This window comes from Cornus florida, unplaced genomic scaffold (genome assembly GCF_030987335.1).
Source record: "Cornus florida cultivar Cherokee Brave unplaced genomic scaffold, ASM3098733v1 CherokeeBrave_3.0.0_Hap2_Chr06, whole genome shotgun sequence".
NCBI classification, from domain to species: Eukaryota; Viridiplantae; Streptophyta; class Magnoliopsida; order Cornales; family Cornaceae; genus Cornus; species Cornus florida.
In genome coordinates this window covers 5,564,815-5,636,903 of record NW_026775576.1, presented here as the reverse complement: position 1 = coordinate 5,636,903, position 72,089 = coordinate 5,564,815, and the positions used below count along the sequence as shown (strand labels likewise).

General features: G+C 35.5%; 1 protein-coding gene, 2 non-coding genes and 1 pseudogene across 3 annotated transcripts; 2 read left to right on the top strand and 2 right to left on the bottom strand.

Moving 5' to 3' along the window:
* Positions 1 to 2,423: 2,423 nt before the first annotated feature.
* Positions 2,424 to 2,744, top strand: LOC132313809 (uncharacterized). The gene has a single exon (XM_059812752.1). It carries the CDS (start codon positions 2,424 to 2,426, stop codon positions 2,742 to 2,744), a length of 321 nt encoding a protein of 106 aa, XP_059668735.1.
* A 33,895-nt stretch (positions 2,745 to 36,639) lies between these two features.
* On the top strand, positions 36,640 to 39,058 carry LOC132313808 (protein SRG1-like; annotated as a pseudogene).
* A 2,941-nt stretch (positions 39,059 to 41,999) lies between these two features.
* Positions 42,000 to 42,115, bottom strand: LOC132315485 (small nucleolar RNA Z278). The gene has a single exon (XR_009483672.1). It is a non-coding gene; the product is annotated as a small nucleolar RNA Z278 (small nucleolar RNA).
* A 159-nt stretch (positions 42,116 to 42,274) lies between these two features.
* LOC132315480 (small nucleolar RNA Z223) lies at positions 42,275 to 42,361 on the bottom strand. Its single transcript, XR_009483668.1, has one exon. It is a non-coding gene; the product is annotated as a small nucleolar RNA Z223 (small nucleolar RNA).
* Positions 42,362 to 72,089: the final 29,728 nt, after the last annotated feature.

Genomic DNA, 72,089 nt, shown 5'->3' with positions numbered 1-72,089 from the left:
ATTCTCAATGTCACTGTACTTTATCATGGATTACTTTAAAAAATATTGTGCACGCAGTTTTATGTTCAGTACATGTTAACATGGATTAATGCCATAGTAATTAAATATTCATCAAATTTCAACATCAAATCCAATAGTTTGTTCATATATATATATATATATAATCATTCTGACAAAATCAGAACTTTGGTTTCAAAAGAAACAACCTGATAATATACATCATACCAACCAACGTATCTAAGTACATATATATATATATATATATATATATATATATATATATATATGTATGTATGCAATTCAATACCTTTTAAGAAACATGAATATAAGTGCACACAATTCAAGACATTCTAATCCATAAGCTCTAACTTTATATATGTAATATATTCATTATATACCTCATCAACAGGTAGTCAATTGGGACGTGAAAAGCTTTGTTAATTGGTAGAACCTTTATTCCTTTTATCTTCTAAGAGATTCATCATACATCAAGTAATATAAGGTTCATTGCAATCAACGTATACACCAAAATAATGAAAATCGCGAATTAATTCGCTGAATCTACATGTATTAAATATTGACAGCATAATCAATTCTTAAATCGATTAGTATCATATTGTTGTCAATAAAAAATATGTAATTCATTTTTTTCTTCTTCTTGATTTCTACAATATAAATCCTAATTAAACTTGGCTCTGATACCAATTGTTGGGTTTTATTTCAAATTAAACCATGTAGAAATCAAGAATACTTTAATTATTTCAAGAGTAATTTAGACTCATACCTGATTGATGATTAACGCATATATACCTTTAGAATATCTATGTAATCCTCTGTGAGTTCCTGCAAAACATTAGAGCGCTTTACCCCTTCTGAGAATTGTCAATACGATAAGTCTGAATAAGGATTTTAAAACCCTTATATATAACAACAACAGGGGGGGACAGCTTCTCTACAAACAAGCATATCTAAGTCTCCCTTCCTATCATGGAAACTTAGATATTAATGGTTAGAATTAAATCACACCAAATAAGTTGAAAAACCACAATCCAATGGTATAAAACCATACTCCCAATTAGACCACCAAATTGAAAAGTACTACCCAATTCATCAAGTATCAATAATCACATTGCATATATATATAAAAATTTCCAACTTTTTATTCTCATCACCGATGGATCTAAAAGAAAAAAAGAAAAAAGGAAAACAAAAGGTAAATAAATGAAAAGAACTAAGGTTGTAAATGATAGAGGTTGCAAAGTCATTTTAGTAAAATAATGTACGTAAGAAGTAATAAAGTTTAGCTTGTGTCTTTTCCACTCAACTTTTACATGGAATGTTGCGACCTCCTTAGACAAGTCAAGATGACTTAGTTGGTCCATTTGAATATATATGGTGTTTACTTTGTCAACAAGTCAAGATGACTTAGTCCATTTGAATATAAAACTTATCCACAATGTATTTACATATTTATCATGTGATAAAATATAAGGACAAGGCCATTTTTTAAGACATCTCATTCATGATACATAGATGTCAACAAGGTCGATGAAGATGAGAGCCAATTAATTTGACATGTGATGGAAAGCAACATTATTTTGTTTCATGAAAAAGAAGTAGAAGTTGTCAATTACGTTTATGATAACCGCTTGGATCGCTACAAGGTCAAACAAATACACAGATTTTTGATGTAATTTGATGAATTTGTCTTCATTGAGGGAGACTCATTCTTGATCAGAATCAAAACAATTACTAACATGCACCGTTACATTTAGCTCTAGTTTTACTTTTTCCATGTAATAGAAAGATAATGCAATTTTTCAGAATTTTTGTTGGTCGTCAAATTGGACCATGTGATTTTTAGAGATAGTGCCAAATTTGACTATTTTTAAGATTCCTTGTATTTACATCTACTACAGATTTATTAAGATATTCACCAACTTTAAGGCTCCATTTCGGTTTTCTTTGCAACTTGTGATTTATTGACAATTATTTTAACATAGTTGTCAATTTAACATAATTTTAACTCTCCCAAAACTTGCAATGATAGGAGATTTGTACACTGGCCGGTTTGCCCTTTTTCCCATTGAAGAAACATAAATAAGAAAATATATATTTTTTTTCTATTAAAAAAATGGCTACACTTTTGGATAGTTACCTTCCTTGTTTAGAATGTAAAGATGCAACAAAACGCTTTTCTATTTTAGGGCCTGTTTGGTATGCGTTGTATTTTGTAGTATTTTGTTTTAGCCTAGAACAGAATAAGTGTTTTGTAATGTGGTGTTCTGAAATGAGAATACAACATGTTTGGCGAGGAAATTTTGCGATGAGAATTTTGGAACACAAACATGGTAGAACATGTTTGGCAAGTATTAAAACATCCAAACATCCATAAACCCAATCTCTCTTTCCTCAAAACATCCATGAACCCAATCTCTCTTTCTCTCTCCTCCTCCTTCACTCTTTCCTCGCACCCATCTCACTCTTCTCTCATCGCCTCCTTTATCTCTCTGAGCAACACCCAGATCATCTCCGATTACGTTATCCGCCACCACTTCTGCCATAGAGTAGAGCCGCAAACCACCGCCGCCACTCCTTCCAAGTCCCTACCTTTCCCAGTCGGCCACGGCTTCGACCTCCACAGATCTGGGTACCCCCTCATTATCGGCGGCATCGATATCCCTCATGATAGAGGCTACGAGGCTCACTCTGATGGTAAATCAAACGACATAAATGGGTTTTGATTTTTTGAACAATCTGAAATGATATGCTGATATGGGTTTTAATATAAGTAATAGGTTTTGAACTTTTGATTCTTACAGACAGATAGATAAACTAAAATATATGGGTTTTGAACTTCTGATTCTTGTAGATTTTGTAGTTTGCAAAGGCACAGAGAGAAAGAGGGCAAGTTCAGAGTTGAGAACGAGAATAGAGATGGACGTGGGTTTTAAACTTCTGATTCTTCTAGATTTTGTACTTTGCAGTTGCAGAGAGAGAGGGGGCAAGTTCAGAGTTGAGAACGAGAATAGAGATGGAGGCGATTGGGAGGCTGAAATGATTTGCCCTAAAAAAATTATTATTTCCTCTGCTACAGTAAAAAATGGGCCTAGAATAACATAAAACACCAAATTTTTGTTTCATCTTTTGGGCTAAATAATAGATTTGTTCTGATACTGTTGGGAATAAAACAAGTCTAGACAAACATGATTTGGGCCAAAACAAGGGTGCTGTAGCAGGTCTGAAACAAAACAAAACAAAACAGAACACATACTAAACAGGGCCTTAGGAAATAATTTTCTTACAATCCAAACAACCTGCCTCTCTTCTTCTCTCTAACTTCTATTTATAGAAGTTAACATTTCCCCTAAAATACTAAATTTTTGTTTCATCTTTTGGGCCAAATAATGGATTTGTTCTGATACTGTTGGGAATAAAACAAGTAGATAAACATGATTTGGGCCAAAACAATGGTACTGCAGCAGGCCTAGAACAAAACAAAACAAAACAGAACATATACCAAACAGGGCCTAAGGAAATAATTTTCTTACACTCCAAACAACCTGCCTCTCTTCCTCTCTCTAACTTTTATAAATAGAAGTTAATATTTGCCCTAGAACCTCTCTCTTGGTCTCCAAGTTTGGGAGCTTATGGGTTGGGTCTATTCCATGGGCCATACTAGATTAGAGGCCCGTTCATAATGCTGGTCAGGTTGGACCTGACAATAGCCCAACAACGGCCTAGGCTTAATAGACCGGGCTGAATGTGGCCTAGTTGGTTTTCTTTTTGGAGGCTCGTTCATAATGTTTGTGAGGTTAAACCTGACAATGGCCCAACAACACCTTAAGAGTAATAGACTGGGCCAAACGAGGCCCAATTGATCCTCTGCCCTTTCACTTGCCCCTAATCTCTCTCTAATTTATTAGGATGAGATTAACTAGGGACATGTCATAATCCTCCTCCATTTCCTCCTCCACATGGAACAAATAAGTACTACTACCCCCATTAGAACATGGCATAGCGACAGTGTACATATCCTGACTAGGTATGGTAAACACAATAGACCTATCAAAACAATTAACTTGGGAATGGTAGTGAGATAACCAATCCATCCCAAGTATCACATCATAAGTGTGCATGTCCAGGACCAAAAGATTGGCTAGAAATCAGAGTCTGCCAGTATCTAGTGTCACAGGCCCATCACTTTCATGTAAAATGGCTGTATCGCCCAACGGTATAGAAATACCCTGAGGTCTACTGCATACCAGTGTCGTCATCCCAGACAAAGCAACAAAAGATCTAACTACAAATGAGTGCGTAGCACCCGTATCAAATAAAACACGTCCATATAAACCATGAATAGGAAACTTACCCTCAATAGCCTGAGGTGCCTGCATATCCTATGGCATGGGGTTGTACACCTTGCCATAATGTAACTACTACGGTGCCTATCCCTGAGGCTACGGCAGTGATGGTAAAGCTAGATATGCCTGTCTGTCCCTGAATCCATGGAACCTGTTGAGCTGGTAAAGGCACTGGCACCCTCTGCCCCTACTACACATACTATCCTTGTCCCTGTCCCTGTCTTGATTTAGGACACTGCTTGGAAGTATGACCATACTCTTCATAAGTATGGCAACTACCTTGGAAAGTACCAAATGGCCTTCTCTGTTGGTTAACCTATGGCTGCCTGCTTGTGGTCCCCCATGTTGTTGTCGCTGAATATGTGCCCCATCCCTGTGAGCATCGGAACCACCCTTGTGCTTCTTCCAAGGCTGCTGTCCCTGGAACTTGCCCTTGTCATTCTGTCGGTGTCCGTTCCCATTCCCTTTCTCAGCTGACTGATTAACAGAGTCTCTGTCACCCCGCTTCTCACCCTTGGCCTGTCTGAAGTCCATGGTCAACTGATACTACTATAGAGCGGCGTCTACCACCTTAGTATAGGTAGTATAGGCTGGACTACCGGTAATAGCCCTCCTGATAGACCGTATCAGTCCCTTAACAAAAATGTTGCACTTCTTTTCCTTTGTATCCACCTCATCTGGAGCAAAAAGAGATAAGCGCGTGAACTGCTGCTCATATTCTGCCACTGTCATGTTCCCCTACTGCAGATTAAGAAACTCTGTCTTCATCGCTGCCCTGACTGCATAAGAGAAGTACTTCTCATCAAAGCGAGTACTGAACTAATCACAAGTCATGGAGATCCTCTCCTCTGTGGTGGTAACTGACTCCCACCACTGTAATGCATCCTTGACGAGCTTGAAGGTAGCAAACATCTGCTTTTGAACCTCCGTGCAATGAACCAAGCGAAGATGTCGCTCGATGTCCTATTTCCACTGGTGAGCTGCTTTCGCATTGGTGGAGCCTGTAAACTCAGGTAGGCTCCCCTTTGTGAAAGAACTCCTGGCCTTTTCCTAAGTATCAGTCTGAACAACCGGTGCTGGTATCGGTGCCTGATTCTGAAGTGCAGCTGTTACCCCAGCTTCTATAGCCCAAGCAATGAGGTTATTGATATGAGTAGGATACTCTGGACCTCTGACCTGATCCTGAGCCTGTTGAACTTCCTCCTGCTCTTCATGAAACTGACCATTATCTTGAAACTCTGGCAAACGTTGCTCTTCCTCCATTAGCTGACGTTGTAGGCGTTCCTGCTGCCTACGTGTCGTTCTCCTCTGTTGCCTATTTCCTTGCAGGTTCCGTCCCCTCCTAGCGTTAACCATCTGTTAACACGGAAAGAACAGACATCAGAATGATTTAAACCGAATTGTAAATGAATACAATGAAACCTAAACTTAAGCTCTAATCAAGAGAAAACGCTAAGTGGAAGTCTTAATATGAAACATCCTAGAGACACTTGAACTTGGAGTGGTCTGATACCAACTGTGATACCCCTCGGATCCAAAACACGGGTTGATTAGGCCCAAGCCCGAACCCGAGGGAATATCTAACAATTAATATTTAAAACGAACACGGAATACAAAATGAAATAAGAAATAAATAAAAGCTGAATGAATTCTAAACAAATAAAATCCTTTAATCATTAAATACTTAAAATCTGAAATCTCCAACAGTTTAACAACTCGGGAATCCTTCCATTGGACCCCTAATACGAAAATCCAAACTGAAGAATAAGTATCTAAAAGACATCCAAAGTTAAACCATGGAGAGAAGTCCTATGTCGTTGGAAGAGTGAGTAGTAATCTCTGCTTAGCACGATCAAGTCTAAGTCTGGAACTGAAGAGTACCTGAAAAATAAAAGTGGGTCAGGCCCACGAACAAGTTCTAACCTACTACAATCCAAGCAGAGACTCGATACGCATATACATCCTAAGTAACTCAACAATAGCTAATAGTTCGTACGTAAGTATATCCACACTACAGGACTCTCACCGGACTATGGAGAGGGTCTCAACCTGAATAGAAGGCAACATGGGAAAATGTACCCAAAGGTGGGCATGAGTACCTAGACCTAACAGGGTATACCTCAACCTCTCATATCCAGCTACGCATCCTATTGCATATACGCTCCCTAACCGACGACTCTGAGACTCAAGCTCGGATCGTAGTACCATAACATATATTTAAAATCCGTCATGTCCATAGTAAGGCCAGTTAGTCGTTCAGCTTGTGCAGCTTGTTTGACTTAACATAACTGATAAGTAGTCCAATTAGTCATTCAGCTTGTGCAGCTTTTTTACTTAAATATAAGTAGGATTTTATTTTAATAATCTGTTCCCTTATTCCAATATAGGTAGGACTTAGCGTTTTAAGCTAATCCAAACCCAGTATATCACTGTCCCATACCGGTGCATACATCCCACAGCATCCAGCAGTTGATAATACTAATAACGAGAGTTAATACCAACTAGTCTATAACACATATAATAAGAATTCATCACAAGTATAACAAGAATTATGTATATAACATGCTTGTTCTGTACTACCAATACATGATTCTCTAATAAGTTTAAAACACAGAGAATATGTATAATCCATCCTATAATCCACTATGAGCATAATAATAACAATATCAGAATCAACATGCTCACTTTAAACTATTCCACGATATCTAGTAAGTTGACAAGATATAATACTGTATAGTTAGCAACTAAGTTCCCATTAACCATAACAGAGATCTATCATAATTGGCATGCTTATTTTTATAACACTGTACCATGATTTAAACCATGAATTCCTTAAGTCAATTGCTAATTTAAACATAAACAACTTGAATCATTTATATCTAAGCCAACACTCAACTTTCTGTAGAATTTCCTACTGTTTCTATCTTAGCTTCCTATGGTATCTTACGTATCACCATGCCTTCTAAAGCTTTAATATGGATTTAAAAATTACTGAACAACCCCAGAACAGCCCTTAATTCACCTTGAAACTTTAGAAATCCAAACACAACAGCCCAGTTCTCGCAGAAAACAAAAAAACTGGAAAAATCTTAAAGGAGGCTGCTCCAAACAAGTTGGAGCCACCTCTAAACAAGATGGAGCCGGCTCCAAACAACTTGGAGCTGCCTCCAAGACCTTTAGAGCCAGCTCCATGATTCCATGGAGCCGCCTCTTCCATCCTCTCTTCCTATCTGCTTGTTTTATTCAACTGCGTCATCTCCGGTGACGTCCAGTTTTTTCAGTTCTCAACTTTAATGGTTTCTACTAATTAAAATTAAGTTTTAATGCCCTAGATATTTTAAAACCTTTGATCTTAAATCCACTCTAATTAGAACAGAAAAAAATTCAAGAAATAAGTAAAACAAGCCAATACGAAACATACAAACATATACAGTTGCAAACGAACCTAAACATGCAAACCAGTTTAACATTAATACTTTCCAGTGTGTTACAGACTAACTCAAGTCTTTATATAGCAATTTACATGAATTATACATCCAGTTACGTGAATTATTTTATGAGTCACATAACGAAAAATTATAAAACAAGCAGAGAACATGAGTTGCATTAGACATGCAAAGAACACGAGTCAAGGGAATAGAGTTAGGATTAGAACTTGCCTTACACCGACGTCTTCCTCAATTCTCCGATGAAATCTCTGTTTGCCCTCTCTGTTTCTTCCCAGATTTCTCCAAACTTCTCTCTGCCTTTACTATATCATGTATATGGTTCTAAAACCCTAGGCAGACCCCTAAAGATGTATTTATAAGCCACCCATAAACCTAAGCCTAAGTGTGATATAATACAGAGACTAAGTCAGCTAAGTTAATACAGAAATACTTGACTAAACTATATTACGATTAATTCAATTGCAGGAAACAATAATTTCTACAAAACAATTAATTCTATTTACAGAAACTAGTAATACTATTTAAAGAAACAATTACTTCACAATTACAATTAAGTCAATTAAACTATTAAATAAACACACATGCACTTAAACAATTAAAAATGCAAGTTAAACAATAAATTAAATACCAGGACTATCCTCTTAAAATTAGGGGTATTACACATAATGAGGTGATGGCTCGATGTGATTACGTGGGGATGTGAACGGTCTGCACGAACATCTGTGCTTTGAAATCAGTAGCTTCATTATTATTGTGATGCCTCGGTCAACGTGAGGGTTCCTTTTTAAAAGCATGATCTGTGCCTCATTCTCTTATTTTATCTTCTTCATCTTTCAACATACCGATCCTCTTTTTGTTTCTGGTTATAAAGGAGTCCTTTTTCGACGAGACTTTGAGATTTCCGGCCTGTGTCTTCCCGGTGGCGGTCTTATAACTTTATTCTTTGAGGTCAGTTCAACTCCTCTGTAGTTTTTTTTCTCAAAAGTCATTCCTTTTCCTTTTTTTTTTTTTTTTTTTTATGGTTTGTTGTGGAGATTCCTTTTTGTTACCGCCATGGTCGGCTATCTTGAATCACTCCATGTCCGGTGTGAGATATCCAGTGATGTCTACCTTAGACATTTCCCTAAGAAAATTGACCCTAAGACTAGTGTCGATCTTCTAGAGGGGGAGGTCCTTTTCTCTGTCATTCATCGGAACGTAATCAGGTTCCCCTTGCACCCTTTTTTCCATTATGTTCTCAACAAACTGAACCTCTCACCGTTACAAATAAATCCCAACTTCTTTAGGATTATGTCAGTCCTCCTGATCTTGAATCAAGAATGTAATTTGAAACAGGACATTCTGGACCTCCTTCTATGTTATAGGATATGTAGGATAAGGCAGAACGAGGGATATTACCATTTCTTTCCCCTAACCGATCGGTCGTTCTGTACTAGTAACCCCGATTCTAAAAGGGGTTAGACGAAGAATTTTATAGCAGTTAGGGGTGCTTGGCATGTTGCTGCCTCTAGGAACTATCCCATCCATACCACATTAATGTTTAGTCCCTTTGTATGTTAAGTATAAAAATCATAAGAGCGATTGTGTCTATGAAATTTGTCTTCCGCGCTTTTGTACTTTCCTTTGCCATTTCCTTAAATCCCATATAAATTCCTGGATTACAACACTTGTAGGGCTAAGCTTCGTACTTTGGAAGAGAAAGTGTGGAATAGGATCCCTTCAACCCCAGAGTTACTAACTACAGAGGCTCTTAACAATATTTCCTTTGAAGGGCTCTGTATAGATGAACTACAGATTCTTTCGTTCAGAAAGAAAAGAAGCCCCCCAAGGGTTGATCCTGCTACTGCTTCCGGCTTTACCAACCCCTTACACGTTCAAGAGTCTTCTCAAGAGAGGGCACAAGGGAAAAGGTCCTCATCTGAAAGGAGCAGCGAGACCGATCAGGATGATGTTCCTTATCAGAGGGCAAGGGTTTTGAGGACGACTGAGCCTACCATTCAGGCCGAGACTCCTACTCCAGTCGAAACAGCTGGAGGAGCAGAGGGGACTTCATCCGATCCTCCAACTACGATCCCGGGGACGCCTTAGTTCACTCGAGCGGACGGTTTCATGGTCACTCCCAGTGACACCATGTTCTGACATGGTTTAACCACCATGTCTTATTACTCGAACATATGGTCCCCTCATAACATACAGGTGCAGAGGGAGATGTCACGGAAGGAGATGTTCACTCGGTTTCCTGTTTCAGCTATGGAGGTAACCTTGGTTTTTTATACTTTCACTTTCCTTCCCGATCGCTTTGACATTGCCTTGTTTACACTGAGTGTGATGAATGCCCTTTGTTTCCATACAGATTCTGTTTAGGATGGTCACCATGTAGAGGGATCCTGAGATAGCCGATCCGAAGATGATCTCCCTTCTTTAGGATACAAGAAGCTGTTCAACGACCTAAAGAAGGCGAAGGCCGGGCTAAAGGAGTCAGAGCTCAAGCTTTCTGGTCTTGATGTGACGGCCTGTAATACCCCTAGTTTTCAAAAGGATAAGATTGGAATTTAAATTTTGTTCTATGTGCAATTTAAATTTGTTTTTGTGGCTAGGTGCTTATGTGTCAAATTGGTTATTTGTTTGATTTTATTTTAATTAATTATTGGTTTTTATTTTATTGGTTGATTTAAATAGATTGTTTTCTTTACTTGTATTTTTTTTTAATTAAATTAATTGGCTTGTGTGTTTAAATGGATTAATTTAGTAATTATTAATTTTGATATAAATAAGTTAAATGAGTTTTTGGTTATTACGTTAGTTAACTAGGGTCTCTAGGAAGACAGTGTATTTAACCGACAGGGATACATCTTGGTTGCTTTATGGGCCGACTTGGGGTAACATTAGGGCTCTGTCTTTATTATTACAAGGATTAGGATTTTAGAATTTAAGTCTATAAATACTACCATTATGCTGTAGTCTAGGGTTTACGCTCATAACTCATAGCATAAAAACGGGGAGATAATTTTGTAAAAATAGAGGGTAGAAGGAACAGAACACTGTATGGGTGGCAAAAAGAAGAACAGAGGGGACCAAGGTGGGATTTTGGTGGACTATTCCAGAGCACTAGGAGGCTTTACAGAGGTTCGTGTTGTCGGAATAGTGGACACGATGCCGAGATTTCATAATTGAAATCATAGGCAAGTTCTATTCTCTCTCTATCCCTTTGTCCTGTGTTTTGTGCATACCTAGATGTCTCTAGGATTTTAATTGAATTTTAATCTAATCTGGCATGCGAAATATATGTCAAGTTGATTATCAATATGTATATGGTTGTTTAAAACAATTATTGAATGACTTGTGTTTGGTTTGTTTTAAGCTTCCAGATTGGTTCTGTTTTAATGAATGATTTAATTCGTATTGTTATAAATAAGGGATTAGGATGTCATGGAATATATATAGGATGGTTAAGATTAGTTTTGATTATCTGTATATGTTCTACAATTACCTGTAGTTATGTCTGCAAGTCGAAGATCAGGTTGTATGTTTAACGCATAAGGAATCGGTAGAGGTTGTAAATCACTGTAATAAATTTCAATTGTCGAACCAAGCCATTGGGATGCTACTGGATATATATTAGACTGTTAAGATCAGTTGTAAGAAAGAATAGAGGGGTAGGAAGAGGCTGGAGTTGAAGTAGATGTCAGAAAACAGCCAGCGTCGGAGAAGACGGAGGCTAAGCGGCTCCACCCTTCAATGGAGCCAGCTCCACTTGGAGGCGGCTCCATTGAAGTGGAGCTGGCTCCACACTTATTTGGAGGCGGCTCTAAGAGGTTGGAGGTGGCTCCAAATGTTTTTGGAGCCGGCTCCATGTTTAAAAAGGAGCTTGCTCTTTTATTTTTAGAGCAGGCTTTCTCCATTTGCACTTTCTGAATTTTTTTTTAGAACTGTTGGATGTTTGGGTTGTATCGATTAATTTTGGGACTTTATTGGGGGGTTTAATAATTAACTCTAGGGGTTACCAAGGCCTCTAGTTGCACAAGTTGCCCCGGGTTATGAATGGAATCAACAGTGCGCAATTTAACAACTTCGCATGCTGTTAACGGATTGGATGGAAATTAATTGCCGAATTGTAATTCGGCGACTTAAGGGAGTATAATATAACTTTAAATCATGTTTTAGATGCACAATAGGGTCTTTTATTTAATAGAGTGGACCTGTGCCTGCTTTGGATTTTAGTTGCTAAACTACTCTTTATAATTCTATAGTTTACATAGTTTTGAACTAGATTATATTTTAGATGTATAATTGCTGTACTATTAAACACTGTTCTGCAATTGTTTAGGTTATATTTTGGACTTAGATTGCTAAACTAATACTTAGGTTCTGTTAATCTAATTGGATGTTGGTCTAGAATTAATTATAAATATTTTCTGTCAATTACTTGGATGGATGCTGGATAATTAACTTGATGAACTATTAAACCTTGTCTTGTTAGCTACATAGATGGATTCTGGATTATAGATGATGAACTATTTAGATTCTATTTATTATCTATTTAGATTATATGGATGTGTTTGATGTATTGTATAAAATGTTGCATCATTTGCGGATCATTTGCATTATATGTACCAATATAGGACGGTGACATATCAGGGATGGATTAGATCAAAAAGCTAAGTCCTACCCCTTCATACATACGGAATGGATTAACTAAAACAGTTAACTCCTACATGGATGCATGTCCTGTCAACTAAAACAGTTGAACGACATAACGGATGGTTGTTTATATTTTCTGTTAGTATAATGGATAGGGATTTAATTAAAACACTTAAATCCTAATTTTATGTTATGTCATGGTAATGAACTGTTAAGCGGCACTATATTGATTTGGGTGGAATTTATATATATAAACTATGGTACCGCGGTCTGAGCTTGAGTCTCATAGTCGACGGTTAGGGAGCGTATATGTAGTAGGATGCGTAGCTAGCTATGCTGGTTGAGGTATACCCTGTTAGGCTTAGGTAGTCATGCCCACTTAGGTGCGTTTTTGCATGTTGCCTTCTATTCAGGTTGTGACCCTCAGCATAGCCTAGTGAGAGTCCTGTAGTGTAGTTATATGTATATATCTATTTACGGACTATATAGATATGGTTGAGACATTTATGATGTATCTGCGTATCGGGTCTCTGTTTGGATTGTAATTAGGATAGAACTTATTCGTGGGCCTGACCCACTATTATTTTTCAGGTAACGGGTGGTATCAGGTCTTAGAGCTTGTTCGTGCTGAGCAGAGACGACTACTCACTCTAACGATGACGTAGGTGGTTCCTGTATGGTTTAGCTTTGGATTCCTTTCCGGTGGTTCATTTCTCAGTGTTGGTTTTTATTTGGGGTCCACCAGATGGATTCCCGAGTTGTATTAGAATTGGATTAATTGGATGTATCAGATTAATACTTTCTTTATAAACTTTTTATTTTGAGGTTTTCAGTTTTGGTTTACTATTCTAGTTTGTTTTCAGCAATTTATTTATTTCTGTTTTCTTAATTATGTTTTGTGTTCGTTTATTGCTAATTGGTTTGATATCCTCGGGTAATCGGGCGTGGGCCTGGCCAACCCGCATCCGAAAATCCGGGGGTATCACACGGCCCGAATTTCAAAGAACCCAGTGCGTCAGCTAGTAACCCGAATCTGATCCGATAACGAATCACAAATGCGGAAGTAAGAAAAAGAGAAGGGGTTTCTAGAGATAAACATCACTTCTAGGAAGCCAAAGTTGTGACGATCCTGGTTTTTAGGCCAGCGTGTCCTGTGATGAACTGTAAGGATGATTCGATAACGGATCCGAATGCGGAAGCAAAAACAGAAAACAAGACTCTAAGAAGTCAAAGTGACCTTCCATGAGGTCGTGGAACTCAACAAGAACTGATGCGGAAGCAAAAGATCGAAAATACGACAAATAAGCCCCCATGGGCAAAATAGTCATTTCTGAAAACTATAGATTCGAGTGCCACCGAGCACATTTCTGGAAGGACAATGAAAAACTAATCAAGATGGACTCAAGAATCACATGATTCGGAGTCCGAACGAAGGAGAAACGGCATGACGAAGAAAAATGAGCACTTAAAGCAAAAAGGGTAAACTGGTAATTATCCAGGAAGAACCGGGTGCAACCGAGCACACCGTTGGAAAGACAGCTAAAAATTAGTCAAGTTCAAAAAAAAATTCACTTGAATCGGAATCCGGATGAAGGAGAAACGCCCAAAAGAAGAAATGACGTCGCGGCGGCTCGACGAGGGGCCACGACAGCCCCATGCGCACGCCCATGCACGCCGCGCACGCGCCGGTGCACACATGGCTGCCAGCAGCAGCCCAAAAGCTGCTATGTGATTTTTTTTCAGAAAAAAGACAGAACAGAGGCTGAATTTGGAGGCCTAGATGAACTTTTTTGCAAAAACACAAAGAAGAAACCCCCCTCAAAAATGAGTTTCGTACGTGACTCGCAAGAGAATTAAAAAAAAAACGCAATGCAGAATGCCCGACATGCCCCTCCATGAAATCTGGTCATGGAGGTCCAAAAAGCTGCTATTTTGAAAACTGAGAACTGAACTTCGTAGGCGATTTCCGATACCAAGACGACCTTTTCTGGAAAAACACGAAAAAGAAATCCCCCCTAAAATCACGTTTTCTAAACGACCATATTGAAAGAAGAAAATAAAACTGAGGTGAAATGTCCATAATGGCCCTAGATCAGAATATGCAAAAAAAATGCGAAATGAATTCACAAGAGGCTCAAAACACAAACGATGAGGTTTTGCTCGGAAACGACTATGCACGCAAACGTAACTTACCTATTTAGACGCGCTACAATGGTTCATGGCTTAAAAGTATAGCCGATGCATAATCCGACCCCCCAACGGGCAAAAAGGCAAAAATGGACTTGGAATGGAAAACATGGAATCCAAAAATGCAAAACGGGATCAAATGACCATTTGGCCCTTGGCCACACTTCATACAAGATTAATAAGACCCTATAAAAGAATGAAAATGGAATTCCCACACCCGATGCAACCGTGGTGAAGGAATGACTTGCGATTTTTCAAGTTTTTCATAACATTTCATGAAGTTAAAAAGTTGCATAAAATATAATATACATGTCATTGGCCTCCGGCCTCATCTCATACATGTCAAATACATTGAAAGGAGTGCACTTATGTACACATTACATACATGGAATCAAATATACATATTTTGACATATAAGTCTACAAAATGACATTTTATGTTAACATTTGCATGAAATGGAAACTTGAAGGCTACACGACATCCAAGGAATGCTAGGCGTCACGAACCAAGTCTTCGTACCTGAAATATGCCCCAGTATCGTAGGGGTGAGTAACATAAAGCTACTCGTAGGAGATGAGCATGCATCGACCTAGCATTTTACAAATTTATCACCTTAAGGTGAAACATGTTAAATGGGTTCATGCCACCTAATGTCTATGTCCAAGTGAAACTCAGGGAGCATCCTAAGCTACCTTAGAGTCTAAGCAACAAGAATCATGATATACATACGTGTATGAAACGAATCATGGTTGGGATAATCTAAGAACATGACAAGAAGAATGCTTGAGCATAGATTAACATGAATTGCATTTTCAATACAATTGAACTAGGTCTAGAGTAATCCATACAACATGACGAAAGCATATTTGAATACAAGTTAACAATAATCACATTATCCATGCAATTCAACAACAAAATAGCATGTTATACAGTGCAACAAGGTTTAAGTTCTCAAAGCCATCAACTTAGAATCTAAAGCACAAAATAACAGTAGTGGTTCATGCCACCTAACGTCTATGTTATAAATGAATCAATAGGATCAATCCTAAGCTTTATTAGAACGTCAAAACACGATTTTCAATATCGGTGCAATTTAACCAACATTGGAACTTCCAATACAACGCATAAAGCACAATTTCGCAAAGTTAACATCCTGTAACTTAAAATGGAACGACAAATAAGAAACAACAAGTTACAACATCATCTAGTTATCAACTTGAAAATGAAATGCGAAATCAAACAAAGTGGATATTCGGACGTCACGCCGGATCAGACCAACAACATAGTTACTTTAGGGTTACTAGCCCATGGGTAACCTCCCTATGTGCCCACTAGACTATATATAGAGGGACTATCCCCCGTACTAGAACCACGTCCTAGCCATAGTCAAACAACGACATCCCCAAGTTTCCAAAATCAACAAGTTGTGCAACAACGCATATATCAATAAGAATATGCAAGATAATCAACTATCTACTAAGCACAACCAAATTTGGAAACCTATACAATACATGCTCTAAATCCGCAACTAATATGATATGATGAATGTCGAATCTTCAGTGTGCGATTCGTTACGCGCTATGCATGAAAGATGTTAAACACGAAGTGTGCAAATCATTACACAAGGCAACAATATATTCAATAAGGAAAACATATTCTCATGAATACAAACATAGCAACTATGTTATCCAATGTTCAAAACATAACCAAATGAATATACAACAAGTCCAAGTCCATGATTTTAATATAGAAACGACTTTCAAACACAATTAAATCCATGGCTCAATTCGATAGAATTTAATTAAATAAAAATAATTAAATTCCCTAGATTCTAATTCAATTCCAAATAACTTCAAATTAATACATATTAAAGAATATGGCATGGTCATTACCTATATCCATTCTAAAACTCAATTAGGTTATTGGAACAACAAAGTAGAACTCTAATTAAATCATGCTAATTTAATTACCAAGGTTCTAAAGCAACTTCAAATGGTCCACAATTAATAGATACTAGTAAACAAGTCATGGCCAATACAAACATCAAGTTAAAACCATAATTAAGCTAATGGGACCACAAAATAGATTTTAATTAATTCTTTTAATTAAAATCTCTAGATTTTCAAACTTAACCAAATGCTCTCAAATTAACTTATGTTGGAAAGCATGCCAAGAACTAATGTAATATCACATTACAAGTTTATTTCATTCAATTTAAGACCATGTGACTTAACCTTTCACTAAAGTTAAATATAAATTAAAAGTTGCAATTCTCATGTAATTAACCCCAATTTAATATATGTGATGTGATACCCCTCGGATCCGAGACACGGGTTGATCAGGTCCAGGCCCAAACCCGAGGGAATATCAAACAATTAAAGTAGTTTAAAGCGAACACAGATGACAAAATGAAGTAATAAAGGTGGAATAAAACTGGAAGAAACATTTATTATAAAACCCTCTATGCATAACTGAAATAATAAAACTCCAATCCTCCCAAAACTTCAAGGTTACAACTTGGGAATCCACTGGTGGACCCTAAACCAATGGTTCAACTGAGACTGAAAATTTAAAATATAAAATGCTAGAAACATTGAGAAAATCCTACGTAATCAGATGAATGTGAGACTGTCCTTGACAAGCACAATTAAGCTCTAAGGCTGGAACCGTCCTGTACCTGAAAAGAATAATAAAGGAGTGGGTCAGACCCACGAGCAATTCTAATCTAACTGTAATCCATACAATGACCCGATACGCAGATACACCGTAGACACCTCACAATATCTATCTAGTCCATACGTATAAATATATCCACACTAAGGGACATTCACTAGTTTATAATAGGGGTCTCAACCTGAATAAAAGGCAACATGCGAATACGCACCCAAAGGTGGGCATGAGTACCTAGACCTAATAGGGTACACCTCAACCTATTATAACCAGCTACGCATCCACCGCATATACGCACCCTAACCAACGAGTCTGAGACTCAAGCTCAGCTTGTGGTACCATAAACATATATATAACATCCATCCAAATCCAGGGTATGTAGTTCAAATATTTAATAAACTGACATACAACAAACCAACTGGTTAGTCACTCAACTTATTCAGTTAATGTGACTTAACCTCCATCCATTAATCCAAGAAGCCACTCAACTTAATTGCAGTTGACATGTCTTAACCAAAATTAGGATTCAACATTTATAAATCCATTCCTTAAATCTGTTAGGTTAGGTTTAGGTGTTTGGAGCTAAACCGTCACCAGTATGTCACCATCCCATACCGGTGCATACTATCCTCCATATCCAGGTAAATTACAATATATACATAATGAACAAGTAATTTACAATCCAAAACCACAATCCAAATAATTACAGAAAAGTATTTAAGATTTCAGCAATTTAAATCCCAGAATTAAACCATGTAGTTGCAGGAAACAGTTTAATAGTTTACACAACTAGCATCCAAAGCATGCATAGACCCAATCCAATATCAATGACTCTATCATGCATTTAGAATAAATTCTATAATCCCATTATAGTCCAACAAATTGCTAAATTAACCTAAACAATTTATTTCGTCCCATCCGATAACAGTGTACTAAGTCATACGCTTTTATACTGTTTTATCCTTTCTCTTAGAGACTTAAACCATACATTAACTAGTTTAATCACACTTAGAATCAAGTAATTAAATCCTCTGAAAAGTCCCCACAATGCATTAGAAGCATCCCAAGGCTCAAACAGTGTCCAAATTACCAAACAGTGCCTTAAAACTTAAAAAAAAAACAAAATTAATCATATATTGCAAAAGGGAGCCTGCTCCAAATTTTGGGAGCAGGCTCTTTCAGCCTAGACCCGGCTTTAGGAGTCCTTAGAGCCGGCTCTACTTGTTGTGGGAGCCGGCTCCCACATCCATGGAGCCGGCTCTCACCTCCTTTGAGAGCCTCTGTCCTCGTTGCTTCGTTTCAGTCCGTCTGCTCCCTCTCTGATCAACTCCTACCACTTTGTTGGTTTCTAAAGTAGATCTTAAGCATCTTATTAACACCCAGGAGCATCCCAAAGGTTTGATAACAACCATTAGAAACAATTATAGAGGTTAAATTTGCTACCGAACTAACCCGCGTTAGGAACAAATCTGAAACTTTGCAATAACAGTTCTAGTTCAACCCCTCTGTTCCTCTTCACTACTGATCTTTAGAGTCCTATAACACCCCATAATCATCCCCATGATTTATTTACAGAGGTTAAAAACAATTAAAGAAACAAAAATTGCTAACAACCATTACATGCTTAAATAGAGAACTGAAACAAGACTTGCAAACATTTAACAGAATTTATTCTAACACGTAGAGATCATCAATATTTTATATGGTAAGCATTTAAGTTCTGATTTAATAATTAATTAAACCCTAGAGATTATCTAGGTACACAGAACACAAGCCAGATGGAAGGAGGAATAGAAGAACTTGCCTGTAGTTTTAGACTCAAAACTTGTCGCCATCGTCCTAACTTCCGGCAACCACTGCAACACTGTCTAGCCTCCTATTACTTCTGTTCTTCCCTTTTCCTAAGCCAAATCTTGAAGCCTCGGTTGGAAACCTCACAAACTTACTCTGCTCTCTCAAAGCCTCACTCTGTAACTCTCTATCTCTATGTTACGTGAGTAGGGGTTTTCCAACCCTTAATACAGATACAACTATGTATAAATAGGCGTAAAAATCCTAAACCCTAAGCTTTGTTTAATTCAGCCAGAGCCCTAATGTAAAACTCTAGTTAGTCGGCCCATATAGCAATCTAGGTTATAAGATACTCGGCTACATACGCGTAACCTCTTAGGGAACCCTACTATTTAAAATTAGACCAGTTAGTAATTTATTTTAATATAGTAACTGATACTAATTTAAACTATAATTTAATCTAATTAAAATATTTAAATAAACCAATTTACACATTAGAATGACCAACTAATCCAATTACAGAAAATACACATATAACTAAATACACAACCCAATTAAAGAAAATAAGAAACAATTAACGAAAATAAAATTCATAATTAAACAAAAACACTTAAACAATAAATGCCAACTAAATACATGTCACATAAAATTAATAAATAAAAATAATTAAACCAAACAATCACGCACAAATACAATAAAAATAATAAATAATAAATAAATGCCGAGACTATCCTTTTAAAATTAGGGGTATTACATGTGAACAACCACACCAAAGCTTAATTGTCTAGCATGCCACAATACAATTCCAAGTTGTATATCACCATAAGGATTAAATCTTAAACATAGAATTTGATTAAATAAAAGGTTTCAAAACCTAACCGAATATTCTAAATCAAATATATGTGAAGCTATATGGCATGTAAATCAAGAATATCAAGTCGGAATTTAAATAGAGTGAATAGTGCACTCGGGGCAAATTATTAATCAAATTAATTAATAATTACTAATTTTCAAAACACCTCCAATCACTTTCAAATTCAACTATGTTGGAGAGCATGCTAAGGCCTAATTTAATATGCTAACACATATTGATTTTAAGCTAGTTAAGGCCATGTGAATTAATCTTTCACCTAAGATAAATATTAAATAAAATCTTTAATACTTATTCAAATGTTCCAATTTTAATACACGACAATGAGCATATCAAGGGGCAATATAAAATCATGCTACATATTTAAACCAAGTCATGAGCAACCGGGAAAATTAGATCCCGTATAAGAAAAATAAATAATAAAATCTATAGATTTTATATTTAATCATGCAAACAAGTAGTATAAGCATCACAAGCATGCTATATAACAAGAATTTAAACCTAAAACATCCTATACCTCAATTTGAGATGAAAATCCCAAAGGCCCACCAAAATAAAAGTGCTCCGAATTCGACGATACCGCGAGGTTTTGTCGGGGACAACACCGTGAACAAGAATCCGCAAGAAGCCCCATGAAAATTATAACTTGACCTCAAAACTAAACTCAAGAAATGGTCAAAACTGAATTCTAATAAGGGGGAAAGGTAGAGCACGGCGAGGGGAACAACAAACGTTAAGGCCGAAGACTTTCCATCAAGGAAAAGTGAACCAAAAGAGGAGAGAGAAGATGGCAGCACCCCTTGGGCTGCCATGGGAGCTCCAGGTCGGGCATGACGAGGGGAGAAGATGAAAAATGAAATATCTAACCCCCCCTTTTATAGAAATCTCAAAAAGTGCCCCAAACGGGCCCCGCCTGGTCCGAAAAAGTAAAATTTGAGCAGACGCACTCAAATGGTAAAACTTTGTGAACGAAAAAGATTCAACATGATAAAATATGAAAAACAAAGGAAACGGTGTCAAAAACTGAGTCCCGAGCAGAAAGTTATGCCCAAAACAAGTTTGGCGAAAACCGGGGCCAGAAACCCTGAAACTGGAAAACATCGACCAGGAGCAAATTCCAAGAGTACAAAACTCGATGAAATGTGAAAAGGAATCCCGTAGGAGGATCCAGGCTCAAAACAAGACATTTTGCAATAACTTTCATTAATTACACAATGGCCCCTCCAAAAAGTGAAAACTACACTTATGGCCCAGAATGAAAATATCTTTCAAACATATTTTCTTTAAAACCCCTGAAATAAAATATCTTCAAAAGATATTTATGAAAAATACCCCAAGAAAAGAAAATAATTTCAAAGAACTTTGCATCCATGCCCCTATGGACACTGGGAGCAACCAGAGTACTTTCTTGCAAAAGTAAAGATACGTATTTCGTGTAAACCACTCAAGATGAAGGCACGTGAAGTCAAAAACTAACTCTGAGCATGAGAAGTGAGGTTGTGCCAACAATGTGACAAATGGGGAATAGACAGAATAGGGAAAAGGACGAAATAGCGCATAGTGTCCAAAAACGAAAAATGCGAAAATGACTCGGTCATCAAAGGAAGTTGTCAATTCACATGAAAGAGTCTCAGAAACTAATTCTGAGCACTCGAGATGACACTAAGCGACACAAAACAGAGCTCAGAAAAAAAAATTAAACGAAAAAAATCCATTCGTAAAATTTCAGGAAAAAGGAAAGGAAGACAAATGACCGGGTCGTTACAAAAGTGACTTCCCAAGAAGTTACTAAACTCAAAAAGAAACAAATACGAAAGCTATGGTTTAAAACGATTAAGGTAATGTATTAGGGGTAAAATGGTCATTTCAAACTGAAATGGATGCCAACAATAAACTTAGACTCAAAAATCACTTGATTTGGAGTTAGAATGAAGAAGATATGAATTTCTAAAGTTTTACAAAAAAACTGTCAAAGTGTGCCTAGTGCGATCGATCGTAAATGGTTAGGATCAATCGTAAATGGTTAAGACTGATCGTAATTGGCTGGGCTGCAAGCTGTGATTTTTCAAAAACATGTGACATTTAAGGCTAAAACGGGTTTTTTTGGAAAAATTTTGTGAAACAACCCCCCCTAAAAATGAGTCCTCTGATCAACCATGGTCTAAACCAAGAATAAGAAGCAATGTAAAATGACTAAAATGCCCCCAAGATTATACTATGTCAAGAGATAAAAACATATTGTAAAATGACATACATTCCAAACATTAAAAGTTCTTGGCCCTTGGCCTCATTACATACAAGTTAAAGTAGTGTCAAAATAGAGTACTTAAGTACTTATTACACAATCAAAAGGAAGCAAAGCATGCTTCTAAACAAGTGATTTACTAACAACTTCAAAAGATAGACAAATCATGCCAACACTTGTATGCAAAAAAAAACACAAAAGATATCCAAATAAAACTCAAGCCAAGCTAGGGACATTGAGCATCTAAAAAGAGAGTCTCCTTGCCTGAAAAAAAAATATCAACTAGGGTGAGTAATCAAGTTACTCCGTAGGATAACGTGTATGCGTATAACCTAAAGTTTTGATCGATTTGCAAGTGTATTATAAACGGATACACGTGGATCATACCCCCTAACGTCTAAGTTCAATGTAGAGATAAGGGATCATCCTAAAGCTACATTTGAATCCTTTTAAACATAATCCACAATAGGTATCACAATTAAACAACATTGGAACAACCAATACAAAACAACAAGTTATAGCTTTAAAGTAGTGTCAACTTGAAATATAATGTGAAATCAAATAATAGGAGAATACTTGGACATCATGCTGGATATAAACCAAACGAAATTAGCTATTTTGGGTTACTAGCCCACCGGTAACTACCCCAGTGCGCACTGTTTTGGGGAGAACTCGTACTTCCCGCACTAGAGTCGTACTCTAGCCATGTCATAACAATGACATATCAAGAATCTAAAATCAACAATTTATACATAACATACACTAAGTATACAATGTACTTAACCACCTTCCACGTACAACCAAGTGTGTAAACCACACAAATCATGCCCTAAGTCCTCAACTACAATGGCATTTTCAACAACAAGTTCACAATGTGAATACCACTAAGCTACAACAATATTGTCAACATATGAATTCTATTCATGCTAGTATATGATGAGTTTCAAATCCATGATTTAAACAACCACATAGTATTAAATACACAATTAAAACATTGGCAAGAATTAAATAGAATTTCTATAGTTACACAAAAATAATCACTAGATTTCAATCCTCCACCAAATGAAATAATATGAACACAATAAGTAGATCACATACAAGGCATGAACAATATAAAGCCCTAAGTTAATTTCATACACCATACATCTATATGCAATCCTAGAATTCAAATAACATGCATACAATATATATTAACTTCAAAAACTCATAAAAACACTAAGGGTCATCACATAACACTCTTTTGCTGCTACTTGGTCACCGTGGATGTTAATCACTTCGCTCTTATATGGGCTCAAACATCTCATGACCGGGTGCAAAGTGGACGGGACGCCTTGGACTCGATGGATCCACTCCCTCCCCATCAGGATGTTATACGAAGGGTGAACGTCCACTATGACAAAGTTTTCCTTCAAGTTTCTTTATACAGTACATACTGGCAGCTCAACAACGCTAATGGGTTTTACTCGTTTCTCATCGATACCTACCAAGGGGTTACCTGTGGGTCTGACTTGCCTTGGGTTTATCATCAACTGTTCGAATGCCATATTCGTTATGATGTTAACGTTGCTGCTGAGGTTAACCAGGACTCTTTTGATCAAGAAGTTTGACACCATCAGGCTAATTATCAATGGGTCTTCATGCGGAGTCTGAACCCTGAGAAGGTCAGCCTTGTCAAATTCGATTAAGGCCATGTTATACTCCCGGCAGACTGTGTTGATGCTGCTGAGCTTCTTTATTTTGTGTGCCTTCCACAGACGTGTTTACCGTAACTCCTCTGATTCATCCTCAACCTCTGGTCGGCTGTGTATAACATGCTCAGCCTCTGGTCAGCTGTGTTTACCGCAACTCCTCTGATTCTTTATTTTGTGTGTTTACCGCAACTCGGATTGGCTATCCCTTTTGAGGATTTAATCTCGGATTTCGATCTTTTCCCCTGATCAACCGGATGATTGTGTTATTTAGCCTGGATATAGTTGGTCAACTCACCCTTTTGTAATCAGCATTTTAACCTGTCTTTTTAGGTTCCTGCACTCATTTTTCTGGTGCCCAAAATAATTATGGAACGCGCAGTGCTTGGATTAATCTCTCTATTCGAGTGGTTGTCTGATTGGTTGAGGTGCTCGGAACATTGCTTTATTCTCTTCGTACAGCTATGCCAAGGTGACTCTAAGGGGGGTGATTGTCTCGTCTTCCCGTTGCCTTTTCTCAGTCTTCCAAGGAACTACTTGTGACTGTGCTGTTGGAGGCCCCTGAGTGCTCATTTTGGCTTTTGATCTATTCTCCAATGTGACCATCGTTGTCTTCCTTGCATTGATCACTTCATCCTCTTTTAGCTGTACGTAACCCTATGCCCTAGAGTTAAGGTCATCCATAGTTTTAGGTGGTGTCACCACCAAGGATGTATGAAACTGAGTGCCTCTGATCATAGCAAGTTTGAATGCTTGTACTGTTAATGATGGATAGCAATCAATCACCATGCTCATCTCCAAGTTGAATCTGGTGAGGAAGGCCTAAAGGAGCCCGCCTTCTTATTGTCGCATAGTGAACAGACATGATATATCCTTCTCTATCCACCGGTTATTGAAATACTAACCTATAAATAAATCACAAAGTGCCCGAAAAATTTCGACTGACCCTTTCAGCAGGTGTTTAAACTAGTTGAGTACTGGTCTGGTAAGGCTCGTTGGGTAGACCTTGCACATCAGGGCATCATCCTCGGTATCCAGAGCTATTTTTAGCTGAAATTGATGGATTTTCATTTCTTTCCCACAGACGGCACCAGATGAATATGCAAGAAAATGCTCTTCTATTTTAGAAAATAATTTTCTTCCATTCCAAATAACCTGCCTCTCTTCCTCTCTCTTACTTCTATTTATAGAAGTTTACATTTGCCCTAGAACCTCTCTCTTGGTACCCAAGTTTGGGAGCATATGGGTTGGGTCTGTTCCACGAGACATACTAGAATGGAGGCCCGTTCATAATGCTGGTGAGGCTGGACTTGACAATGGCCCAACAATGCCGCAGGCTTAATGGACAGGGCTGAACGTGGCCCAATTGGTCTTCTATTTAGAGGCCTGTTCATAATGCTAGTGAGATTAGACCTGACAATGGCCCAACAACACCCTATGCTTAATGGACCGAGCCAAACGTGGCCCAATTGATCCTCTGCCCTTCCAGAATGAGTGCTCATCCTATGAACCCATGCTATGGAGTTATAGAATGGGAAAATTATCAGTACCCATTGAAGTGTTTAAAAATCAATAGAAGTGTTTAAACAATTCTATAAAACAAGCCATCTTTGGAAATTTTCGATTCTCGTTTTTAAGTTTAAGTTTTTAATCTCTTTAAGCTCGATCCTTAGATTTTTAATCCATTTAATTTCACTATATACAAAACCAACTAGTTAATTGAGGGCTCCTATGGATGGTTAAGTAACCTATCAATTACTTGAAATATTATGAGAAATCAAGTAATAATCTTTGATCACATCCTTTCATGCATTTATTCCTTCATGATTACTTACTTTCAAATTTAATTTCAAAGTATAAATCCACCTTGTTTTCAAAGTATTAGTAGGGGTGCACAAAAGAACCGTGGAATCGTGAGAACCAAACCAAACCGTGGGTTATGGTTCCGGTTCCAAAATTAGGAACCGTGAGTGTACGTTTCCGGTTCCAGACCAGTGGGAACGGGTAAGAACCGGAACCGTATATATATATATATATATATATATATATATATATATATATATATATATATATGATAAAGACTAAAGTAATTTCAGTGACTAAACTCAATCACTCATAGACCTAGTCATAGTCTCATACAGCCACGTGGTCACTCATACAGCCAAAAAAAAAAAAAAACAATGAAAAACTCATCTAAAAACTAAAGTCTAAACCTAATTTACCTAAAGTCTCATCTTATCTTTCAAGCAAACCCTCGCCTCCCCTCATCTCAAGCAGCCAAGCTACCTCAACAGTCATCGCCCTCACCAAATCTCAAGCTTCCTCGAATCCTCATCACCCTCGGCGCCTCGCCTCCTCACATCCTCTCATTTTCAGATCGCGGCTTATAGCCTTACAGCCTCTCATCTTCAAGCAGTATTTCATTCATCCTCTCATTTTTTATTTTGAAAGGTTATCCAAAATTTCAAATTTCAGACTATCAGTTGATTTATTGCCATGGGATGACTGTAATATTATAGAATTTAGACTATCAATTTTTATTTTTTGTATTCTTGTTAATTGTTTTAGCTATGGGCTCAACAAAGCCTTCAAATAAGTAATGACTGTAATGGAACACTACTGATTCTACTAAACAAGAGAACAAAACAACAAATAGTCGGTTCCATACCTACATGGTTCCGGTTTCGGTGACTGAACCATGTGCACCCCTAAGTATTACTATATGTAAATTATCTCATTTTTTTTAAAATAAACTATTTTACTGAATTATATAATGTTCCAGCTGGTTAAGGATTCTATTCTCATCATTGATAAAATAAAAGAAAAGAAAGAGTAAATCAATAAATGCAAGTGATGTAATGCCTTTTCTTTTGGTACGTAAGCAATAACATCATGAATAGTAAAGAAGTAAATAATGATAATGATTAACATTATGATATTTTCTTATATTTAATAAGAAAATATAAATAATCTTAGAACATTTGCACCGATTTGTTAAAATATTCTTTTATGTAAAATATAAATTATCATGTAAGATGTGTAATTTTTTTTTTTTTTTTCTCTAACAATATGTTTAGATATATTGTTATGTCATCAATGTATAAAATTGTTGTGTATCACATCATTATATTTTCTTTCTCATTCCTATTTTTCATTCCATTAACAAACCAACCCTATATTAAGTAAGTTTATAAAAATTATGTGGAATTCAGACATGATACTAATTGATTGTTATTAAACAACAGCTATAACTAAAATTAAATAATCTAAATTTTTTTTATCTAAATACACATCAAATTTACAAAAAAATAATAATAATAATAATACTAATAATAATAATAACTTATACCCAACGGTATTATATTTAGAGGAGCTCTGAATGTCTATAATACACATATATAGAAATTTGATTGCCCCCTCAAATGTGTACATTCTCATATGCCTTATGAGCCGTTGGATTGAGAGAAGTCGATATCTCATATGGTAGCTTTTGTTTTCAGCATATTTCGTCACTGATGACGATTTCATTACATTAAACTTTCTTTTGAATATATAATGGTTAAACATACTAGTGACATTCTTGCTTCAACTAATTCAAAATGAAGAAGTTTCTGAAGGAAATGCAAATCTGAACTCCACCTTAGCCTTACCATCTTCCGTCCTCAACGATCTGTCAAGGCTTTTAAGGACCCAACCTATAGCCCTTTTCCATTCTAATATTAGTTGGATTGAGGACATCATGTAATTGGATCGGGTAGCGCTGGATGCAAGCTAATTATGCATATATATATATACACACACACACCAAAAATGATCTCTTACGCATAGTGAACAAAAAATTTAAACATAATAACTATACATACAATTTAAGTATTATTAGATGGAGTTATATCTCCTTTATTATTAGAATGTTAGTTTAAGTGAGAGTGTAATCACCATAGTTAATTATTTGTTTATAAGGAAAATGATACTTGCAGCCAAGAGAAAATCGATTTCTCTGACCTAATTCATATAGTTGTCACTTGTCTATGGGATATGCCATGTCACAAATATTTAAAGTGATAACTTAATATTGACCTAATCCATATAGTTGTCACTTGTTTATGTGAGTATGCCATGTCACAAATATTTAATATGATAACTATTAAGTTTCTCTCTCTTCCGTTTTTTTACTATCCTTTCTTTTTTTTATCTCAAGAGTCCAATTTTTTTTTTTTTTTTTTTTTTTTTTTTTTTTTTTTTTTTTTTTAAGTCTACACGTACAAAATAGAGATCAGAAATATTTATAAAGAAAAAATTGAAGATAATTAAAGAAGAAACTAAATTCTTAATAGAAAACGAATTGTTTGTGCATTAATATTTATAGAAAAGAAAATAGAGACAATTTAAGAAGGAATTCTTGTTAATCAGAAATTCTTATGATCTATAAGATCCAATAAGGATTGTTGAGTTGAAGTTAAAACATTTAAGCTTAACCCATTCATCTCAACAATTGCCTTGTAGTAATCATCCTGAGAAGGATTACAGGAACATCTAGGGTTTTCAATCTCTGCTTCAGAGGAAGAAGAAGATTGTAATTCCATGACAACATCTCCGTAATCACTTGATGATTCTGGTTCAGAAGAACTAGTATTAAGTAACAATTTACTTAATTGAAGTCTCAGTTCCTCTTCTATGTGAAGACTACTGAGCTTTTCTTTAGTTCTGCATTTGTTTGCATAGTGGCCAATACGTCCACATTTGAAACATTTAGCCTCAGCCTTGGGCTTTCCTTTACCCTTTGCTTTAGGAATATATTTCCTTTTAGGCTTAGTATACTGTCTAGAATTATCCTTTTCCTTTGAATAATTCTTTCGTTTGGAATACTTCCTTTTATAAGGTTTTTCAACCTTATTTCTTTTCCTTGGTTTAGGATAAGATAAGGGAGTCTGGTAGGCAAATTGATCACAAAATTCACCTACTTCCTTTCGACCAGTTAATCTTTGTGATTTTAACTGGGATTGTAACTTCAGATCATTACAGAGAGCTAGACCTTCCTGGATTACAATGTTGACTAATCCACCATAGGTATAGTTTCTGTAAGGGATAGAGATACCATTATTCATATCTCTAAGCTTTTTCCTGATTCTTTCAGCAAAGAAAGTTGGTAAACCATCTACAAATTTGGCTTTCCAGTGCTCATGATTTGCATCATTTAGTTGGAGAACCTTTGCTAATAATACATCTTTATACCACCTGAAATGAGTTAAAGATGGACATCTTAGATTTTGTAGAAGTTCACGACTCCGTTCACTATTAGCACCTTCAGGGCCAACAAAATGTTGGATAATAGTGGTAATGAGTGTGTAAACCGCATCAGGAGCAGGGCCTGATTGTTGGGTAGCTTCATCTTTAACAATCTTAGTGGCAGCAAAGATTTCAGCTTTCTGAATGTCAGTGAGAACATTATCCCACCATCCTTTAAGGATTCCTGTAAAACCAGCAACGACAAACTTAGCAATGGTTGGGTCAGTATTGTTGTTGATTTTACAAACTTGGCTATACATCAGGATTTGATGAATAACTTCGTAAATCTGATAATCAGATTTGCCATCTATGTTCCATTCATAAATGGTCTTGCCATGAAAAGATTTTTGTGTATGAAAATAATCTTCTTCATACAAGATATCTTGAGGTGTGGGTCTGGGATAATAATATCGACTCGGAGCAGGGGCTGTATTTGAGTGGATATTCTTATCATAGACAATTCTGTTGAACTCAGGTAACTGAGCAAGATCCTTGAGAACTTCCTCAATATGAGGTAACACATTCTCAGAGTCAGAACCAATTTCAGATTCATCATGTGATAAAGTCTGAATTTTAAGTCCTTGAATTTTCTGAGTAAGAAGAGTAAGAAATTCTTCATTCTTCTTAGGATGTGTCAGATTGAATCCTTGAACTTCAATTGCAGGTTTCACCAATGCTTTGGATAAAGAAGCTTCTGGAGGAGAAGGTTTTTCAGAAATACACTTAGTACTAATTGTATTTAATACCGTGTCTATTCCTGTTTCAATTATTGTTCTGCTTGTAAACGTGAGTAATATCCTTTCTAGTAGCAGTACTAGTTGGATCAATTACTTTCGGTTGGCTATAAGCCTTGGTTTCCACTTTAGAACCACTGTCCGGGTCAATTCTTTTGAGAATTAGATGGTCAGGGGGAGGATGGACAGAGTGGAAAACCTTATCTTCAGATGTGGTCCATGGTTTGAGGAAATCATCCAATATGTTAATATTAACAAGAGAATGATTGGTCATATAAAACCAAGAAACAAAAGGTATAACCATTTTTCTTTCTTGTAGAACGTCATAAAATTGGGTTTTGAAAAGTTGTAATTGATTTTTGTCAAAACTTTTGAAATACCAATTTCTGAATTCTTTATATTGATCCTGTTGAAATTCAGTATTAATGGCAATTCTATCAGGGACAAAATCCATTAAAACTAATATTCCTGAGGGTCATTGATGTCTGTGGGATCTTCAAACTGATCCTTGACAGATTCATTTCCGATTCCCATTTCAAATGGAGTTGGGTTGAATTCAATCCCAAATTGGCGACGAGACATACCTATTGGTGCTTTCTCGTATACTCCTCTTGGAATTTGATTCGGAGATTGTTGTATTCCTTTCAGCTTGAGCTTGGAATCAACTGCTTCAGGGAGTCCTTCCTTTCGGTAATCTGATGAGATCGAATGTCGAGAAGGAGGGCAAGAAACACGATAAGGAAGATAACTTCCTTTAGTTGATGCAGATCTGGATAGATCTATCGATTTTCTGAAGTTCAGAAAAACATCACCATCTTGGTCCTGAATAACACAGTCTAAGCTATGATTGGCAATTGGCTGTGCTGGGATGGCATTAGAAATCGTCCAGTGTTCAGGAAATGTTATCTCACTCCAAGGAATCATCCTTTTTGTGGCAACATTTGATGTATACATGTTAGTATCCCATAACGCTGTTACTCCTTTAGAGTCTTTGCGTATGGCCTTGGGACACATAGTATCAAGTACTTTGTAATGGATGCGATAAATTACACTTATCACTTCCGATCCAGGTAAGTAATCATATCCATAAGTCTGTACCCTAAGACTAACTGCCTCATGGATATTTTTATCTGTTAAAGATAAATTCAGACTAGGATAGACATCAAAGTAAACCGGTCCATGACATAGACTGGTTTCCAGTGCACCCATCAAAGAAGGGTGAAATTTCAGACATCTAGCATCCCTAAGGGTTGCTTGAATACAGGCATCCATACCTAATAAGGTTAAAGGTTTAAAAGCAATTTGGATTAAACCTATATGGATGTACTTGTATTTATGCATGTGCCTCTGAAGGTCACGGGAAGACAATAATTTAATTATTGTATCCTTAGTGCTTAATTGCATGGTTTGTTCCATGGTCTTAATCGTCCATAGATCAGCTAAATTAAGCATTCCGATTTTGTAAATGCTTTTTGCACTTACTGGAGGGATAGTCCATTTGTTCAATTGATTTTGAACATTGGTCCATTCCACAACTTCAGTATTTTTTACCAGTTCTGAATCCTGGTTGTCCTGTAGTCCTGAAGAGGAGGACGAAGATGGTTGTAGCATGGCTGTTAATTATTGTTAATACTTTAAGGTCTGCATAGTATAATTATTATAATATTATATAGTGAACAGTAAGTTACTATTCTGTCGTCGTTCTGCTTAAGAGAGATTCTATTACTCGTCTGTCAACGATTTACTGGAAACAATACCCTATGTAGCAATTTAATGCAAAAACGGGTTAAACATTCCAACGCGACTTTTGGACGACCCATAATTGAATCTGGGATAAACATAATTAGGACAGAATAATAGTCATATTGTTCAGTACATAATTACGATAATAATCATGCTACCAGAACCAAAAAAGTATTAACAATAACAAATTAAGCCAACATGGCTCTGATACCAAAATAATGCACAATATAATAATATCTGCAAGTAATCAATAATAATATGTGCAAAGGATCGATAGATAAGATAACAAAATTTAAACAGACTTACAGAAAACTTTCTTTATTTAAACGTCCAAGCTATTACAGAGAAATATTACAATAGAGAGAAAAGAAAATTGAAAGATACATTGAAGGGAAACATTGCCTTCTATTTATACATAAAATGGACTTGAAATTAATAATTTGAAGTCCGCATAGTGCATGGGATCGTGTGCTGGAATAATGCAGTCGGTCGGCCCACCACTAAGTGCTGTCTCCTTATCTGATGGAAAGTAGACATCTGATAAAGGGAATACTGTTGAATCAAAGACTTTGGGGAAAAGTTCTTTGTCTTCTTCTGTCGGCAGGATAAGAGGAATCTTTACTTTTTGGGTGGATTCATCTTGTCCTTCAAATGTCCTGTGAGAGAATCCCAATAATCTGCTATTGAAATCTCATCTTCTGAATTAAGATCTTCATTGGGATCCTGAGCATAACCTGCAAGACAAGAAAACTGATTTCCATCTTGACTGGTCTGGCTAGAGACTGATACCATGGATGCATCATCTCTTACTGTAGGGGTAGAGGATTCAAAAGATTTAACAAATTTATTTCTCATAAAATCCATGCATTTAACCATTAAATCTGCTTCGGTAATTAATGGTTGTTGTTTTCGGATCATATCTTTAACAAGTTCAAAGGGGTTAAAGATTTCTGGTTCTGGAATAGTTAACTTTGGAATTTTATCCATATATTCCATTGTTTTCTTTCTGATCTGATGGAGGAGGGCTTGGATGGGTTCTTGAGTCATGCCTGACCACCATCTGTAATAAAAGATCCTCTGGAGGACTGGTAACTTGTCAGTGGTATAACCACATTGGAAATCCCATTTCCAAATCCAAGGGATTCCAAATTCAGTGAAGAACAGTAGGGTGGATTTCCCTACAGGAATATTATCCTGTCCTCTTAATTGAGGATGAAATTGTTGCCATGGCAAATATAATTTGCTGATTGATTCAGGCAACATATCCAGATCAGGGCCAAATATAGCCCACCAAGGTATAACCCAGTTGGGGAAATCAGTTTTAACTGATTGAGGACATATCTTGAAGAACCAAGAATGCCTATGCTTCGGATTTTGATAAAAGAACGAATATGTCCATGCTGAGATATAATCCCAATAATTGTAACTGTGACCATAGGATATTTTCATTGGTAAATTGGGATTTAATCCCCAGTCACTAGGCCGTATAAGCCTCTTAAAGATAGCTTTACTATAAGTAAGAGGACTATCTTTGGAATTCGGAAATTGCTTCGTGTGGTTGATTTCCACAGAGGAAGTTTCAGTAAGAATGGCTTCATAGATATATCTATGGCGACCATCCGGTGCAGCATATTGTTGAGTTTGGAAATATCTGGATTTTACTTCCCAAGGATCTGGCATCCATTGCTCATCTTGAGAATCCAGTACCAATACTGTTTGAATATACCTTTGATTAGGTATCCATGGAGTTTCTTGTTCAATAACCTCTTTCATGGTTGGTTTCTGTTGGTTTTGCTGGGTACTGCTGCTTCCTTTGGAAGGAGTTTTGAGCAGATCAGCAACATGCTCCAAATATGGAAACTGATCATCAGTGAGTGGTATAACCACTTTGGCCTTAGCCTTGTTTTTGCCACGAGCCTTTGGAGTATTACCCCGGCCCTGCCCATGGGGGGGCTGATTCATGAACCCTGCAAAAATTCACGAGTTAGAAAATCAGGTAAAGAATTAGAACTGCCTTTAATATATTCAATAGAAAAATCAAAAGCAGATAAATCAGCTTGCCAACCAGCAAATATCTGTTTGGAAACTAAATTCTTGACATCTTTTTCCAGTACTTGTTTAGCAGCATTACAATCAATGCGTAACAAGAATTTCTGATTAGAAGTTCAATTCTTTTCAATGAATCAGGATGACACATGACACACGTTACTAAATATTATTTGTCTTTTTATAGCGCATGGATTTTACCTAGCAAATCAATCTAAACTTTTTGCACGACTCTTATACATAAACGTGTATATATTCGAAAGGACGTTGAATGTAATGAAATCGTCATTAGTGATGAAATATGCCAAAAATAAAATATCTCTCCCCTTCCCACAGCAATTAGATTGTCTCAATCTAAGAGATTTCACTAGTCAAAAAGACACATGGCTAATAGAAAATTCCACTTGTGACAAAAAATATTTATATATATAAATAAATAAAATAATAAAATACCACAATTAAGCATGTTCTTGAACTGTCACGGTTAAAGAATAGATGCCTTGACTAAGACGTAACAAGTGAACATGACAGCCATGACTCTACCTTAAGCCTGTTACTAAGAAATAATTATTTAAATAAATAAATTTTTAATGTTTATGCTAGGTCGCCCAACACTAACAGAATCGTCCTTATAAAAAATTGAAAATGATGTTTAAGTTATTGTATATGCATATTAATAATAACAATAGACATTATTGGATGGAATTGAATACTGTTTCTAAGAGAACTATCTGTTTCTAGCCAGATGAAAGAAGTATTTAACATGCATGAACTTAATATAAAGGAGTGATCGAGGTGTGTTACTATAATCATACGTAGAATGTACCACCGTACCAACAAATTCAACAATGTTACCACTTGCCATTCTAATCAATGGTGAATGCTTATTCATTTATTAGGGTATACTACTCGACTCTATGAATTTGTGCACATTCTTTTATTTTTGACTAGGGATTATATTGCTTGGTTTGCACCTTTTTTTGTGTTCACAATTTTTAAAATGTTAATTTCTACACCATTTAAAAATAAATAGTACCAAGTAATAAAAGAAAATATGTTGCTTTTGTGACTCAGTTCCCAAGGGAACACCTTTTTTGAGACTGGGAGAGTATTTTTTTTATTTTTTTATTTTTTTTCCTATTTGCGTAAGTACATGGACTATGAGCCCGAATCATCAGTAGCCAAGTGTTGTACTATATGGACGTCTCACTGAACATGCACGTGACATTACACGCAAACACATGAATGTGCATGAACCGTCCAATGTATGGCACCTATGCTGTTCTGTACCAGATCCCAACATAGGGAGCTACTCCGTATATAGAGAATAAAAGAAAAGATCAAAACAAGCTGGCCAACTGGTTGAATAATAAAAGGTTATTTTTTTTTTTCAAAAAGAAAACAATTATTTAATAACAAGGATACTTTAAAGATATCCCCTTATTCATCCGTTTTTTTATTTTATTTATTTTATTTTATTTTATTTTTTATTTTATTTTTTACAAGAGATTGGCCTAATTGAAAAAGATTTGGGCTCTGACACCTAGGGATGGCAACCGAATGATTTGGGATGGGAAACGCCATCCCTAACCCCATTTAGCATAACTACCCCCAGCATCACTCCAAAACCGTTTAAAAACTAGGCAAGGGTGGGGTGAGACGGGAGGGGGATAGGGTGGGGATGGGTTTTGTAGGGTACTTTCATAATTCTATTATGAATATAACAAAACTAAATAGTGAAATAAATTTTCAACTATAATTGTAATTATTTTTCTCTTTTGCAAATAAAAACAAAACTCAACTTGCCAATGGAAACTTTAGACTTGATATTATTGTAGGGACATCAAAATAATCGGGGCAAAGTCCGTGGATTAATCGGGGCAAAGTCCCGAATACCCTATTTATTGAAAAAAAAAAAAAAAAAAAAAAAAAATCACGAAAACAAAAACAAGAGACACTTCAAAGAACTATACAAGTCCAAATTCCATCTAAATCTAGAGCATTTACAATATCTTCTTAGATAGAGGGTCTCATGTACTAATCTAACGGCAGGGCGGCGCTTTGTTAATTGATATCTTTTTTCTTAAAACATTTTCTTTGTTAATGATTGTGAAGGTAACAAAAGGTCAACACCTAATATTGTTAAGTCATGACCAAGGGGCTTGTTACCCACCATAACTCATATACCTTTTAAAGTGGATGGTGATGATTTGAGTGGGTATGTGAACTTCTTGCCAATGATAATAGCAACAATAATAATAATAATAAATGTTAAATCATTATCTCTAACAATTTTATTTATTTATTTATTTGCAAAAATAATTGTACACTCATTTGTCCCTATGAACAACCCTTTTTAATAGTTACCAATTTTAGCTCAGTAGAGCTATTAAATGAAACTAGAATTTTGAGCTTTCAAAACTGTAATTAGAGGTTGAATATTTTAGGCAACTTTCTTTCATTAGACAATTTTGTCTTTTTATTTTTTATAAACATAATTACACTTCCTTCTTTAATAAAGTTGTTATTATTAAATATAGTAATATCTTATTAAAGGATATTATTGTAAAATTAGCAATAGAAGTGTTTTAAAAAATATTTTTATCAAACAAATTAAAAAATAATTTAATTATCAAAAGTACTTATTATAATGTGTCATCCTAACATACGTTTTACTTACTGCAATTTTTTGACAGCTTTATTGATAAAAACGTCTTGTTTTATATTCCAATTGTAACCCCAAATGGCCTCTAAGACTTAAACTCTCATCTTTCAATTTCAAAGATTGAAGAGATACAACCTATAGACCTTGATTTCCGAAGACAAATTTTCTTTACATTTTATTTTTTAGATGTTAGTTGACTTAAAAATTAATTTTTGATTGTATAAATATCCATATTAAGGAGGTGCACTTAGGCTGAGCAATGGCATCTTCTAAACCAATGACCCCTAGCCCTAGAAGTTCACTTAGCGTTCAGGAGCTGGTGAAAGAGTCCACGCTTGCCATACCAAACCACTATATTTAGATAGATCAAGAACCTTCAAATCTCTTGGATGCCCCTTCCATGCCCAAAATTCTCGTAATCAATATGGAACATTTGATTATAGGGGAACCCAAAGATAATGAACTAGGCAAGTTGCACTCAACATGCAAAGAGTGGGCCTTTTTTCAGGTTTAATTTCCTCCACCTTCACAAAATCCAATTTTAGTTATCATAAGTTCTTTTCAAGCCCTATCTGTATGTGTTTTGAAAGCTGACCTTGAAAAGTATTCAATTCAATCTATTGATAGTTTATTCTTGGCTATCTATTTCTTCTTAAATTTCCCAATTCCTTCATTCATTTGATAAAATATGCATTTCTTGTTCATTATTTTCTGTAATGTTGTGTTTGGGATTAACGAATCGGTGTTTTAAATTAGAATTGGAAAAAAGTTAGTATAAATTGATTTGAAATAAATTTTCTTCAATTTCATATCCAATGCACCAATGCTCGCAAACATTATTGCTCCTCAAAAGAAAGAAATTAAAAGAAAACGAAATCACAGATTTGGCCAAATTTAAACCATAAAATAATTATGCTTTGTTTTCCCATTTTGGTTGTGGGTACTTATATATGTTTACAAATAATAAAAAAAATAATGCATAAAATTAACTAACAGTTGTGATTATGTTTATAGCTGGTGAACCATGGAGTTGACTCTTCATTAGTGGAAAAACTGAAATATGAGATTCAAGAATTCTACAAGCTCCCTATGGAAGAGAAAATGAAATACAAGATGAGGCCTGGTGATGTTGAAGGGTATGGACAAACCCTTGTCTTCTCTGAAGCTCAAAAGGTTGACTGGGTAGATAGATTTTATATGATAACTAACCCCAACCATAGAAGAAAGTCACACCTCTTGCCAGAGCTTCCTTCATCACTTAGGTGCTCTCTCTCTCTCTCTCTCTCTCACACACACACACACACACACACGCAGTATATATTTGTATTTATGCATTACTAGCTATATGTAAGTATGCATGCATGCATTTATGCATATATTTTATGTATTTATGCGTGTATACTTTACATGTATGTATGTATATTTCATCTATATCACTGCAAGAATACCTTGGAATCTTACTTCTCTGAGTTGCAAAAAGTTGTCAAAACACTTCTAGGGCTGATGGCAAAGGCTCTAAAGATTGATGAGGAAGAGGTAGAAGAGATGTTTGAAGATGGGATGCAATCAGTGAGGATGACTTACTATCCGCCATGTCCAAAACCAGAGCTAGTTGTTGGACTTACGCCGCACTCGGACGCTTCTGGCATCACCATCCTTCTCCAAGTCAATGGAGTAGAAGGACTCCAAGTTAAAAAAGATGGAGTTTGGATCCCTACAAACTTCCTTCCTGGTGCCTTTGTGGTGAATGTAGGAGACATGTTAGAGGTGACTAGATAGTCTAGATTCCTCAACCCTCCCCAATATTCTTTTATCCACAAACAATATAAAATAAATTAAAGTAATCTGGTGATATAATGAATTTGGTCTGCATTTCAGAAACCAAACCTTACTTAACTGTCATTTTCAAAATCATTTTTTTCTTTTTCTTTTTCATTTTTTTTTGGTTTCAATGTCAATCTAAAATTTACATAGGTACCTTTTTATAAGGTTGCCCTTTTGTCACGGGTTCAAAATGAAAAATAATCTTATGAAGTTAAGATTGTATATCTAATCCGTCCTAGACCATACCCTAGAATGGTAGGAGTTCTGAATTTTCCTTTTTATTTTTCCACTGTTTAGATTATTACAATTCTACTATCATAATGGCATGTCTCGGTGACCTCATCATAATCTTGGCCCTTTCGTGACTTCCATGATTTATCCAGCATCAAACACTTCAATTCCATGCAGCCAAACACCTGTAGAAAACAATACTAATTATCTTCGTGGTGGAAACAAAAAATTTACTACATATTTATTTCCTATATAATGTAGGAAAAAATTGTGTTATTACAAAATCTATGACCAAATTAAAATATTTATTGTCTTAGCCTTCTCAATTTCTTTCTATTTATTGTGTACATGTACAGATTTTGAGCAATGGTGTCTACCGTAGCATTGAGCACAAGGTGATAGTAAATCCAATGAAAGAGAGGATTTCTATTGCCATGTTCTTCAATCCCAAGTTCCAAGCAGAGATTGGACCTGCAACTCGTATTATAAACCCAGAAAACCCACCATTGTTCAAAAGGGTAGAGATGGAGAACTGTGTCAAAGATTTTTTCTCCCGTAAGCTCAGTGGAAAGTCATTCTTGGAGCGAATGCGAACTGAAAATGGAGAAAACCACACTACTTGACGGTGATAAAATGGTGCAATAAATCGAGGTTTGGAGTTGCATTTAAAAAATTGTGTCTTGCTTATATATGTAGTGTTGTACTAATGTCTGTCCCAGTCCAACCACATATCTGGTGGGATAATGTTGTTATAAATAAATGATGTGGTGTATAATTATGGTTTGGAGTTGAATATGATATATGATATGTCTTGTATATAAGTCCCACCACATTGCAGGTGGGATAATGTTGTTATGAATAAAATGGTGTGATGTATATTATGATTTGTAGTTAAATCTTCTGAGTGGTATGTCTTTGTATATATATATAATGTTATACTACCTTCGCCTCAAATTAAATGTCCTATCTTGAGAACCGTGACTCACATTTTTATAATGTTATGTTACCTCCGTCTCAAATTAAGTGTCCTATTTTGAGAACCGTTGTGACTTACAGTTCCCAAAATAGGACACTTAATGTGTGAGCCGCTGTTTTTAAAATAAGAGATTTAATTTTGGACGAATGTGAGTTACGGTTTTCAAAATAGGACACTTAATTTGAGACAAAAGGAGTATTAGTCTCTTTCTCTCTATATATATATATATATATATATATATATATAGTGTTGTACTAATGTTTGTCCCAGGCCTACCACATTGTTAGAGGGATAATTCTGTTTTGCCCATCCCTTGATACAATCAAAGTTTGCCTCTATTTGGATCAGCTTTATTATGACTCAAAATTATGTCATCCCTTAATAAAGAATATGTTAAAATATTATGACTCAAAATTATGTCATCCATTTGGATCAGCTTTATTATTCGTGGTCATCAAGTTTGGGCATGCAGCTTGTTGATCACTTAGTTTTTAAAAATTGTGCGATCAATTTCACTTTGTCAAAGTTGTCCCATTTTTCTTAATTCCTTGGTGCACAAGAATATTTGTATCAACCCACTACGTCAGCAATTGTCTCACATATACAGTCAAATGATTTTGGCTTGAAGCACAAGATTTAGTCTTGCCGTGTGGGACCATCAACAATGTGTGATCAAGAAGATTTGCAGTGCTAGTAATGTCCATGCGCGATCAGTAAGAACATTTTCACCATAAATAGCCTTGTACCTTATGTTGTAATGTATCCAAGATCATTAATGAGCACTTTGTAATATCAATTAGAGTGAGAAAGCTTGTGGGTGTAATGAAATTTTGGATGTGAGTCATTTTGCCTTGTATCTCTTTATTTTCATAGTGAAATATTATTCTGTCTTCTCTCCATGGACGTAGGCATAACCGAACCACCTAAATTCTTGTCTCGTTTGTGTGTTTGCCATTTTATTTTTTGTTGTCATTATTTTTCTCTTGTTCTCATAAATTCCTATTCGATCCTTATTTCATAACAAAATAATAATTGTCAATGACACTGGTTTTCTGTTGGGTGTTTATATATGATACTTCTAAGGCTTTAAATATCCATACTAAAGACCTTCACTTTAATTTGGTGATCAGGTTAACAAAGGAACCAATAAATTGCAGTATGAATTGAAAGTGAACATGATGCAAATTAGAGAACTTTATGGGGTACTAATTTGATCCATTGGTATCGAAGTAGGCAGGGTAATATGTAACTGAATCAACACATTAAAATTGGAATTAGAGAAAATTTAATTCAAAATTTGAACTAAATTTCCTCCGATTTCAATTTCAAGATGCTGATTCGATATTCCCACACACAACATAAAAACCATAGCAAACAACTGAGAGATTGAAGTTTGAGCTCATGATCACCTTAAGACTGTTTGATTGGATGATAATGTTAAGGAACAATTGAATTACTTCATCAATATTAATTTACAAATTCTATATTTAAGTCAAAATTATTTCAAAAACTAATTCACAAAAAGACCAAGCTCTGATGTTAACAAAATCCTTCTCATTTTATTTTGTTATCTAAAATGAAATTTCTATTTTACACAGAGTCAAGATTGCATATAGAAATGGGGTTAAGATTTTTTGCATACTAGATTAGGATCGTGAAATAAATTGAAAGAAGATTTCTATAATTTTCACTTCTTGCTACAACATTAGACTTCTATAATTTTCACCACCACTTCTTTGTAAAAACATTGTTAAAAGTTCATTATATCAGATTCTAGATTTTTTCAATTTTTGCAAGCCATCTGCTCAAAAGCTCGATTAAGTAATTGTCGAGTCTCATGCCAGAATAAGTATTTTATGATTCTAACTTAGGTTATAACCCTATAGACTCACATTACTTGATTGCTTGTCCTCTTATAATAATCCACCCCATTGTATAGATATTGTAACACTTGTACGTGTCAACAACTTCTTCTCAGGTTATGTACCATCACACTTTCTTTCCTCGAACTGAAATATCATCATTCATATTTCTCCTTCTTTGAGGAGGATTGTTCCTTTCCTACATATGTTTTTCTATCACTGAAGTCATTTATGATCCTGCAAAATGTTATTCCTACCTTCACTAACCTATAAAGGAAAGGACTTATTTTGTGCTCAGTTTGCCATAACTATCTTAAGGATGGAAATGATCACGACTATTTGTTTTTGTAGATGTCTCTTCCTCCACTTTCTTCCTCCTTCTGGGATGTTAATTGCTTCACTTCATTGAGAGGGTCTTCACTTAAGACCAGGTTCATCAGATGTGCTTTTGTTGCAATCTTATAGGCTATTTGGTTTCATTTTTGGTCTCACTCACTCCATTCAAGCTATTCAAAAGGTTTCTGATAACCATCATTGAACTTAAGCTTTCCTTTTCTATTTCTGGTGCTCATTTTTCTCAGACCAAAAACCACAAATGTTAATGTTTTTTTATCAGAAGATAGTGTAAAAGCAAAACAGTAACCAACTGCCTCATAAAGATCCATTAATTTCACACTTTAATGTTTTTTATCATAAGATAGGGTAGAAGCAAAACAATTACCAAATGCCTCAGAAATATCCATTAATTTCATACTTTGATGTGGTAAACCCAAGTAGGTTCTCCCAAAACAGGGTCTTGAAGCCAACCACACCTTAAAAAATATGGATTACTCATCACTGAAATCTAGCACTCACATTAAAGAAACATGGCCTTTACAAAAAAAAAAAAAAAATGTATATATATTTATATATATATATAAACACAAACAACAACATATCTATGTACATATGCAGACACAAACACATGTAATTAGACATTGAATTGAAAATTTAGAAAAGTAAAATGGCTCAGAGAAAAACGGGTTTTTCTATCAAGAATTTTTTAAAGCAGAACTAGCATTTTAGATGTGCAGACATCACTGCCACTACTGAAAATTAAATACAATAATTAAATTTATGTCATTAAAAACTGGTCATGACAAATACCGTCGCATGTATAAAAGTTGGCTAATATCAAGAAATTCAATCAAAGATTGTAGAAAGGGTGAGATTGACATTGAGCTACAATTAAATAAAGTAGAATGTTATAATGGTTTAGATTAAACAAGGTACATGGCCATTCAACTAGGAACTGAGCAAGAGGCAAAGTCCTAGCAGAAATAAAAATAAGAACACCTCCTGGCCAAAGCAACATCAAAAAATTGCATTGTAGTTGCAATACAAAGTTACAAACTATCAACTTAGTGCTCTACAAAATTACAAAACTTAAGTCCATACACATAGAGGCAAGCTTTAGCCTCTGCAGCGGTATACATCAAACTTCAATATGTGGCATTTTTTTTCTTTTACAGTAGTAAAGAATGGTTTTATTACAGCATACAACATCAAATTCTCTACGGTAGCTATTTTGGTTTGAAACTTATGCCAGGATTTCTCCCTCTTCTCAATCAATCACCTCCTCGTCCTCGTAGAAATCATCTTTCTTCATACACATACCGAACTCCTCCAATGGTTTAGTTGATCCAAATACACTTGGATTCTCAAGGTATTTGACAATATACAGATTGTCCTCAAACTCGACAGTCTTCTCCATCTGAAATGAGGAAGGGAAAGATGAGTAACTTTATTTTTATGAAGCTCAAAACCAGATTCAGAGGTGTACACAAGGAAGGAAAAAAATTGAACAAAATAAGACACACAAACCCTCTGTATAGAAAATCGGGCAGCTTCTCTATTTTTCTCCCGCTGCATTTGCTATGCTTCTGCTCTCATTTGTGAAGCATCTTCATCAACTTTGATTCGGGCTTCAATTTTGCCCTTATATGTAAACAATTAATAACCAATTCAAATATATGCTAGAAACATTCTGAAACTTTGTTTCAGTTAGAGGAAGAGAAAATTAACCTATTGTGACTGGTTCTTTGTGAGAGGTCGCTTCACAAGGTCAATATGAATGTGGTTTTGGAAGTTATGAAAAGTTAATTTTACATTTATGAAACCACTACTACTATGTAGCATAGCGAGTAGGGATCGTCCATTTGATTACAAGAAGGCTTAACTTTCAAAACCTTTTTCAAAGATTAACTTTTCATTTGAAAATCATTTTCCCCTTTTTCTCACCCAATGCCAATGCATGAATGCTTCATGAATTCAACGTCATGCCAATTCATAAGTACTCGAATGTTGCACATTTTAGCACCTAAGTTAGGGTATTTTAATCCATTCATCTATCTTTATTTTCTTGTTTTAGTACTAATTTATGTTTTTGTCTATTTTAGGTCAATAAGGTTCAAATGGGCTAAAAATGGTCTATTACAGCCTTTTTGGAGTCAAGCATAGAGTTCCAAAAAGTTTCAAAAAAATGCAGAATTTCGCCACCAGGGATTTGGATCGATCGAGAATACGCTGGCAGCGAGCTGTTTTATTCCCGCACGCCCGAACTCCACCTACCACATGGCTGTAGGATTAGATATTTTAAATGCTTATTTTCTGACTTCTTCACTACTCCGAGAAGCTTGTATAAAAGGGAATTGAACCATTTGTAAAGGGTCTTGAATTATTATTTTATTTTTACATTGTAATAGTTAGTTTCTCTCTCTAGAAAAGTTAGAGATTAGGGTTAGAAGAAAAGAGGAGAGTGGAGGTACCAAGAACACATCTCAAGATTTACACACACACTCTCTCTAGAATTCAACAAAGAAGAAGAGTAAGAAGATGAAGCCATGTTTGGGGATTGCCCTTGAAGGTTCCAAGATCTCACCCACCTCCTCCATGATTGGCTAGACTTCTCCATGGGGCTTGGATGAGCCCCAAGTTTGTAATATAAACCTCTATCTCTTTTATACTTTTTGGAGAATAATATCTTGTGATTAGTGTTTTAGCCTTGTGTATAAAATGAATCTTGGGTTCTCCTTTGATTTCTATGGTTTAATTCTTCCTATTGATTCTCTTTGTGATTATATGTTGTCTTATGTGTGATTATTTGGGAATTGATCTCCACACTAGTTTCTCTATATTTGTTGCATATCCATGTGTGATGAATTAATGATCTAGTGATGGCTAGGCATGGTTTTCATTAGATGGGTTTGTCAATTAATTTGATGGATTATGCTTATGCTTGATGGGTTGTTCTATAATTTAATTCATGCTTGTAGTTAGGTAGATAATCTATGCTTGATTTGATATTCCATGGCTTATTATTGCAAATTCCATGATTCTCTAGATTGATGTGTGTTACCATTGTTACTAATTAGATTAGTCATGCTTAGAATTGATGGGTTGTGCTATACTTAGTTTATTTGTCGGTTAGGTGGACAATTCATTCTTGGATTTGATGGTCCATGCTTAATATAGCAATTGGTAGTCACATTTTGTTCACAAGAATGTTTTCCCCAATTAGTTGAAGTGTGTGGTTTGGTGAACAAGCTTGGTGGCGATTCCAACGCCCTAAGCCTCTCTTCTCATCTCTTAAATCCCTATCTCAACTTAGTTTACTTTAATCGCATTTTAATTTAATTAAATTTAGTGTAATCAAACAATCAACCCTCCTTTGCAATCATTCGATATATTAGAGTAGAAATTAAATTCCAACACGTATAATCTCTTGGGACGATCCCTTCTCACTCATACTACATAGTATATGTGTTAAGCGGTTCATAAATTAAAAGTATGATGCCCACTTGACACTAATTTCCAAACTCAAAGTGTTGTGCATTATTTGGTGCACACACTTGGGTCACATCATAATTTTGGCGCCGTTGCCGGGGATTAACAGTTTTGTTGGAATTAAACTAGACAATAATGTTCATTTGATTGCTTCTATTTTTATTTTATTTTCCATTGTATAATCTTTTCTCAGTCTTGATATTATTTGTTCAATTAGGTACTTGACTACAAGGAAGACAAACATTGGATCTTAAAGCAATCATTAAAGCTTAAAGCTAGTATTGGAATTTGAAGTTGCTTAAGGACCTTTGTGAGCACTTCTTGGAACTCTTGTATTTTAAATGTGCACTTCTTTGCATGCTTGTGATAGCCCTTATTGGGGCTAATTAAATTGCTTTATCTTTGTCCAAGCATCGGCCCGTGTGGAGGCCAAATTTTTTTGTTGCATTTGGATTTTGAATGTGGATGAAGCCATTGTTTGATTAAAGTTTGGGGAAAAATAACATCCCTTCACCTTATGCCCCTCCATCATATTTTAATCTTTATGAGATTGAGTCCAATGTTCAACATGTATCATTTTATTATGGACTTGATCACTCTTTTAATCCTTCTTATAACTATTATCCTCCCCCACCATTTTATGAAGAACCACCTTTATCACCTTATTCACCCGAGTTTCAAGAAAAAGTATTAGTTTTATTTGATGTGCATATTTCAAAAACTTAACTTATTAATTCTCATTCTCAAACTTTAGGCAAGTTAGAAGCTCAAGTTGAACAAATTGCAAGTATTCTTTCTCATCAAGAGGAGGAGGAAGAGGCAAATGAACAAATGGCAAGAACTTCAATTTATATAGATGAGGATGAGGAGACTGAGGATGTAATGACCCGGTCATTTTCCTTCCTTTCCTTTTCTCAGATTTTTACGGATAAATTTTTTCCGTTGATTTTTCCTTTCTGAGTACGGTTACTCATCACTTAGTGTCATCTCGAGCCCTCGGAAATGGTTTCCGAGACTCTATCCCTTGAATTGACAAATTTCTTAAAGGACCACATTTGTAATGACCCAGTCATTTTCCTTCCGTTCCTTTTTCCTAAAATTTTACGGATAATTTTTTTTTATTTAATTTTCCTTTCTGAGCTCTGTTTCTCGTCGCTTAGTGTCATCTCGAGTGCTTGGAATTGGTTTCCGAGACTCTTCCGTTTGGATTGACAACTTCTTTTGAGGACCGAGTCATTTCCATATTTTCACTTTTCGGACACTATTCACTTTTTGTCCTTTTCCCTATTTCGTCCTTTTCCCTATTCTGTCTCTTCCCCATTTGTCAGTTTTTGGCACAACCTCACTTTTCGTGCTCGGAGTTGGTTTTTGACTTCACGTGTCTTCATCTTCAGTGGTTTTCTCGAAATACGTATCTTTACTTTTGCAAGAAAGTACTCTGGTTGCTCCCGGTGTCTATAGGGGTATGAATGCACAATTCTTCAGAATCTTTTTCTTTTCTTGGGGTGTTTTTCGTAAATATCTTTTGAAGATATTTTATTTCAAGGGCATCTAAGAAAATATCTTTTGGAAGATATTTTCATTCTAGGGCAATTTCGTAGTTAACCCTTTTTGTAGGGGCCATTGTGCAATTAACGAAAGTTATTGCAAAAATACCTCGTCTGGAGCTTAGATCCTCGTACGGGATTCATTTTCACATTTCGTCGAGTCGTGTACTCTTAGAATTCCATTCTGATCGTTTTTCTCCAGTTTCAGAGTTTCTGGACCCGATTGCCGCCGAACATGTTCGGGACATATCTCTCTGCTCGGGACTCGATTTTCGACGCCGTTTCTTCCGTTGTTCATATTTTCTCATTTTGAATCTTCTGTTCACAGAGTTTTGCCGTTTGAGCGCGTTTGCTCAAATTTCACTTTTCCGGACCCGGTGGGGCCCTTTCAAGGCACTTTTTGAGATTTCTATAAATAAGTTGCCCTAATTTTTAAAATCAGATTTTCAAACCTTCTTCCTCTTCTTGGCCTACAGCCATGGGAGCCCAAGGGGCTGCCTTCACTCTTTCTTCTCCTCCACTTGATTTCTTTAGTGAAAACCCTTCGGCCTTAACATTTATTGTTCGCCTTGACGCCGCGCACCTTTCCCCCTTATTAGAACCCATTTTTGACCAAATTTTCAGTTCGGGTTTGAAGTCAAGTTGTGATTTTCATGGGCTTCTTGGATATTCTTGTTCATCGTGTTGTCCCCGACAAAACCCTTCGGTATCGTCGGATTCGGAGCACTTTTCTTTCGGTGGGGATTTGAGATTTCCATCACAAATTGAGGTAGGGGGTGTTATAGGTTATTATTCTTGTTATATTACATGTTAGTGATGTTTATGCAACTTATTTACATGCTTTGGTAACAAATCTAGAGATTTTATTATTTATTTTTCTTGTGAAGGATTTGATTTTCCCGGTTAATTATAGCTTTGTTTAAACATGTGGCATGGAATTATATTACCCCTTGATATGGTCATTGACATATATTAAATTAAGAATTTTTGGACAAGCAATGAAGATTTTATTTAATATTTTTTTTGAGTAAATATTTAATTCATGTGGCCTTATCTAGCTTGAAATCAATATGTGTTAGCATATTATATTAAGCTTTAATACACTCTTCAACATATGTGAATTGAAAGTAATCGGAGATGTTTTGAAATCTAGTAATTATTAATTAATTTGATTAATTAATTTGCTCCAAGTGCACTATTCATTTCTTTGAAATTCCAACTTGATATTCTTGATGTGCATACCATATACTTTCACATATATTAAATCTAGAATATTTGATTAGGTTTTGAAACCTTTCATTTAATTAATTTCTTTGTTTGAGATTTAATCCTCATGATAATATACAACTTGGAATTAAAATGTGGCATGCTAGTAATTTAGGTCTTGGTATACTTGTTAACATATACTAAATTGGAATCATTTGAATGCGAATTGCAACTTTTATTTAATATGTATCTTTAGTGAAAGTTAAATTTACATAGATGTAACTTGCATAAAATAAGCTTATAATGTGATATTACAATAGGCCTTGGCATGTTCCCTAACATATGTTAATTTGAGAACATTTAGATGAGTTTGAAAATCTAGAGATTTTAATTAAAATGATTAATTAAAATCTATTTAATGGTTCCATTGGCTTAATTAAGTTTCTAACTTGATATTTGAAATGACCATGACTTGTTTACTATCATATAGTAATTGGGACCATTTGAAGTTGCTTTAGAACCTTGGGATTTAAATTAGCATGATTTAATTAAAATTCCACTTTATTGCTCCAACAACCTAATTGAGTTTTAGAATGGATATAGGTGATGACCATGTTATGTCCTTTAATATGTATTAATTTGAGGTTATTTGGAATTGAATTGGAATCTAGAGAATTTAATTGTGTTTATTTAATTAAATTATATCTAATTGCTCCATGGATTTAATTGCGTCTTGGAAGTTGTTTCTAATTGCTCCATGGACTTGGACTTGTTGTGTATTCACTTGGTTACATTTGAGCATTTGATAACATTGTTGTTATATTTAAATTCATAAGCTTATGTTTTCAATGTTGAAAGATATTGTTATAGCGTGTAACGAATCGCATACCGAAGATTCGACATTTGTCATGTCATAGTAGTTGTGGACTTAGTACATGTATTGTATATGTTTTCAAATTTGGTTGTGCTTGTTAGATAGTTGATATCTTGTATATACATGTTGATATATACGTTGTTGCACAACTTGTTGATTTTGGAAACTTGGGGATATCGTTGTTTGGCTACGGCTAGGACTTGGTTCTAGTACGGGGGATTGTCCCTCTATATAGTCTAGTGCGCACATAGGGAGGTTACCCATGGGTTAGTAACCCTAAAGTAACTATGGTGTCGGTTTGATCCGGCGTGACATCCAAGTATCCACTTTGGTTGATTTTGCATTTCTTTTCAAGTTGATAACTAGATGATATCGTAACTTGTTGTTCTTTATTTGATTTACCATTTTAAGTTGCAAGATGTTAACTTTGAGAAATCATGCTTTATGCATTGTCTTGGAAGTTCCAATGTCGGTTAAATTGTATCGATATCATGATTTGTATTTTGATGTTCAAATGTAATTTAGGAATGATCCTATAGATTCATTTTGAACATAGACGTTAGGTGGCATGACCCACTCTTGTTGTTTTCGTATTTTAGGTTTCAAGTTGATGACTTTGAGAATCTATATCATGTTGCTTTGTATAACATGTTTCTATGTTATTGAAATTCATGAAAGATGTGATTTATGCTAGGAACACTCTAAGGTAGCTTAGGATGCTTCCTGAGTCTCATTTTGATATAGACATTAGGTGGCATGAACTCCTTTAACATGTTTCACCATAAGGTGATGAAATTGTAAAATGCTAGGTCGATGCATGCTCATCTCCTACGAGTAGCTTTATGCTACTCGCCCACGTAGTGGGGACATTTTTCAGATATAGGAATCAATGTTGAGATTCTCATTATGCTTGGATGATTTGTGGACTTGAAGATTTTCATTCTTGTAAAGGTTGGCTTGAAATGCCATTTGTAGCCATTTTGTCAAATGTGTATATTTGATTCCAAACTTGTATTATGTGTTTAAGCATACTTTTTGATATTTATTCTATGTATATGATATGTGGTCAAGGACCAAACTTCATTTGTAATCTATGTATATTGAAAAATGTAGAATTTTACCTTTAATGGGAAAAACATGACAACTTGGGTTTCAATATGTCATTTTCGTACCGGTGTGTGCATTATGTATATAATTCATCTTTTAGCATTCATTTGCCATATGTGAGGTGTGGCCAAGGGCCAAACACCATTTAGTGTTCATTTTTGCATTTTAGTTCACATATTGCATTTTTGGGCTAAATAGTAGAAACCGAGCCTTTAAGGGTTCATTTTCAAATCAGGTGGTGTAAAGTGTGTTCCGGTACCACCACTAGGTCTCATTTATCTTGTATGAAGTGTGGCTAAGGGTCAAACGGTCATTTGAAACCATTTCCTAATTTTGGTTTCCATATTTTTCATTTCAAGTCCATTTTTGCCTTTTTAGCCATTGGGGGGGTCAAATTTTGCATCGGTGGTATTTTTAAGCCACGGACCCTTGTAACATGTCCTAATAGGTAAGTTACGTTTGTGTGCATGATCATTTTCAAGAAAAACCCTTTCCTTTGTGATTTAAGCCTCCTATGGAATCATTTTTCAATTTTCTTGCATAATATGATTTTAGGGCATTCTGGGGTTTTTCTTCGGGATATAAATTTCGGTCTTCACATGGTCACTTAGAAAATGTGATTTTAGGGGGGGTTTCTTCTTTGTGTTTTTCCAGAAAAAGTCGTCTTGGTACCGGAAATCCCTCGTGAAGTTTCAGCTTCCAGTTTTCATTTTAGCAGCTTTTTAGCTCTCTTGACCAGATTTCTTGGGATGGCATTTTGGCCATTTTACAGCTAGTTTTTTTTCATTTTCTCTCATGCAACTGAGTAGAAAATTTGATTTCGGGAGGAGTTTCTTCTTTGTGTTTTTCCAGAAAAATTCGATTAGTAGCCCGTTTTCAATCTCAGATCCTGTAGCAGCTTTTTGCCCTCGTGTCCAGTTCTGATCTAGGGGTATTTTGGGGATTTTACAGTGAGTTTTTTTCATTTCCTTCTACTTAGTCAGGTAGAAAACCCGATTTTAAGGGGGGTTTCTTCTTCGTGTTTTTCTAGAAAAATCCGTTTCGGACCTCGTTTCGGCTCTCAGTTCTGGCTGAATTTTTCTCTTTCCTAGCATGTCATGGTGCATGCCATTGGATGCCGAATGGGGCGCCGGGCACGCATGGGGCATGCCATTGCCTTCATCAGGCCGCCGCGACGTCACAACTTCAAACACTCGTTTTTCCCTCATCCGGACTCCAAATCGAGTGAATTTTTTTTTTGTACTTGACTAATTTTTCGCTGTCTTTCCAACGGTATACTCAGTTGCACCTAGTTCTTCCTAAATAATTACCAGTTTACCCTTTTAGCCTTAAGTGCTCGTTTTTCTTCGTCATGTCATTTCTCCTTTGTTCGGACTCCAAATCATGCGATTCTTGAGTCTATCTTGATTATTTTTTTGTTTTCTTTCCAGCGGCGTGCTCGGTGGCACTCAAATCCACAGTTTTTAGAAATGACTATTTTGCCCCTAGGGGCTTATTTGTCATATTTCCAATCTTTTACTCCCGCGTCAGTTTTCTTTGAGTTCCGTGACCTCATGGAAGGTCATCTTAGGGTCTTAGAGGTGTGTTGTGCCTTGGGAGACCATTTTCTCGTTTCTTGCTTCCGCATCAGGATCCGTTACCGGATCCACTTTCGGGTCACCATTGATGCACCGAGTTGAATAAAACCTGGGTCATTACAGCGTCATTTCCATATTTTTCGTTTTTCGACACTACTCACTTTTCGTCTTTTTCCCGAGAATGATTTTCTTCGCGTAACCTCACTTTTTGTGCTTGGATTAGGTTCTGATTTTGCATGCATCCATGATATGTTATTTCCATGATATTTGTATTTTTACTTTTTGTAGAAAAGCATGCTAGTTGCTTACTTTTCCGTAAAGGGCATGGATGCATAGTTTCTTCAGAAACATTATTTGTTTTGTAGTTTTTTTTGTATTTATAGAAAGTAATTATTTTATTTCTTTGGGACCTTTTTGTAATTTATTTTGGTAGATATTTTTAAAAAGGACCTTTTTGTAATTACCGGAAAGTGTGACAAGTGTCGCGCTCTCATTAGTCTATTTGTAAGCATCTCATTGATTAACACTTAGAAGCCTTGGATGTTGACATGTGGAGGGTGGAGATTCACCCACTTGTTGGCCTAGAATTGGTGCACTTGTTGGCTTGGATTGTTGACAAGTGTAGGCTTTAGATTAAGCCTAGAATGAACCATTGGATTAATGACAAGTGTATGTTTCTAATTAAACTCTGGCTTTTGTGTATGTGAGGGGATGGTGCAAGACTATGTGTGTTTGACTTCCATTGACCAAGTGAGTGGAGGAATACACTAAAGTGTTTTAATTATTTCATTTTACACATTAAACTACTTCTTTCTCACTTAGAACCCTAGCCACCATTGAAGGAAACCATTAACCTAGGCTTGACACCTTGGTTTTGATCTCCTTCCACTCACCTTAGACCTAAAAGCTTGGAACACAAAACACTTGCCTCACCGTCCTTTATATAACTCTTGAAAGAAATTCAAAAATTCCTTTGTTTACTTTAGATTCAAGAGGAACAATCCTCTTGTGAGGTAGGGGGTGATTTAGGTTTTTTAATCTAAGTGTTTTAATTGTTTTTATAGCTTACAATAAATTGTTTACATGTCTTATACTTAATTTTTAAATTAATAGGTTGTAGTACCTTGCATGAAATTAAGGTAGGATATGATATTCTTGAAGGCCATGACTTGATCTATAACTTATATTAGTATAAAGTCATTTGAAGTTGTTTTTGAATCTAGAGAATTAATTATTTAAAATTAATTAATTTCTATTTAATTGCTCCACTTACTTAATTAAGATTTTGAGTTGATATATGTGATTAAGATGATAGTACCATTGGCATATAATTATTTGGAGTCATTTGAAATTAATTTAAATTCTAGAGAAATTAATTAGTTAGCTTAATTAATTTATATTCAAGTGTTACATTCATTTAAATTGACATTTGACTTAATATATGTAATGAGTATGGTATGTTCTTTAACATATATTAAATTGAGAATATTTGAATGAGTTTGGAAAACTTTATTTAATTATTTTCATGTATGAAATTTAATTCACCTAGTTGTACCTAGTGTAGAATTAACTTGTAACTTGATTTTAAACAATGTCTTATCATGTTTTTAACATATATTAAATAGAGAATATCTGAATGAGTTTTGATAAATTTATTTAATTATTTTCTTGGCATTGATCTTAATTTACCTTGTTGTAACTAAGGTAGAATTGGCTTCTAACTTGAAATTAAATTAAGCCTTGCTATGACCTTTGACATATATTATATTTAGAATTTTTGGAGTTGCTTTGAAATCTTGAGAATTTAATTATTTAATTTAATTAAATTCCATTTGTATGCTTTCATGGAGGTAATTAAGTATTGATGTTATATTCTTGCTTAATTTATAATTTGCAACTTGGTGTATGATTACAAAATGGTATTCCATAAGTAGAAGTTATGATTTAACTTGTTGTATACACATTATACTTGTATGACATTTAATATGCCATTGTAGCTTGAAGGCCTAAAGCATATCTTGTGTGTATTCCATGACTTGGTTGTGCATGGTAATTGACAATGTGCATTGTGTATATATAATATACTTATTGTACAACTTGATGATTTTTGGAAAGCTTGTATGGACATTGTAATATGTTAAGGCTAGAGTATGTCTCTAGTACGGGGGATGAGAGTTTCCTCTACAACATATAGTACGCACTAGGTAGTTCCTTACGGGCTTTTAACTCGAGATCACTTATTTTGTCATTGAGACCATACGTCCTTTGTCTTTTTGCCATTAGTTAATTTCGCATTCAATTCCTATTTGTAATTGTGGATTACTTTTAACTTGTGCTTGGATGCATGGTACTTCATTTCTTTCTTGCTTAGTATACTTGGATTTGTATACTTGTACGCCTTATATATAAAAAATGCTTAGTATACTTGAATTTGTATACTTGTATGCCATGCATGTCAACATTGCTTAGTATACTTAGAAATGTATACTTGAATTTATATGTTGCATTTTCATTTCAATATTGCTTAGTGTACTTAGTGTGTACCCTTGTATATTGATGATTTACTTTCTAAATAACCTAGTATACTTATATCTTCTATACTTGTCTTAAGTGCATTTCAATCTTGATTGTGTACTTGCGTACGTATACTTGTATATTGAATGACTTGTTGCCTGTACCGCATGCTCCTATGTTGTTTAAATTGCATGAACGATGTGGTTTATGCTAAGAATACTCTAGGTAGCTTAGGATGCTCCCTGAGTCTCACATTGGATATAGACACCAGGTGGCATGACCATTTAAGTTAAATTATAGTAACTTAATAAGTTTGTAAAACGTTAGGTCCTTGCATGCTCATCTCCTACGAGTAGCTTTATGTTACTCACCCATGTAGTGGGGACATTTTTCAGGTACCGGGATCAAGATTTGGGATTCACATCATGCTTGGATGATTTGTAGACTTGAAGTTCTCATTTCTTGTAAATATTGGCTTGAAATGCCATTTATAGATTTATATGTTAAAAATATGTAAATTTGATTCTATTTATGTAATGTGTACATAAGTACATTCTTTACAATATATTTGACATGTATGAGATGAGGCTATAGGCCGATGACATCTAATTTGTATTCTATGCATTTTCACTTTCAAAGTTTATTATGAAAATATTGAAAAATGCCAAGTCATTGCTTCACTATGTTGCATCGAGTGTGGGAATTCCGTTTTTATTCTTTCATAGGATCTTATTAATCATGTTTGAAGTATGTCCAAGGGCCAAATGGTAATTTGACTCCATTTTATATTTTTAGATTTTAAATTTTTCATTTCAAGTCCATTTTTCTCATATTTGGCCGTCGGGGGGTCGGATTTTGAGTCGAGGCTTCTCAGAAGCCGCAGACCATTCCCGTGCGCTTGGAATCACTATTTACACTTGCGTGCACATTCGTTTCAACCTAGAAATGCATTTAGGGTCAAATGCATACTTGGTGCAAAGTTGAATTTTCTGAGTTTTTAGCCCTCTTCTGATCTAGGGGCATTTTGGGCATTTACAGTGTATTTTTTTCATTTTCTCTCATGATATCGAGTAGAAAACTCAATTTTGGGAGGGGTTTCTTTTTCGTGTTTTTCCATAAAAATTCATTTGATAGCCCGTTTTTGCTCTCAGTTATGGACAGATTCTGAAAAAAAATCTTGTAGCAGCTTTTTGGACTTCTTGATCTATGCTGATCTAAGGGGCATTTTAGGGATTTTACAGCATGTTTTTTTTTGTTTCCTTCCATGTGGCCGGGTAGAAAACGTGATTTTAAGGAGGGTTTCTTCTTCGTGTTTTTCCAGAAAAGTTCGTTTAAGGGTCTGTTTTTAGTCTCAGTTCTGGGAAAAAAATCAAAAGATGTTTTCTGTCAAAACACTATTCCTGCCCAGATTTCTTACTCGGAAAAGTTGGTTTTTTTTAAAACTTTGACGTTTTATATCTTCTTCGTCCCGATTCCAAATCAAGTGATTTTTGAGTCTAGGTTTATTAGTTTTTGCTTGTCTATCCAACGGTATGCATGATTGAATCCAATTCTGTCTGAAAAGACCATTTTACCTCTTGAAAATTACCCTTGCCGCACTGATTTTAAACCCAAAAGTTATTTTTTTGAAACTTTGACGTTTCATATCTTCTTCATCCGAACTCCGAATCAAGTGATTCTTGAGTCTAGATTTATTAATTTTTCCTTCTCTATCTAATGATATGCTCAGTTGCATCTAGTTTTGTTTGATAAGACCATTTGACCCCTTGTAAAGTACCATTGCCGCACTGTTTTCAAACCCAAAAGTTTGTTTGTTTTTTTTTTTTTTTAAACTTTGGAGTTTCATATCTTCTTCATCCAGATGCCAAATCAAGTGATTCTTGGGTCTAACTTGATTAATTTTTCACTGTCTTTCCAGTGGTGTACTCGGTAGCATCCGATTTTATATTTTCAGAAATGAACATTTTGCCCTTGGGGCTAAATTTGTCCGGTTTTCTTTTAATTTGTTTCCGCTACATTCTTTTGAGTTTTGTGACTTCATGGGAAGCCACGGATGTGTCTTAAGAATGATGTACATTCCCAAGGACATTGTTTCCATGTGAAAAAGACTATTTTGCCCTTGGGGACCTGTTCAGTCTTTTTCTGTAATGACCCGGCCTTTTTCCTCCTTTTCCATTTTCAACGATTTTCTTTTTTCGTCTTTTTCCTATTTCGTCTTTTTCCCGTTTTTCGTTTTTCCTTGCATAACCTTACTTGTTGTGCTCGGATTTGATTCTGGTTTTGCATGCATTCATGGTATTTGATTTCCATGACATTGGTATTTTTACTTTTCTTGAAAAGCATGCTAGATCAGTACTTTTCTTGTAAAGGGCATGAATGTGTAATTAACCTAAACTTGAGGGGTTTTAGTGTAATTATGCAAAGTAATTATTTTTCATCTTAGGGACCATTTTGTAATTTAATTTGAAAAATATTTTTAAAAATGACTTGTTTGCAATTTCTGAAAAGTGTGACAAGTGTCACACTCTCATTGGTCCACTTGTTGACATTTGTGTGGAAACACTTTGATGCCTTGGATGATGACATGTGGAGGGTGGAGATTCACCCACTTGTTGGCCTAGGATTGGTACACTTGTTGGCATGGATGGTTGACAAATATAGGTTCAATATTAAGTCTTGGAAGTTTACATAGGATGGTGACAAGTGTAGGCTTGAGATTAAGCCTAGGAATGAACCATAGATTCATGACAAGTGTAGGTTCACCATTTAGTCTTACATTGTATGTGTGTGAGAGGTAGTGTAAGAGCACATAGTGAGTGGAAAGAGAGGTTGGATTTAGAATTACAGTAATTAATTCAATAAGTATTTGTAAATAATAGTAAACATCATAGGTCTATTTCCACTCACCATTTTATACTTTATCATTTTCATTTTCACTTGTCTTCAAGAACTATAACCTAGCCACCATTGGAGGAAAGCTTGGTTAATAGCTTTCTTCTTCGTTTTGGCCTCCTTCCACTCACCTTAGACATAAAACCTTGGAAGACAAAAGCTTCCTCTCACTCCCCTCTTCATTAAACCTAAACTTGTTTTTCATTTTGAGCTTGGTTGCTTGGATTATAGAGATTCAATTCTCTATTGAGATAAGGGTGGTTGTATGTTTATCCTCTTTGGGTTTTATATATATTGGAGCTTAATATATATTGATTACATGCCTTTTTAAATTCTTGTACTAGCATGTAAATAAAGATTTTATATGCTTGATTTAGGATTTGTGGATTAAAGCATGTATGTGACTATTAAATTGTATAGGTAGGCTATTGTCTAATAAATTGCCTAATACTTATGATTCCATTAAGGTTTTATTATGGATATGTTGAGATTACATTTATGATGTTAAGTAATATAGATTTCATTGAAAGTTTAGTATGAAAATCTTGTGTGTGGCACTTATAATTACTTGTAGGTAGATTACTATATTTCATGATTTGCAATTATGGCCTATATTGATAGTAAATTGATATAATATGATGTGTAATATCATTAACTTGCCACTTTAGACATGTAACCTTAAGACATGGGTTGTGTGGTTTTACCCTACTTGTGCTTGGTAGGTAGTTTCATGCATTGAGATTGCATAAATGTCATAAACTTGTTGATTTTTGGAAGCTTGTAAGGATATGAGATGTTGATGGCTAGGGTTTGGCTCTAGTACGGAGGATAGGAATTCTCCTAAGTCATAGTGTGCACTAGGTAGTACCTTGTGGGTCGTAATTACCCAAAATAACTTATATGGTCTCGTGGCCACATATCCTAGTCTTTCCATTATTTGATTTCGCATTATATTCCGAGTTGTAAATCATGGATTTCTTGTAACTTGTGATTTGGTGATTTTAGTTTCAATGCAGTTAGTGTACTTGTTCATGTATACTTGGATGCTATGTGGTTGTCATTTCAAATATTTATATAGCTTGAGATGATCCCTTAGAGTACCTTGAAAACATAGACATTAGGTGGAATGCACCTTGTGATGATCTATGTTTGGTTCACATTATACTTGAAACTATAGGGTATGCGCATGCACCACATCCTACGAGTAACTTGATTACTCACCCTAGTTGTGTGGGTTATTTTATAGGTAATGAGACAATATTTGTGGATGCTCATCATCCATAGGGGCTCATGAGTACTTGAAGCATTTTTGCATATGGACATGTACTTGTTTAGCATGTTTTATCTTTTAGATGTTATATTTTGTATGCCATGGATGTATGGTATTTTAAAAGCTAAGATGGCTTCCTTTTTGTAATAAATATCTAAGTACATTTGGAAGTGTTCATTTTACATATATGACATGAGGCCAAGGGCCATAAACTTGAAAGGTTACAAGTATGTTTCCTCTAAAACTAAAGTGTTGCCATTGTAGGTTATTTGTGAGAAATTGAGGCTTAGTATGCCAAAACTTGTAAATGTATTGTAATGAGGCCATAGGCCATGGTAGCACATCTATTTTATCACATTACATATACTTGCATGGTCACTTTTGCAAACAATACCCTTCTTGATGAAACAAAAACTTAAGGTTGTATTTCATTGAGGTTTTACCCTATTCTGTTCCAGGGGCATTTCGGGCATTTCACAATGCATTTTTTTCATTTTTGCCCGCGTTACAGAGTAGAAAACTTGATTTTATTGCCGGGGCGGGGGGGGGGGGGGGGGTTTCTTTTTTGTGTTTTTCCAGAAAACATCATCTTGGCCCTCAAAAATTCATATTTGTCCGAAAAATCCTTGCTGCCAGGTTTTGCAGATTTTTAGTACAAATGTACTTGGTACTATTCATCAACTTTTTTTTTTAAATTGTCTCGACCGATCCGAAACTTCTGAGGGTCTTGTGGGTGTATTTTAAGATTGTATTTTCAATTTAGGCAATTTAAAAACCTCCTGAAGCCCTATTTCCTTTCTTTGGGCAGTAGCTCGGAGAAATTTTTACCCCCTTGACCAGATTTTCTTGGGGGCATTCTGGGCATTTTACAGTGCATTTTTTTTTGCTTTTGTCTACGATTCAGGGTAGGAAACTTGATTTTAGGGGGGGTTTCTTCTTTGAGTTTTTTCAGAAAAGTCTGTTTAGATGCCCGTTTTTACTCTCAGTTGCAGCAGTAGTGGGCTGTCCTCGTCGGGCCGCCACGACATCATTTTTGTTTTTGACTTTTCTCCTCCGTCCGGAATCCGAATAATGAAATTCTTGAGTCCATCATGATTAGTTTTTCATTGTCTTCCTAGTGGTGTGCTCGATAGCACTTGAATCCACTTTTTTACAAAATGACCATTTTGCCCCTAGGTTTCTTTTTGTCCATTTTTGAAACGACACTTCCGCATTTGTTTTCCTTTGGGTTCCATGACCTCATTGAGAATCACATTGGTGTCTTAGAGATGCATTGTATCTCTAGAGATCGTTGTTTCACCTTTCGCTTCCACATTTCGGATCCGTTATTTGGTCATCTTTTGGTCATCACTGACGCACCAGGTTTACAAAACTTGGGCCGTCACATTTTCTGATCATTCATTTCTGTATTGTTCTCTTTGAGATCCGTGGCCTCATGGAAGGCCACTCTGGCTTCTTAGAGATGCATTACATCTCCATGGTCTTGTTTTCTATTTTCGCTTCTGCATTTGGATCAGTTATCGGATCAATCTTCGATTCATCACAGGACGCACTGGCTTGAAAAACCAGGGCCGTCACAGAGGAGGAAAAAGTATCAAGTAAGCAATTTAAGGAATTGAAAATTCCACCAATAGCTAATCCAATAGAGCACAAATGGTTAATGAGGACTTTCCTTGTTTTGATCATGATTTTATCCCGGCCTTTGATACTTTAGAGAGTGGGGAGATGTTTACCACTATAAAGGTAGGAGAGGAGAAAGAGGAACTTGTTGTTGAGAGCCTTCCTTCTGTTATCTCCAACAACCCTCTTGAGACATGCCTTTTTGAAATGTATAAAAATTATGGTTTTGACCTTGAAAGCTCCAAAAATGAAATGAACTCTCTAATGGACTCCTTAGCTAACTTGGAAGGTGAGGAGATGGTGATTTTTAAGGAAGAAAAAAAAGGATGAAGAGAAGGTGTTTCTTAATATTCCAAATGAGTCTTTGAAAGACAATGTCTTGCCAATTTAGAAAGGAAGTGAATCTTTGAATACACTTCAAGAGCACAAAAATGAGGCAAGGGCAACCATTATTGATTTTATTTTCAAAACCGTGGATGAAAGGAACAAAATCATATGTTTTATTTCTTTTCAAGTCATTCTTTTGGAGGATGATTTCATTGTCGTAAGTGAGGCATTAAATGAAAAAAATTGAAAAGAGAGTCAATAAAGATGTTTCATATCCGGTTTTGACATTTTCGACTAGTGAGTTGAACCAACATCTTACTAAAGACGTTAAACACTAGTATTCGTAAAGTTTCACAACTTTATTCCTTCCCCATTTCTTTTTATTTTTCCCTTCTTCTGGTGTCTAGATATGTTCCATTGAGCTTCATTGAATATTTCATGCATGTTAGGCATAAGAAAAAAAATTCCGCCTTAGAAAAATGTACCAAAAGTTTCAAAAATTTTCTGCCCAGGACTTTTCGATCAATCAAAATTTCTTTCGATCGATCGAACATTTTCTTAATTGATCGAAATTCATTTCGATCGATCGGCAACCACGTTGGAAATTTTTGTTCCCAGGGCATCATTTTACAAGTTTTTCGATCGATCGTGGAAAATCTCGATCGATTGTTGAAAATTTCGATCGATTGAAGTAAAAAAAAAAAAAAAAACATATTGTTTCTTTTTCTTTCATTGTGCATATAGTTTAATTCTAACTTCTTTATTTTTTCTTTTTCATTTTGTTTATATATCTTTACATTTTATTTCTTACATTTTGTCTATACATGCTTTCTTAAAATGAAAAATACAAAAAATTGTTTCACCATTGTGCCCTTATGTGTAATCATGCTACTGTCATGTTTTATTTAGGGCTTGATCTCATATCTCTTTTATCTTGTGCCATATTGCCTTAGAATGTTTGATTTGTTTTTTCTTATCCCATTTGATATTTGATGTGTGTTTGCTAGAGTGGTTATTCAAGTAGGTTGCTGATTTCAAGTTTGGGGGTGGATTATTTCCCAATGGATCGTTACCGGGCTTCATAGTCTTTGCCACCACAGTATACTCTTTCCATCTTTTTCATTATTCTCATTGCACATTGAGGACAATGTGCGGTTTAAGTTTGGGGGTAAGGTACTTTGTTGCATTCTATTTAAAGTTTTGATCTTTAAATGCATGAATGAGATTTGAGAGTTGTAGCGATGATTTTGATTTTTTAAGGACCATGATACTTAGAATTTAAAAATTATTTGACTTGAGAGTCCAATACTCCTTGTATGCCTTATGGATGTCATTTAGGAGTAAATTTTTCAAAAGATTGATATCTTGCTTGCATTTGTGGTCCCCATCATCTTAATTTTGTGATTGTTTTGAAATTGACTCTAGAATTCTACATTAGCACAGGCGCACACTAGCATTCATTTGTGGGGTACATGCTTTGTTGATTATTGATTTGATTATATCCCAATTGAGCTAGTAGTGCTTTAAAAGCTTTCATTCTTGACAAAGGTGGATAACAAACCCTTTTCACTAAGTAGTCGAGATTCTAACCTAATCAAGCATTGAATTTCTCGTGCCAAAAGGTGAAGGGCCCAAACTCTAGGTTAAAAAATATATATATTTGCAAAAGCAAATAAGTGAGGACTTTTCACCAAAGGTGAGAAGTGGGAAATGATTAGATGGAGGTTGTTTTGATTTGTAACCTAGTTGATTTGAGCTTGTACGTCCTTAGGGGTGTCTTACACCTAGTGCCCTAAAGCCGTCTAGTTTGGTAGTCATTGACCTAACACTCGCCTCATAAATCTTCTAGAAAGCTTAAGAGATCACGACATTGCACCATGCTTCCATCTTTGATCCTATAAAAAAAAAAAAAAATCAAGGAAAAGAATAAGTGTACCTAGTTGAATAAAACTTTAATAAAAGGTTCATTCTTTGTCTTGATGATCGATACTAGATTTGTGTGCTAGCTTGAGGCCGGATCTGTTCATTTCTTTAGTTGGCTTAGATAACAACATATTTGATGCCGGTTCATTTAAAAAGGATTCTAGAGTTGTTTTGATTTGCATGATCATTGTCTTGATGTGTGGAGGACCGTACTTACTTGCTTGGTGTTGAAATTTTGGAGAATTGCGTAGAGGTGGTTGAAAAATTGCATACTTGAGGTAGTTTTCTTCCAATACTTGTTTTGTATGTTGGTGCCTCTTTAGTGAGAAAGAGGTTAATGTTTGTGAGTATCATTTCATGAAACCCTCACGAGACTTCACTCATCCACTAGGGGTAACCGAGGGGTTTAGAAGGCTTGTTACATATGCTAAATGCAATTGTGTTCCATATGAAAGTGAAGTTATCCTTTTATTGCTTTCTAGTTTATATTTATATAGTTGTTTATTTATTTCTTTTCTTTATAGTTCATTGCTAGAGACTAGCAATATCTAAGTTTGGGGGTGTATAAGCGCTCAAATGTTGCACATTTTAGCACCTAAGATGGGGTATTTTAGTCCATTCATTTATCTTTATTTTCCTATTTTAGTACTAATTTATATTTTTATCTATCTCAGATCAATAAGGTTCAAACGGGCTAAAAATGGCCCATTACATCCTTTTTGGAGTCAAGCATAGAGTTCTAGAAAGTTTCAGAAAAATGCAGAATTTCACCACTAGGGGATTTGGATCGATCGATCGATCGAAGATATTTTGGATCGATTGAGAATATGCTGGCAGCGAGCTGTTTTATTCCTGTGCGCCTGAACTCCACCTACCACATGGATATGGGATTAGATATTTTAAAGGCTTAGTTTTTGACTTGTTGTTCACTACTCCGAGAAGCTTATATAAAGGGGAATTGAACCATTTGTAAAGGGTCTTGTGTGACGGCCCAAGTTTTTCAACCCGATGCGTCAGTGATGAACCGAAAGTTAATCCGATAACGGATCCAAAATGCGGAAGCAAAAGATAAAACAATAGTCCCTAGAGGTACAACACGTCTCTAAGACACTAATATGATCCTCAATGAGGTCACAAAACCAAAAGAAAACAAGTGCGGAAGTGACGCTTCAAAAATGGACAAAAAGGGACCTAGGGGTAAAATGGTCATTTTTAATATAAAATTGAGTGTTACCGAGCACACCGTTGGAAAGACAATGAAAAATTAATCAATTTCAAAAAAAAATTGACTTGATTTAGAGTCCGGATGAAGAATATATGGTTAACGGAAGAAACAGGGGCAAAATGGTCAAAATAGTCAACCTTAGGTCATCTAAATATTTAGGAAGCCTTTCTAACCGGTTAGAAGGCTAAAAATCACATCCAACCCACTGCCCACACACATCTAAACATTTAGATAGCCCCATCTAACCGGTTAGATGCAAAAAAACAGAATGGTCGACAAAAGAACTGGCAGCAGGGGTTTTTTAGCAAAAAATGAGATTTTGAGGGCCAATATGACATTTTCTGGAAAAACACAAAAAATAAACCCTCCTCAAAATTAAGTTTTCTATGTGACTTAGGAGGAAAATTTAAAAAAACGAATTGTGAAATACCCAAAATGCCCCTGGAATAGAATAGGGTCAAAACTAAAAAATATGCAACTTTAGGTTTTTATTTCATCAAGGAAGGTATTGTTTGCCAAAGTGAGTATACAAGTGCATGCAATATGATAAAATAGATGTACCAACATGGTCTAAAGCCTCTTTACATTCCATTAACAAGTTTTAGCATACAAAGCCTCCATTTCTCACAAATAAGCTACAATGGCAATACTTGAGTTTTAAAGAAATATACTTGTAGCCTTTCATGTTAATGGCTTTTGGCCCCATGTTATACATACAAAACAAGTATCAAAAAGAGTACTTAGATACACATTACATGAAGGAAGCCATCTTCGCTTCTAAAATACCATACATCCATGGTATACAAAAGTATTACATCCAAAAGATAAAACATGTTAAACAAGTGCATGCTAATATACAAAAATGCTTCAACTAGCTCAAAAGCTTCTAAGGATGATAAGCATCCATGAACATGGTCTCTTTACCTGAAAAACAACCCAAACTACTAGGGTGAGTAATCAAGTTACTCGTAGGAGAAGCATATGCGTATACCCTAAAGTTTCAATATCATTGCAAGATCAATATAGACGAATACAAGGGAGCATTCCACTTAACGTCTATGTTCAAGGTGTTCTAAGGGATCATCTTAAACTTAATGCAATGATTCTATCACAACACAATATCAAAAGGATGTACTTAACAACATCAAATCACATAAAACGAAAATCACAAGTTACAACTTAAGCATTGATTGTCAACTTGGAATTGAATGCGAAATCAAAAGTGGAATCCTTGGACACCTAAGCTCGGAATTCTGCCGAGACCTCAATGGTTATTCCGGGCATTAACCAGTAGGGAAGACCACCCTAAGTGCGCACTATCTCAATTGGGGAGAACTCATACCTCCCGCACTAGAGCCAAACTCTAGCCATGTTACTAGTAACCATGTCCCAAGAGAATCCAAAATATATATCAAGTTCAAAACTTATATATAGATAAAAAGGCATATAAACCACCTTCCATGCACAAGTACTTTAAAACCATACAAACCATATCTTAGGGTTCCAAGTCTAGAATGGCATACCAAATGACAATTCCTCATTATGGTACTATGCACAAAAAAATACCATTAACTTAACAACTTAGGTCATGCCTCAACAATAAGCTTCATATACTAAATATCAACATTATAGCAATAAGCTTCCAAATAATTACAATTAGTAATTTACAAGGACATAGAATTATTGTAACAACAAATATAGCAATTCATATCAATAGAGATTGCATATAACATCAATAATTTTACAAGTTTTCCATATCACTAACACATATGAAATTTCTAGAATTTACATACTACTAAATTTTATAATCCTCTACACATGGTTTATACATAACATACATGCTTAATCCAATAAACCCTATGTCAAGAAGTGAAGGTGACCTATAATATGCAAAACTATCAAATTAAAAGTATGTACACAATATATATTAAACCCCAAGGATTATAAAACACTTAAAATATAAACATACTACCACCCCTACCTCAATAGAGAATTGTATCTCTATAATCCAAGCTACCAAGCACAAAATGGAAAACAAGTTTAGGGTTCTTGAAGAGGAGAATGAGAAGAAACTTTTCTCTCCCAAGGTTTTTAGTCTAAGGTGTATGGAAGTGAGCCAAATTGAAGGGGTAAGCTATGGACTAAGCTTTCCTCCAATGGTGGATTTGTTAGGGTTCATGTGAGATAATGAAATGAAGAAGGTAAAGTGTAAAAATGGTGAGTGGAAGGGCTAGAGATCCTCCACTCACTATGTGCTCTTGCACTACCTCTCACACACACACAATGCAAGACTACATCATGGCATTACACTTGTCACTAATCCAATGCCTCTTCCAAGACTTAATCCTAAGCTTACACTTGTTACTAATACAATGCCTCTTCCAAGACTTAATCATAAGCTTACACTTGTCAACAATCAATGGTTACATGTGCACCAATCATAAGCCAACAAATGGATGACTCTCCACCTTCCAATTGTCAAGAAACTATGGTACCAAGTCTCTTCACCCAATTGCCAACAAGTGGCACCATGAGAATGTGACACTTGTCACATTTTCCAAAAATTGTAAAATGATCCTTTTTCAAAATATCTTCCAAAATAAATTGCAAAAAGGTCCCTCAAACGAAAAATAATTATTTTGCATAATTACACTAAAACCCCAAAAGTTATGAATAATTACACTAAAGTATGCATTCATGCCCTTTATGAAAAATAAAAGCAACTAGCATGTTTTTCAACAAAAGTGAAAATACTAATGTCATGGAAATCAAATATCATGAATGCATGCAAAACCAGAATCAAATCGGAACACCTAAAGTGAGGTTAAGCAAGGAAAAATGATAAACGAGTAAAAGACGAAATAGGGAAAAGAAGAAAAAAAGAAAATCACCAAAAATGGAAAAGAGGAAAAAGTCCGGGTCATTATGTAACGACTCGGATTTTTCAACCCGGTGCGTTAGTGATGAACCGGAAGTTGACCCGATAACGGACCCGAAATGCGAAAGTGAAATAAGCCAAATGACCTCAAGAGATGTATGTCATCCCTAAGGCCACAAAATGACTCTCCATGAAGCCACAGAACTCAAATGAGCCAAGCAAATGAAGCAAGAATGCCTAACCCGAAAAGAGATGAACTAAGGGCAAAATGGTCATTTCTCACTGAAAAGGGTGCCACCGTGCACACCATTGGAAGAACAACGAAAAATGAACAAAATTAGACTCAAGAATCGTCTGATTCTAAGTCCGGGCAGAAAAGATATGAAATTCAAACACCTGATACGAAAGTTATAAAACAATGACTTAACATTTTCCAATATTTTCATAATAAACTTTGAAAACAAAAGTGCATAGAAAACGAGATACATGTCATTGGCCTCCGGCCTCATCTTATACATGTTAAATACATTGAAAAGAGTGCACTTACGTACACTTTACATATACGAATCAACGAATACAAGTTTAAACAAATAAGGCTACAAAGAGGCATCTTATGCTAACACTTGCATAAAATAGAAACTTAGAAACTGTAAACCATCCAAAGAGCAATGGAATCTTCAAATCCTGAATCCTGTACCTAAAATATGCCCCAGTATCGTAGGGGTGAGTAACATAAAGCTACTCATAGGAAATGAGCATGCATCAACCTAGCATTTTACAATTTTATCACCTTATGGTGAAACATGTTAAAGGGGCTCATGCCACCTAAAGTCTATGTCAAGATGAGACCCAGAGAGCATCCTAAGCTACCTAGATCATTTCTATCATAATCACATTGTTCATGCAATTCAAACAACATGGAAACATGTTATACAAGGCAACAAGATATAGATTCTCAAAGTCTTCAACTTGAAATCCAAAATACGAAAACAACAAGTGTGGGTCATGCCACCTAACGTCTATATTCAAAATGAATCTATAAGGTCATTCCTAAACTACATTTGAACATCAAAACACAAATTATGATATCGATGCAATTTAACCAACAATGGAACTTCCAATACAACGCATGAAGTATGCTTTCACAAAGCTACATCTTTAGCTCAAAATAGGAAATCAAATAAGGAACAACAAGTTACGATATCATCTAGTTATCAACTTGAAATGAAATACGAAATCAAACAAAGTGGATACTCGGACGTCACGCCGGATCAGACCGACAACATAGTTACTTTAGGGTTACTAGCCCAAGGGTAACCTCCCTATGTGCGCACTAGACTGTATAGAGGGACAATCCCCCGTACTAGAACCAAGTCCTAGCCGTAGCCAAACAACGACATTCCCAAGTTTTCAAAATCAACAAATTATGTAACAACGTATATATATCAACATGTATATACAAGATATCAACTATTTACCAAGCACAATCCAAATTTTGGAAACTTATACAATACATGCTCAAAATTCACAACAAATATGGCATGTAAGATGTCAAATACAAAATGTGCAATTCTTTACACATAGCAACAATATATTCAATAAGGAAAAACATATTCTCATGAATATAAAAGTAACAACTATATTATCCAATACTCAAAAGTAATCAAGTGAACATACATCAAATCCAAATCCATGATTTAAATATAGAAACAACTTACAAAATGCAATTAAATCCATGTAGTAATAAAGTAGAATTTAATTAAACATAAATAGTTAAATTCTCTAAATTCCAAGTTAATCCAAATAACCTCAATTTAATATATATTGAAAGATATGTCATGGTCATCATATATATAACATCAAATGACAAGTTAAGTGATTAAAACACTTAAAACAAAATTAATCAAGTTAATTAATTAATTTCTTCTAGATTTTTAAACAATTCCAAATGCCCTCAATTTAATCTATGTTAGAGAACATGCCAAGGCCTATTTAAATACCACATTACAACTTGATTTAATGCTTGATACAATCATGTGAATTAAATTTTCACTAAAGATAAATATTAAATAAAAGTTGTAATTCTTAATCAAATGATCCAAATTTAATATATGTTAACCAACATATCTAAGCATAATTTCCTAGTATATTACAATTCAAATCAAAGTTATACATCATCATAAATTTTAAATCTTATACAGAGAAATAAAAATTACTAACTTTCTAGATTTGATACAAGGCATACATATATGTTGTATAATCATGGTAAACATACAATACAACACACAAATAATCCTAAAACATTCCCTACCTCTATTAGAATGAAAATCCCAATTACCACCGAAATGAAATCGCCCCAAATTTTCGGTCCGCAAAACAAAATTTTCAGCTTGCTACCTTCAACTTGTAAAATTCATAAAAAATTCAATTCTAAACCAAATTGAATGAATCTAAAGCCCAATGAAAGCTTAAAAAATGTAATTTGATAATATTAATTTAGTTTAACAAAATATTTTCCCAATTGAAACAGTTTTGACCCACAACTTTGAAACAAATTCTGCCTAGAAAACACATTTTCAGTTTGTAGCTTCCAACTTTGAAAATTCATGAAAAATTCATTTGACATCCAAATTGGGCAAACCTAATTTATTTTGGAAGTAAACATATGAGAGTGTAAAACTGGACATTAAAGCCATGATCCAATGTCAAAAGGTTAGTGAAATAAATCATCTAAAAGTATGTTTTCCAGCTACAATAAAAACATGGACAGCAGATAGTCTCAGATTTTTAAAAAATTTAAAAAATGCTCTAAAATCGTGAAAAATTTCTGATTAGTGTAAAACTCATGGAGGAAGTTCTAGAAAAATTTCAAGGCAATTGAAGCACTACATCTCTATATAAAAATTCATTTCTGGACCGAAAAGGAAAAGCTTCAAATTTCCAGCAACTAGCTTGCAACTTCAAAAATTCATAATTAATTCATTTTAAATCCAAATTACATTAAACCAAAACTAAATGAAAGCTAATTGAGTATATTTTCATATTCTATATTTAATTTGACAAGATTAATTTCAAGTTAAAATAGTTTAAGGGCAAAATACAAGTCCTTCTCTTCCATGCATGTAAAACACTCAATAATGACATAAAAATATTTCAAAATAATAGATCAATACCTCACTAGAAAATTGAATCTCTAGATACCAAAGCAAAACTAGGAATTAGGCTAGATCCTTCAAGGGTTTTGAAGAGGAGGATAAGGGGAACAAAAAACATTCCAAGCTTTATGGTCTAAAGTAAGTGGAAGGGCCTCAAAGATAAAGGTCAATGCCTAAGGCTTCAAGCTCCATCTATGGAGGTTAGGGTTTTCATGTAAGGAAGAGAGTGAAATAATGTGGTTAAGTGTGAGAGGAGGAAATAGAAATCCTTCACTCACTATGTGCTCTTATACAATGGTCAACATACACATCTATGGTCAATTACACAAAAACCCTCCTTTAAAACCATAATCCCAAAGTGGCCCAAAGGTATTTGCAAGACTAAATTGTGAACCTACACTTGTCACCAATCCATGGCTCCTTCCTAGGCTTAATCCCACACCTACACTTGTCAACCATTTAAGCCAACAAGTGCACCAATCCTAGGCCAACAAGTGGGTGAATCCTCACCCTCCAAATGTCATCATCCAATGCATTAAAGTGTTTCAACACAAATGTCAACAAGTGGACTAATGAGAGTGTGACACTTGTCACACTTTTTAAAAATTGCAAAAAGGTCCTTTTTGAAAATATCTTTCAAATTTAATTACAAAATGATCCCCAAGATGAAAAATAATTACTTTATTTAATTACACTAAAACCCCACAAGTTAAGAATAATTACACTAAAGTATGCATTAATGCCCCTTTATGAAAGAAGTAAGCAATCAACATGCTTTTCTAGAAAAGTAAAAATACCACTAACATGGAAATCAAATATCATGAATGCATGCAAAACCGGAATCAAATCCGAGCACAAAAAGTGAGGTTGTGCAAGGAAAAAGGATAAACGAGAAAAAGACAAAATGTAAATAGTGTTCGGAAAGATAAAATATGGAAATGACACAATCCCCAAAGGAAGTTTTCAATCTAAGGAAAAGAGTCTCGGAAATCATTCCAGAGCACTTGAGACGACATCAAGTAATGAAAAACCAAACCCAAAAAGGAAAAGACAACGGAAAAAATATATCCGTTAAAATCTGAGAAAAAGAAAAGGAAGAAAAATGACCGGGTTATTACAACCTTCCCACCTTAAAGGGATTTCGTCCCCGAAATCTAGCCCCAACAAAACAAAAAGGCGAAACCAGGATAACTACGGAGTACATCTCTGAGTATCCCTCACAACATGCTACGAAAGCAATCCCAAAACTGAAGACAACGTGCAACCCCATGTCATTCGCACCCACGTGCTCACGACAGGACAACCCCTCAAAAGAAAAGTGATCACATGGCCACACCACAAGTCGAAACTCACACACAGAACTTAAAGCCAGACGAGGGAACGGAAGACAACAATCGAAAGCACCCCTTCTGATGAACCATCATAAGGAACCAAAAACAACCACCAATAGAACTCCAAGATATCCATGAATCAAATCAAAGTACTAAACAAAGACGACATGGCAGTACGAATAGTGACCAGAACCCGCCCACGACGTACTTAAATGTGTGGTAGCAATGACAATTTCTAATGTCCGCCCACACTTAGTCGTCAGTAAGGTAGCATCAACGACAACTAGCACCTGCCCACAGCACACAACTTGTACGGTAGCATGACAGTATAAGGCACCAATTCATAACCTGCCCCCACTAGGTCTACCCATGAAACCTCTCGATACAAATGACTTCAATGTCAAAAATGATCATTATCAAAAGCACTACGGAAACTAACATTTTGTGAAAGTTGAGATATGGTCCAAAGATGTCTGGCCGGACCATCCTGGCCAATCCTAAAACTCTGACAACAGTGCCATAGGTACCGCTACGCTTAAGGCCTTAAATCCTCAATAAAAAAAGACCAACAATTTTAACATCTCAAAACACTATTATCAACAACATCAATTACGAATCCAAAGTCTGACAAGCAAAACAGCATCTCCAAAATCCCAAATATCATCCTAAAATAGATTAACTATAAGACTACTCACCGTAATCAAACATCGGATCAAAATCCCTATCACGGATAACTAGATCCTCGAAATACAAGTCCCCGAAGTGGCACACACATCAAAATCTTGACAACCAAGGTCATAGAATGAGTCTCTCAAAATCGTACTTAACAACACTAAGCTAAATCAAAATTCCTTAATTTCGATCCATCTATAAATAACCACTGGAACTACGATTCCTCAAGGCCATACTTGGTCATAACTAGGACGAGAAAACTCCACAAGCAAGCCATATCCAACAACGATCCTCCAAAACTCTTCCTAAGAGTCAACCACATCCAGGCCTCCAAAATTGGAACAAGTCTCCAAAAGACATTCTCAAAAGAGCATCGAGCTCACCTCACGAATCAAACAATCCTCAAAGATATGGACATAAGTCTCCGTAAAACGATCTCACACCAATTAACTCACTTGAGCACCACAACCGCCAACAACCACGGCAGGAACTCCCTAAGGGAAGACACGAAAGAAAGGGGACCACTAGTCCTAAAAAGGACAACACCACGACTCCATCTCTGAAATGAAAGAGAACAAAGTCAACGACTTCACCCCCTACATGGAAGTAAGTCGACCAAAATCTATCAAATCCTCACCAAGGACTCAAGACAACAACGATGATCCTCATGGACCAACCAACCCCAAAACAGTGCACAACCCAACGGAGGGAAGAGACTCACTCCTTGTGAAGTCCCTAACACGAACCAGCACAAAACCATTGTGGAAACCCGCATACAGACTACGTACGGCCATGGGAAACGAATAGGAAAACCAAACCTGAAAGTTATGTATATGACAAGGAATGCAACTACCAGAAAGAAAATCTACTTAC

Coding starts and splice junctions, on each gene's coding strand:
- LOC132313809 (XM_059812752.1), top strand. CDS start 2,424: ATGAACCCAATCTCTCTTTCTCTCTCCTCCTCCTTCACTCTTTCCTCG.